Source organism: Silene latifolia, chromosome 10 (genome assembly GCF_048544455.1).
Source record: "Silene latifolia isolate original U9 population chromosome 10, ASM4854445v1, whole genome shotgun sequence".
NCBI classification, from domain to species: Eukaryota; Viridiplantae; Streptophyta; class Magnoliopsida; order Caryophyllales; family Caryophyllaceae; genus Silene; species Silene latifolia.
The window spans coordinates 82,861,753-82,933,841 of record NC_133535.1 but is presented as its reverse complement, the minus strand read 5'-3'; the positions used below and the strand labels follow the sequence as shown (position 1 = coordinate 82,933,841).

The 72,089-nt window shown below is 38.2% G+C and overlaps 1 protein-coding gene across 1 annotated transcript; it reads right to left on the bottom strand.

The window, feature by feature from the left end:
- Positions 1-33,952: 33,952 nt before the first annotated feature.
- On the bottom strand, positions 33,953-46,857 carry LOC141605701 (protein MICRORCHIDIA 7-like). Its single transcript, XM_074424574.1, has 20 exons — positions 46,411-46,857; positions 44,654-44,728; positions 44,456-44,490; positions 44,297-44,375; positions 42,056-42,148; positions 41,870-41,954; positions 41,561-41,636; positions 40,561-40,689; positions 38,802-38,900; positions 38,608-38,709; positions 37,637-37,798; positions 37,445-37,540; positions 36,997-37,048; positions 36,809-36,920; positions 36,616-36,686; positions 35,822-36,213; positions 35,073-35,164; positions 34,899-34,986; positions 34,680-34,802; positions 33,953-34,496 (listed from the first exon to the last, which is right to left on the bottom strand). The coding sequence occupies exons 1-20, from the start codon at positions 46,742-46,744 to the stop codon at positions 34,416-34,418; spliced, it is 2,376 nt and encodes a 791-aa protein (XP_074280675.1). The 5' UTR covers positions 46,745-46,857; the 3' UTR covers positions 33,953-34,415.
- Positions 46,858-72,089: the final 25,232 nt, after the last annotated feature.

Sequence of the window (72,089 nt, the reverse complement as noted above, 5' to 3'; positions counted from 1 at the left end):
TAAAATAGTAAATATAATAAACTATTACAAATTCGGAAACCAACTCCTTTGGTCCCTTGATCTTCGGTCTTGGCACGCATCTCGAGGTAACACCGTCTTCATGGTAACTCCGGGAAAATTACAAATAATAAATAAAAATTACATAATTCCTATTATACATTTGTAATAAAAATAAATCTATTAAATTACAAAACGGTGATACGAGATCACAATAATTACAACCGAATCGATATTCCCATACATTTCGGGTAATATCAATTTAAAACTAAGGCCATTCTAAGTAAAATTACATAATTCAAAAATTACATAAAATTAAAATATGACAATCATAAATAAAATGCAGCATTATAATATATATGAACATGCTTAATTTTATGCTAAATCACCTGTTAAGAGCCAATATCGTATCTTTTATCGGTTTTTGTGGATTTGCGTGATTATAACTTGTTAAAATCACAATAATTACATAAATTCATATTTATGTACAAGTTAATTACCCTAACCATCTTACAACTCAAAACTTAGTCTTCACTAATATTTTGACAATAATTAAACTAGTTTTCTTAATATTGTTCATAAATGGACCCAAAAATACAAAATTATGCTATAAACTTCAAATTAAATTATAAAAATTTCAAATAATTTCAAAATTTGAAATTTAAACTCATTAACATTCTATAAAAATACCATGACACTCATAATATTCAAAACTTAGGTTAAAAATTTCGAAAAAATATCGAGAAAAACAATGTTGCGGTTTATCGGTTTTAACAAATATGACCATTAAAACATGAGAAAATTTATTTTCATCAACTTTTCCCTTTTAGATCTGAAATATATGATAAAATGCAACATGTGACATTTTTCTTTAGTCATGAAGTATGTTTTATCATTATAACTAATTATAGTCACTATTTATGAGATTTTTCATCAAAAATTCATAAATCATGCAAAAAGACTTCACTATAGCCAAACATTTTACACACGTCTTATAAACTTGCATGTGACAACATACTAAATTTTCATAATTAAATTCGAAATATAACTCATATTAACCTATTTACCCATTTAAATACGATTTTAACTTATAAAATTTATATTTCGAGCAAAACAACTTATTTTAACATGAACATTTACAGGCCATCAGAATGTGTTACATGTGAAAACATATCCAAAAACCACTGGAAAATTCAAAGTTTAGCTAGTCTTCGTCCAAAAATGACATTTTTTTCTCATAAAAATCACATTTTAATGCCAATAATATATAAAATGAACAATAAAATCCATAAATGAACCGAAATATCCCAAATACATTTTAGAACCATAAACTTTAACATACAAAGTGATTTCGTGATATATCATAATAAACACAAAATTACAAGTTTTATTTGTTAATAAGATTAACTCGGAAAAACAATAAACCGATTTGCATGCAAACAACCTAAGGCTCTGATACCACTTGTTTGGTTTCTTTAAACTCAATACTATACATATTCATATATGAATTAATTTATTTGGTCATAAAATAAATACAAGATCTTATGCATGCAAAACAAATACAAGAGTGAAGAAAAATTGGTTCCTTACAATTGTATTTTCGGCTATATGGGCACAAGTAAGGTCTCCTAACTTCACTTGTTCTAGAGCTATGATGAGTATTAGGATGATCCTCTAAAGACCTCAAGTATAAAAGTCACTCCTCTTGATTGCACCCAAGATTATCCCTTATCTCCACTAAATAATATTTGCTAGATATTTGTTTAGTAGTTTACCTTAAAATTTATTACTAATACTCATATATTACACTAATAATATTAGTAATCTCATTTGAACAATTTGGATCATGATTTCTCTAATTTTGGAGAAAGATGAAATAGTAGAGAGAAAAATGCATGTAAATGAATGAACATGCATGTGTTAAATGAGTAGAGAACAAAAGTTCTCTAATTTCAAGAGGGGGCACGGTTATGGGGAGGTGGAGGACCAATATATGGTCCTTCCCTTTTTAGTTTTGTTCTTATCTAAACCTTAGGCATGTAAGGCTAGGTAAGTAGTGTCATGATGGTGTTATTTTAGCTTATTATAATAAACTACCACCATCCACTAAACCCTCTTTATTTCGGTCCATATTTCATAAAATGGACTACCATTTTATTTTGTCAATTTGTCATTTGTCACACAATATGTCACATGCAGTATGTTACATGTTATTAATTAATTTTAATGCATATTTATCACATAAATATCATTTTATAAATTAATTAAATTACATTCAACAAATTGACTAGTGATACTTGATCACTTAAATAAAATGGGTCATTTAATTATAATTCACAACATCTTGTAATTATAATTAACCATTCATTCTTATCTCTATCGTTTCTCAAACAATAAGCAATTTTAGTAATAAAGCATTTTTATTACTAAAATAAATCTTATTTAATCCCATTACAATAAGATATCAATATTCTCTCTCACTAATGAATTGTTCAATTTTAAGGAATTGATCAACTTGTATCGTCATACTATTAATCAACTTTACAGATTAGGGCATCATCCTTTAGGTGTGACCTTAAGGTATCAACTGACCACCACCGTCCCACGACAGTAACGTCAAACTCTAGCAAGTAAATCGTTACCGATTAATGTTGATCAGTTGACTATATATAATAGAATCATCCCAAGCGTATTCTTAATTATGAGATTTAATATGTCATTGACAATTGTGATCGCATTATTGTCGAGGACACTTACTCCAACAGCTTTAACACAAACGCAATCATGATTTGTTCTATCCTAGGTTTTGTAGTCATATGTTTGGTACTTGACCAAACATAAATCCGAGAAAACTTAAGGTAGAAGATTTGAAATGTTTTGTTTTTGGTGGTTGACTCGGTTTGACTCGTTGTTGGAGTCGGGATTTAAATTTTGAGTCGGTTTTTGGTCCGATGTCGGTTTTGACTCTAGTTAGTCTCATTGCGACCCCGTCGTCGTGCATTAAACACTCCAGGTATTTTTGAAATGTTTTGAGATGTTTTATTTTCGAAATCGTTTTAAGTTTTCCGACGTAAAGTTCTACACAAACTGTCGATCAAACGCCGCGATTCCAAAACATGTTATAGTTCGACAATCATCGGGTGTTTGTTGGAGTCTCAGCGGATACTGGGTATCTATAGAGCCCCCACTTTGACTGAGGCTTGGACAGGGCGAAAGTCAAAGTAGAGCCCCTAGGTCAATCGAAGATTACAACCTGGAGACCCAAGCGACGTCGAGGCGGCTCGAAAGGATTCGGGCCAAGGACCTGCCGTCAGGAAGAGCGACGTCAAGGCGACTCGAGGGTACGAGCCAAGGACCTGTCATCGGGAACAGTTTAGAGTCTATCGACTATTCGTGCGGGTCGTTTAAAGTCCATTAGACAACGTACAAAGGCTCGCCAGCCATAGGAATGAGTCATACCTGAGGCATCTTCGGATATGTCCTTGCGTGTTTGCGGACAAAGGCTCGCCAGCTGTGACAAGGAGTTGTACCCGAGGCATCTTCGGGATATGTCATTGGGTGTATGCGGACAAAGGCTCACCAGCTGTGGTGCGTGGTAAGGCTCGCCAGCCATGGCACGTAGTAAGTGTTGGAAATCATATTTTAAATATCACATATTTTAGTTTAAAGTTTTAGTCATAAAAACTTAAGGATCTTATGCATGCAAAACATATAAATAAGTGTAGAGGAAAACTGGTTCCTTACATTGAATATTTCGGTTTATGGGCACAAGTAAGGTCTCCTACCTTCACTTGTTCTTGAGCTATGATGAGTAATAGGGTGATCCTCCAAAGACTTCAAGTATAGAAGCCACTCCTCTTGATTGCACCCAAGATTATCCATTATCTCTAATAAATAATATGTGCTAGATATTTGTTTAATAGTTTACCTTAAAATTGATTACTAATACTCATATATTACATTAATAATATTAGTAATGTGATTTGAACAATTTGGATCATCATTTCTCAAGTTTTTTAGAGAAAGATGAACAAAAATATGAGAGAGGAAAGTTATGCATGTGAAAATGAATGAAAGTGCATAAAGAGAATTAGTGGAGTACAAAATTCTCTAGTGAAGAGGGGAGCACGGTTTTGGGGAGGTGGAGGACCAATATATGGTCCTTCCCTTTTTACTGTTGTTCTTATCTAAATCTTAAGCATATAAGGCTAGGTAAGTAGTGTCATGATGGTGTTATTTTAGCTTATTAAACTAAATCACCACCATCCACTAACCCTCTACATTTCGGTCCACTTATAAAATGGACTACCATTTTATTTTGTCAATTGTCACACAATATGTCACATGTAGTATGTTACATGTTATTAATTAATTTGATGCACATTTATCACATAAATATCATTTCATGAATTAACTAAATTACATACAACAAATTGACTAGTGATACTTGATCACATAAATAAAATGGGTCATATAATTATAATTCACAACATTTTGTAATTATAATTAACCATTCATTCTTATCTCTATTGTTTCTCAAACAATAAACAATTTTAGTAACAAAGCATTTTATTACTAAAATAAATCTTATTTAATCCCATTACAATAAGATGATTATTCTCTCTCACAAATGAATTGTTCAATTTTAAGGAATTGATCAACTTGTATCGTCATACAATTAATCAACTATACAGATAAGGGCATCATCCTTTAGGTGTGACCTTAAGGGATCAACTGACCACCACCGTCCCACGACAGTAACGTCAAACTCTAGCAAGCCAATCGTTACCGATTAATGTTGATCAGTTGACTATAAAAAATGAATCATCCCTTACGTATTCTTAAAATGAGATTTAAACATGTGATCATCATGATCGACAATTGTGATCGCATTATTGTCGGGGACACTCCAACAATCTCCCACTTGTCCTCGACAAGTGTGCGTCACCAATTCTCTTGTCCTATTACTATCTCCCACTCAATGCAAGGTGTCTTTCAGGTCGTACTTGCAAGTGATCACATCGAGAGTGGTTTCCTCGATCTGGAGAATAACTGATTGACCGGAATTTATCTACCATAGATACCTTCCGAGCGTGGTCACGCATTTCCAGTTCATTACTCCTCGAGTGGCCCTGAGATATTGTTTTAACCCTGACAAGGGGGTGGACATTTCCTATCGCACTATTCCCTTCGACTAGCCACAACCATCATAACCGAAAATATGCCCATTTGACCCCATTTACGAAGATCGTAGTAACATAAATCAAAGTTAATCTGAAACCATGGCACCTTAGGCGAACAGTCTTTAGTCAAAAGAATCGACTCATTAGAATACTATAGTAGCTCTCGCCATGATGCCAGCACTCTATAAGCGGTCACTGCCCGACAAAATATTCCTAACAGTCTGCCTATGTGATCGACTAGTCATCTCACATGGCTGTTTGGCACTGAAGTTGCCATCAATCGCATCACACTCTAGTCACTTCGAGACGTCACCTCATACAAGTGACTATGGGCGAATACTATGTTAATCCGGGTTCACTTTAACAGGGTTCAATATCGTCATACAACCCGTTTGGATGTAACAAAGTATAATAGAAGAGTTTTAAAGTAAAACTCGAACGACAAATGCGATTATCACATATGAATAGTCAATGCCTGATTATTATTTCATATTCTATAATCTAATTTGATCTTGTATGTAGTTGTTCATCTCAATCCAATTGAAATGACATGACTCATCATGTTAAGCCTATGAATAGGCATTGTAAGTAGGTCTTAGCAACTCTCTGCTCAACCTTGCTACATACTTGTTTTCCTTTCGTAATGTATACATTTGCATTACAAAACTTTCTGATTACGTGTCTAGATCCAATCTAGACATAGGCTTTCTTGCCTTAAAATAGCTCCCACTGTTTTCACAGTGTGCGGGACTCATCCCTCTTGCACATCCCATGATTGCAAGTGTACTCAATTTTCGTTGTAAATATTTCTCAATGTTCTTTATTGCCTAGAACAATTTTAGAAAATCTATTTCTTAAATAACATAGCCACAATGGTATCTTAACCTTCTTAATGTGTTTTGATTATGGTTTTGTCGGAAACCATGCGCAATCTCAATTGTCAATTGTCATTTGTGTAACACCTTTACACAAGATTGCATCAAAAACACTTTGCTTTACATCCTTAATGCTTCTGCAAGCACTTAAGGGTAATCTTTATGGCTTACTTGGTAACTATTACTTAAATTCGATTTGAAACAATTCATCATACTCATAATATATGAAGTGTTATACATCATTTCTTATTTAATTGATTCGGCAGCGGAAACAAATGGAATCAATCAAATATGTTCAACTCGATTGAACTAATCATGAATCTTATCAACATAAGACTTCTTATTTGGCGCTAATATCATGTGGATTTATCTACATAAATCTGGATATTAAAGATGTACTATATTACTCCAAGTCTTAAATCATTCCCAATGATCAATATGTCATCCATATATTGGACTAATTAAAATTTCCGTAACTCCCACTAAACTCCATGTATAAACACAACTTCTCGACTTATCGAGAAAAGTTTTATAACATGATCAAAACATTTATTCCAACTCATTGATGTCCTACTTAAGACCCTCTCTTAAGTTTCACATTATCTTAGGATTGCAAGAATCTACAAAACTCAAGACATGTATTGAATACATTCCTTCTAATTGAAGAAGTGGGTTTTAGATTCACTTGTTATATGTATATCATTATAATGAAACACAATCTCTAAGAAGATCCAAAAAGACTTAAGCATTTCAACTAGTGCAAAACCCTTTGCCACCAATCAAGCTTTGATATCTCTCAATTCACTTGGAATTTATTTCGGATTTTCATGGCTCTAAGCCTTGTATTGAGTTGTGACTTAAACACTCTCATGTAAATCATATGTTCATTACTTTCCAGAAGTAATCAACTTGAATCAAACAATTTCTTTGTAAGTTGCAAGCTCTTTACTTTCTAAAAGTAACACTAATTCATCATCTTCAACAAGTGATAACTTTAACCTCCTAGGTTTTGAAGAAACAACGTCTTACACAAAACGTCTCACTTTGCCAAGAAAGACCAGTTTCTTGCGACATAACATTCTTTGTGGCTCTTGAATAATTTCTCCCACTCTGTCTTCTAGAAATAAACTTGTATTTTTAGAAAGACAGCTTCACGAGCCATAAACCCGGTGTACTCGTGATTATAATAAGGAAAAATGAGCATTTGTTTTTTTTTTTTGATAACTTACAAACATGATACCCTACCGTTTCATATCTCATATGATTCGTTTTAGATTTAGTGGAAAAATAATTTAGACAAAATGATAAAATCCCCAAAAGGATCAAGTAACTCAAAGTAACTTGATTGAAATCCAAACCTTATCGAATAGCGTTTGATTTCTTTATCCAACCACATATTATCCCATAATGTGTGTTAAGAGAGATTAACTAAAAATAAACTTGTATTTTTTTTTTTTTTTCATTATCACATTATATCACATTTCATTTGGCTTATATCAAAGTCTTCACTTTGATAATCCCAATCGTGATTCTTTGAACTCTTTGAACTTCTTCAAAGATTTCTCCATTTACCTTATTAAGTGAACATATTAGCGTTAACTTAAGTCGTTGGTAAAATAAAATGATCAACCTATTTTGGATCAATGATTTACAACCTCGATCTCCTTTTCAACCAAAAGGCACGAGATATCTTGCTTCGAATACAAGATACGCATATACCATAAGATTAACAATCTAATGGTTTCAAGAGTACTCGATAACTCTTTGCGTTCATCATTCCAGAATTAAAGGTTTAATCTTGGGTTACCAATTTGAGTCTTGCATCATCTACATGATATGTCATTTCTAGTTTGGTTTAGAATATAATCACCTTGATAATGGGCTAGCCATACATCAAATCATGGTGTATAGGGTCACAAAAGTGAAACCTCTTTTGTATCTTAACAAAATTATATTCTTATCTAGAGTTTATTCACTTAATAGTCATAATTAAGGTATAAATATAAACCCAAAACTAGATTGAGTACACGATGACTCTATCTCTCGACATCATTGTTGCTAGTTGTCATATTCTAATCATCTTATGTATCGAATACAATGATGAAAACCTCCATTGGTTTCTAATATTGACGAAGTAGTACTAGCAAAATTTATGTTTAATCAAATAAACATTTAAAGAAGAAGGTCACATTAGATGTCCCACAACTAACTTGTTGATTCTTCAATAATTTTGGGTAGTTTCCTTTCTAGCGTCCAACAATTAAGACAATGGAAACTGTATCGGTCGGGATTGATAGGCTTAGTATCGTTATTCTCAATAACTTTACTTTTAACATTACCTTGTATCAATTCCATTCTAATTTTACTTCTTTGAACCTTATCCTTTTCTTAACGGTTTAAGAGAATGCTCCCACTCATTTCAATGAGTCTTTGCTTAGAAAAGCAAAATTGAATTTCATGAAGACTACTCTTCAATTCATTCGTTTAGTCTTAAAACTTTCATTGAAGTGGTTGCGGTATTTTGGTCAATTTTGATTTCCTACAAATCTAGTTACCAAAATGATTTAACGTTTCAAAGTACTTAATTCAATTAAGCATATGAGAAACAATTCATTATAAGTATATATGTTAGTCAAGAATCAAAAACCCTTTTGAACACGAATAACTTTTATCTATACTCTTCACAAGAGATCCTTCCAATGGATAACACGAGGTTTTAGAAGAAAATTCATATTTGTCTTTTGTTACGATGTTTTAATGGAGATTTGAACTAAAATCGAATTGATATCGTATAATTTGAGTTGTGGTAAAGAAATAGAACAATATGATAACGGAATAGAAGAAAACTTAACATTTATCGTTTTGTTAATACTTGTAAATAACAAGTAAAGCATTTACATAGTGACCTCTACCCAACTTGATAAATGATTCCAAGATCCAAATTCATATTAACTTGGGCACGGGGTAGCCGATTCATCCCTCATCAATATAACTCGGTGGATTAACTCTTTAATCGATTCTACTTTTAGAACTCTTGGTCGATAAAATTACATTAATATTTATCTTTAGCCCGGAACACATGCGACTACGGTCACGAATACTTCCGTTGAGCTCAATCCAAATTTCGAATAAATATGTCCATGATCCAAATTCACATTAACTTGGGCATGGGGTAGCCGGTTCATCCCTCATCAATATGAATTCGGTGGATAGACATTTATCACCCACTGACCCTACGTAACAAGGTTTGTACCCCGGTGTGGCCGAGCGCACTCCCTCGCGAAATAGGTTTTCATGGTTTCTAATTTTTGGTAAGGCTAAGTCTCAATTGTTTATTTTAGCGAGAGGTCATGTCAATTTATTATCTATCACGTTTTAAGTTAACTAAAGCGGTGAACTACGATAATTGTAATTGACACGGTTGATAAACTCGATTTAAAATGCATGTTTAGTTATGGTGATTTAGCGATGCATGCAACATATAAATAAAATGCAAAGCATAAATAAAATCCTAGTATGGCCTTCCTAAAATAGTAAATCTAATAAACTATTACAAATTCGGAAACCAACTCCTTTGGTCCCTTGAACTTCGGTCTTGGCATGCATTCCAAGGCAACACTTTCTCTGATGGATCGCCTTCTCGAGTGGCACCGTCTTCAAGGTACTCCGGAATAAATAAATTACATGATAAATTACATAATTTCCTATTATACATTTGTAATTAAAGTAAAATAAATCTATTAAATTACAAAACGGTGATACGAGATCACAAATAAATTACAACCGAATCGATATTCTCATACATTTCGGGTAATACCAATTAAAACTAAGGCCATACTAAGTAAAATTACATAATTCAAAAATTACATAAAACTAAACTATGACAATCATAAATAAAATGCAGCATTATAATATGTATGAACATGCTAGATTTTATGCTAAATCGCCTTTAAAGAGCCAATATCGTATATTAATCGGTTTTTACGGATTTGCATGATTTAACCTTTTAAAATCACAATAATTACATAAATTCATATTTATGTACAAGTTAATTACCCTAACCATCTTAGGACTCAAAATTAATCTCCACTAACATTTTGACAATAATTAACCTTGATTTCTTAATATTGTTCATAAATGGACCTAAAATACAAAATTATGCTATAAACTTCAAATTAAATGATAAAAATTTCAAACAAATTCTAAATTTGAAATTTAAACTCATGAACATTATGAAAAAATACCATGACACTCATAATATTCAAAACTTAGGTTAAAAATTTCGAAAATTTATCGAGAAAAAATATGTTACGGTTTATCGGTTTTAACAATTATGATCATAAAAATATGAGAAAAATTATATTCATCAACTTTTCACTTTTAGATCTAAAATATATGATAAAATACAACATGTGACGTTTTCCTTAGTCATTAAGTATGTTTTAGCATTTTTACTAATTAAAGTCACTATTTATGTGATTTTTCATCAAATATTCATAAATCATGCATAAAGACTTCATTATAGCCAAATATTTTACACACATCTTCTACAATTTCATGTGACAACATACTAAATTTCTATGACCATATTCGAAATATAACTCATATTAACCTATTTTCCCATTTAAATACGATTTTAACTTGAAAAATCCATATTTCGAGCATAACAACTCATTTTTTTTTATGAAATTTAACAGGCCATCAGTAGATAATATATATGAAAACATATCCAAAAACCACTAGAAAATCAAAGTTTAGCTATTTTTAGTCCAAAAATGACATTTTTATCATAAAAATCACATTTTAATGTCATTATTATATAAAATGAACAATAAAAATCCATAAATAAACCAAAATGTCCTAAAAATCACTTAGTACCAGAAACTTTTAACATGCAAAATTATTTCATGATTTATCTTCATAAATCCTAAATAACAAGTTTTATATGTTAATTAAATTAACTCGGAAAAACTAACCCGATCTTGCATGCAACAACCATAAGTCTCTGATACCACTTGTTGGAAATCATATTTTAAATATCACATATTTTAGTTTAAAGTTTTAGTCATAAAAACTTAAGGATCTTATGCATGCAAAACATGTAAATAAGTGTAGAGGAAAACCGGTTCCTTACATTGAATATTTCGGTTTATGGGCACAAGTAAGGTCTCCTACCTTTACTTGTTCTTGAGCTAAGATGAGTAATAGGATGATCCTCCAAAGACTTCAAGTATAGAAGCCACTCCTCTTGATTGCACCCAAGATTATCCCTTATCTCTACTAAATAATATGTGCTAGATATTTGTTTAGTAGTTTACCTTAAAATTGATTACTAGTACTCATATATTACATTAACAATATTAGTAATGTGATTTGAATAATTTGGATCATCATTTCTCAAGTTTTTTAGAGAAAGATGAACAAAAATATGAGAGAGGAAAGTTATGCATGTGAAAATGAATGAATGTGCATAAAGAGAATTAGTGGAGTACAAAATTCTCTAGTGAAGAGGGGAGCACGGTTTTGGGGAGGTGGAGGACCAATATATGGTCCTTCCCTTTTTACTTTTGTTCTTATCTAAACCTTAGGCATGTAAGGTTAGGTAAGTAGTGTCATGATGGTGTTATTTTAGCTTATTAAAATAAATCACCACCATCCACTAACCCTCTACATTTCGGTCCACTTATAAAATGGACTACCATTTTATTTTGTCAATTGTCACACAATATGTCACATGTAGTATGTTACATATTATTAATTAATTTGATGCACATTTATCACATAAATATCATTTCATGAATTAATTAAATTACATACAACAAATTGACTAGTGATACTTGATCACATAAATAAAATGGGTCATATAATTATAATTCACAACATTTTGTAATTATAATTAACCATTCACTCTTATCTCTATTGTTCCTCAAACAATAAACAATTTTAGTAACAAAGCATTTTATTACTAAAATAAATCTTATTTAATCCTATTACAATAAGATGATTATTCTCTCTCACAAATGAATTGTTCAATTTTAAGGAATTAATCAACTTGTATCGTCATACAATTAATCAACTTTACAGATAAGGGCATCATCCTTTAGGTGTGACCTTAAGGGATCAACTAACCACCACCGTCCCACGACAGTAACGTCAAACTCTAGCAAGCCAATCGTTACCGATTAATGTTGATCAGTTGACTATAAAAAATGAATCATCCCTTACGTATTCTTAAAATGAGATTTAAACATGTGATCATCATGATCGACAATTGTGATCGCATTATTGTCGGGGACACTCCAACAATCTCCCACTTGTCCTCGACAAGTGTGCGTCACCAATTCTCTTGTCCTATTACTATCTCTCACTCAATGCAAGGTGTCTTTCAGGTCGTACTTGCAAGTGATCACATCGAGAGTGGTTTCCTCGATCTGGAGAATAATTGATTGACCGGAATTTATCTACCATAGATACCTTCTGAGCGTGGCCACGCATTTCCAGTTCATTACTCCTCGAGTGGCCCTGAGATATTGTTTTAACCCTGACAAGGGGGTGGACATTTCCTATCGCGCTATTGTCGGGGACACTCCAAGAGTAAGGCTCGCCAGCCATGGTGCGTAGTAAGGCTCGCCAGCCATGGAGCGTAGTAAGGCGAGCCATACTATGCCCGCCAGCCATGGGGCATAGTATGGCTCGCCAGCCATGGTGCGTAGTAAGGCTCGCCAGCCATGGCGCGTAGTAAGGCTCGCCAGCCATGGGGGTCGGTTAATGGACCGTGAGAATAGCCGCGTCAAATGGGCTTGTTTTGGAAGTAGCGAACTCATGATGCCGCCGTGGAAATAGTGAATTTCGAATTTCACTATCAATGTTGTTGAAATAAGCGGGTTCCGCGAGGAAGCCCCCTGTTGACATTTGAAGGAATAGTGAATTTGGAATCTTCACTATTTATTGAAGTGACGGTGTATGTGCCGCCGTTGACATTTGATGGAAATAGTGAATTTGGAATCTCCACTATTATTTGAAGTGACGGTTTATGTGCCGCCGTTGACATTTGATGAAAATAGTGAATTTGGAATCTCCACTATTATTTGAAAATTGAAGAAAATAATGAATTTTGAATTTTCACTATTATTTCTGAAATTGGCGGTTTTGATCGCCGTTTGTTTGAAAATTTCGAAAATAGCGAAGTTAAATTTCCACTATTTGTTTTTGTATCTGAGAGAATGACGATTTTTGATATCGTCAATGAAAATTTGAAGTTTGTTATGTGGAAATTGGGCCAAAGCCCAAAATTCGCTGAAAGAGTAAGGGACGCCTGATTGAGGCACGAGCACCTGGCGAACCAAAGGGGCTTTCCTTTTTTTCTGTAAAAAGACGCAAGGTTTGGCTGCTCGTCATTCCTCGTTCATCTTCAACCTTCGACATAAAAACCCACAAAAACTCGCCATTGTTGGATTTTTGACAGGGCAAGGTTATGATTGGCTCCGAAGGGAGGGATATCTTCGTCAGAAAAGACGACTGGGTTGTTCAAATCAGGGGCGTCCCTTGTCATATGTGCCACTATTTCTTCAGGGGAAGAGGTGGAGGGCACGGTTAATTTTCCTAAGGCATGCAGCAAAGCCTGTCGATGCTCAAAGGACGTTGCGATCAGTTGCCAGATTGAGATCTCGGCTTTTGCCTTCTGAAGTTGTTTGAGGATTAAATTCTCCGGAGCCCTCGGTTGAGTGTCTACCTCCGGAACGATTTGATCATTCATCGTTGGAATGACCGTTGGATTGCTCGGATTCTGATAGGGGCGTCCGGACCGGGTAAGGTGACCAATCTCTTTCGCCCGTTTCTCTTTCTCTGGAACAAGGTAGACATCTTCAACGTCGTCTCTCCAGATGCCGCTGATTTCAGGATCTCGAAGGCACCTTGGAGGGGTATTCCTTGGTGAGTAGTTTTTGTGAGGGATATTTTTGTGAGGGTAATTTTGTGGGGGTAGTTTTTGTGGGGTTGATTATTGTGAGGTTGATTATTGTGAGGTACATGCCATAATGGTCGCGGGAGCAATCCGTCCTAGTGTGGGTAGTTTTGGGCGCTCGGGGGACTTTCCCTCGGGCGTGGTGGCGGAGCATTGAAGATAAGTCGACGGTAGGCATCGTCAAGTCGGGTGATCCTCTCGGAGAGACTGGCTATGGCTTCCTCAACCTGTTGGAACATAGTGAGCATAGTGGCAAAGCACTGAACACAAACACCCCGTCTGAGGGATCTTTCTCCAAAGCATTCACCTCGTCATCAACTGGCAGGATGAGGTGTGAGCAGTCCAGAGTTGGCTCATCGTCGGAGATGGCGTGGATCCCCAGAGGGTTTTTTTTGTTGTTTGGCTTAGTCGGCGGGGGTAAAGGCAAATTCCATTTCTCAATCATGTCTTGGATGATGTGTTTGAGTTTGAAGCAGGTTTCAGTATCATGCCCCTTCCCTTGATGGTACTGACAGTAGGCATTGGGGTTCCAGAACCGAGACTTCTTAGCATCGGTCGGATCCGGGGTGGGTCCGATTGGTTGTAACTTTCCCTGGTCCATGAGCCTCTTCAGAGCACTTGCGTAAGTTGACCCTATATTAGTGAACACTCTCTGAGGGCGCTCAGTTCTCTTAGCAGATGGTTCAACGAGGTTAACCTCACCGATTTTGTTTGTTTGGCCGTAGGGACGGGATCCGATTGAGGTGGATCTTTGTAGCCTCTGCCAGTAGTCTTGGCCAAGACACCCTTCCGGAGGACATCTTCAATGCGTGTCCCCAGAATTTGCAGATCCTGGAAGGTCTTGATATTTTGATACCTTAGTAAGTTGGCATATACTGGGCGGAGATTGTTGACGAATTTTTCCACCAAAGTTGATTCACTCGGTTTCATCGACCAATTGAGTACTCACCCTCCTCCAACGGGTTAAGAACTCGGTGAACCCTTCCTTATCGTTCTGGGTTAGAACCTCAAGAGTACGGGTATTGGCTTGGATTTCAACATTGTCAGCGTATTGTTTAGCAAATTCAACTGCGACCTCATCCCAGGTGGTAAGGTTTTTCGGATCAAGGGAGTAATACCACTAGCGAGGGATTGGTTCCAAAGAGGATGGAAAGATCTGGGTGAAAAGTTCCTGTTTGACCCCTTTAATGGCCATGTAGTCTTTGAAGGCACGGATATGATTGAGCGGGTCCTCCACTCCTTTGAACTTAGGTACGTCAGTCAGGGTAAAGTTGTCGGGTAATTGATCCCCAACAGGCTCGAACCTTCGGTTGTTCTCAAGATGGATATTGTTACCCTTGGCTAGGAGCTGTTCTTCCAAGAGCTTTAGCTTCTTCTCAGTTTCAGTCAGAGGTGGAGCGTTATGTTCTCTAGTTTCTTTGTTTTCCAAGGCGTTGATACGGGTCTCGACGCGATACAGGGTGACCTGAAGAGCGGTAAGCAGGCTGGCTAGCTGATCAGTCGTGACATCTCTGTTGTTATCATTGTTGTTGTTGTTGACAGACGAAGTTGAAGATGGGGCCATGGCTTTGAGGCAAAAAAACGGCTCACATTACAACTCAATCCGACACGGTTCAAAGACTGAACGCAGAAAACACAAAGGACGAGACAAAGATCAGACTCAACAAGACGAGGGTGACCGTGTATGGTTCCTCGGTGCTGACTCGATTTATGACGTGACGGTGTCGACCGAACTTTTGACACGAGTCCAACATAGCGGCGTGACGCCATTGGACGGGTCTCGTGGTGAGACGACTCATAAGTAAAGACCCATAAGTACATTTGCTTCGACTCGATAGACACGAGGCGGAATTGGAATGGTGGACTGAAGTTTTCGAAAATAGAAATTTTCAAAAAGATTCATTTGTCACTTTGTGGATGGCTTCCGAAGATTTAGATCTCCGCAAGTCGATCAGTTGAAAGGGTTGTCTTAAGTTTATTTGCAAAAGACGGTTTAAGTTTGAGTCGGCTCGGGAAACGGTGTATTGTTTCCCAAGACGGTTTTGAAATTCAAAATTGTATGTTTTGAAAATCGAGTTTGAAATGTTTAAAGAGGTCTCGGGAACGGTGCGTGGTCCTCGGGATCTCGAGAGTGTCTCGAGAAAAGGGTGCATGATTTTCTCAGGTTTTGAAAGAGCCATTGTCAGCGAAACGGGTTAAAGTCCGTGTCTAGACGCGGCGATTATAACGGCGTAAAAAAGGTGATTTGAAATGGTTGTGAAAAACCGAGTTTGAAGATCGTCATTACGACGGCCTAGAAAGGCGTGTTGAAATAGTTGTAAAAACCGGTTTTGAAAATCGTCATTACGACGGCCTAGAAAAGCGTGTTTAAATGGTTGTAAAAACCGGGTTTGAAAATCGTCATTATGACGGCCTAGAAAAGCGTGCAACGGTCGGCGAAAGACTGAGGTTTGAAACGGCCATTATAACGGCGCAAAAGGGTGTTTTTGAACGTTTGAAAATGACGCGGTAGGACTTATGATCAAGTAGCACATAAGCAGTCACAGTTCATTATATTATGCATTATGCTGACACGGGTTTTGGCTTAAGAAAGGTGGGTTACACACCAAGCGATCAAACCCCTATTTGCGAGAGGGATACCAATCCAAACAAAATGTGTAAGGAGGGTGCCCTAGCCTCGTGCTCGAAAGTGATGAAAGCTCTTTGACGAAACAGAAATGTGTGACGTCAATGGCATGCTTGAATCAATCGGGATTCGAAACGCGGGGATGAGAAAACTCATGCCTACGAGACGAGCCAACTGGTCGAAAAGGGTTAGGTTATGGTGTAATACCCCGTATTTTATATAATATAATTAATTAAACGGATATTATTATATATAATTATTATATATATTATTTTACTAATTATGTCGGGATAATAGTTGAGTCGAGTTAATTGTTTAGTCGTGTTGATATCGTAAAAGCGAGTTGTTGCATAAGTTATTTGAGACGGGCTTTATATGGTATTCGAGACGTGAGCTAAACCATTTACCCTCGACCCATTTGGGTTTACCCAATATCACGTTTAACCCAATTAACCCAACACCCAACATCTTTCTCTAACCTAAGTTTTAACCTAATTTTACCCTAGCAACACCTCAACCCGCCTCCCTCCTTCACCAACACCAAAACACCTGATTTCGCGCATAGAGAGGGAGAGAGAGTGGTCGTGGGTGTTGTCAGCGAAGCAAGGAAGAGATAGGGACTGTTGTCGACGGCCGTGGGTGGCCCTGGTGGCGGTTGTGGTGGCGGAAACAGGTAAGAGTCAACCCCTTCCTCTGTTTTCAGTTTTCTGTCGAGTTGTTGGTGGTTGGTTCGTGTCTTATAGGGGTGTTGATGGTGGTTGTTACCAGGATGAGGGAGTAGGGTGGTTGGTGACGAGTGTTGTGGTGGTGGTTAGGGTGGTTATGGGTGGTGGTTGTGGCTGTGCAAGGCGGCATCGACATGGGGGTAGTAGTCGGGTTTAAGCAGCGGTTTTAAGGTGTTTTAGATGGTTAGGTTGGGGTGGCACCACCGTGGACTCGGGGGAGGTCGAAATGGTGGTGCCACGGTGTCTGTGGTTGTGGGATGACGGCGAGCAGGTAGGTGGTGGTTTGGCAGGGGATGAGTGATGGGTGCGGTGGTGGTGCGTCGGGAAAAAGGGGGTGCTTGGTGAGGCTTGGCGGTGAACCAGGCCAAATGACGGCCCTGGTTCAACTCGCCGGTGGCAGTCGACCACCTTGGGGTCGGTGGTTGGTGGCTGGGTTGAAGTGGGTGTTGGGGCTGGTGGTTGACACGGCCTCACGGTGGCCTGTGGTGGTGCGTGGATGAGTGCGAAGGGGTACGGGCTGTTTTGGTGGTTCGAAACGGTTTTTATTGATTTAATCGTTATTTTTCGTATCGGGTCGTATTTTAAATTAATTAGTTAATTCCCGAGTCTTCTAAATAATTAATTAATGTAATTTCCGAATTAGTTAATATAATTAGAAATGGATTTTGAGTCGGGTTTGTTAAAAGAGAAAAGTTTCTATATCGGGAAAGTTTCTATTTTTAGTAACTTCTATTTTGGGAACGGGAATAGTTAAGTAATTGGTTATCATTTCATTACCTTTCAGAGGACGAATTATTGTGGATTATCACTGAGCATCCGGCTATTTGACTGCAGTTCTGAGGTAGGGAAATACACTTGATTTCCGGTGTTGTTAAATTGTGTTGAGTTGTTGTATTACATGTGACGAGCTGTGATCGATGACTTGTGCGTGGTTGCAATTTATGTTGTGATTTATACACTGGAGTGTGGTTGGCTGAACTGTTCGTGTTGATTATGTTATTTCGTATTTTGATAGCTGGCATGATTTCATTTATTGATATACATATCATGTTGCATTGATTACTGTTGAGCATTGCATATGCATTGGAGTTGGAGGATGGTGTGGTGGTGACGATGATGAGATATGATGTGATGTTGTGATAAGGCCCAGCTGGTTCTGCAGACTTGCCCTGGTGTCCTCCGCTCGCGAGCGGGCGGATCGACTACGGTCGATATATATAGTCTCTGGGGATCGGTATGGTGGGCGTGGGGTTGTGTGTGATGAGTTGAGATGGAGATGGAGGTGACGGAGTATCATGCATATCATATTTCATTGTTTTATTGTTTTCCCTACTCAACCTCGTGGTTGACCCTGTGTATTCGTGAACACCGGTGATGAACCGTTTTATGGGGAGCAGACTTGACGGGTTTAAGAGATAGGATGGGAGCTGGATGGGCGTGAGACATGGATCGATGACCTAGTGGCTAGTTCATCATCTAGAAGACTTCACCTTTATTTACGCGTTCTTGTAATTTAATTTAGAAGGAGAATTTGTAATAGTTAGGTTAAAATGTTAAATAAATTGCCTTGGAGTTTAATTTGTTATTCACTACCTCGGGAAACCGAGATGGTAACAGTTCGGTTTATTAGGGAATGTCTTGCCAAAGGCTCCTTCATAAACCGGGGTGTTACAAAGTGGTATCAGAGAGAACGATCCTCAGGCCTAAACCAATGAACCCAATGAACGTAGGATGTGTCTAAATAAAATGAACCCCTGGGAATAAACTGCTAGGAGCTCACAGTGCGGTTAAGAAGGCGCCCTTAATGCGTGCTCTTTTGCCCTCTCAGTTTTGAACCAGGCAACCCAAGAGAAAACGAGTGAATGGGGTAGTTAGAAGGAAAACCTTGGATATAAGCGAGTTGATGTATACCTTGAGACCTAGTCTTTGAAATTATGACATTTATCCGGATGGATAATCAATGAAGCGTTGGATTGTGGTAATCGTGAGCATGAGAATAATTGCGAATTTATGATATTTATCTGGATGGATGTGAATGACGTGTTGATAGTGCTATTATGTCTGGTAAAATGTGGTTATGTGATCCCAAAGCCATGCTAGTATAGTATCGTGATAGTAATGAGAGACACCATTGAATTGCTTGTTTCTAGTCGTAACAAACGTGATTAGATGTAAGGGGTAGGTCGGGAGGCGAAGGGACTTCTATGGGATAGATGTTTACGTAAATACAAAAGTGTGAGATTTAAGTTAGGATGAGTTAGTATCGATAGTATGGTTGTAAGAGCTTGGAACATGGAAAATGAATGATTTGGTGTTGAAGTCCGTTTTGTTTGATTTTACTCTGTAATTGATCTTGCTGTCATTTCCTTCCTGTTAATTTTCTACGGATGAAAATTTTATGAGAAATAGCCTCGTGAGTTAGTGTTCTTTTGGCGAGGGTTTCATGCTTATAGGGTATACGGATTAGGAGTAATAAATGTTTTAGTGGGTTGTGGTCGGGAAATTCCTGTGCAGTGATGTTCTGACCAACGATTTTGTAAAAATCCTCATTTAATTTGTATAAATGATTTTTGCATAATTCCAACTCCATCGACTAGAAGGTTCGCATACGTTTTCAAATTGATGGGCCACGAAAATTCTTGATGTCTCTATATTAAATGGTAAGCTTTGAAAACTGACCCAAGTTTCGGACCAATTGCTGTCACATACTTGTTTGGACCAACTGAGTTGTAAAATTCTTTTAAAATTGAATTCTTGAACTTTCGACCTCATTCTTTTTATCACGAACTATTAACTCTCTGTATGTTATGAAAAGTAATGTAACTCAAGTATTCGTTGAACGGCTGTTTATTCGTGATTTTTGAAAGTTACAACGTGAACCATGACCTGTAAATGTGCGTTCTCTGCTAAGTTTTCACACAGTTGTTTGATTAATTCATGAGCCGTAGTAAGGTGAAATTATAATATTTTATATGATGATAGTAGCACGCATGTTCAGTAGTTATATATCTTAACAAGTGATAACAACTAAAACTTAGTTGATAACATTGTTGGCATAATAGCATGAGTAAAATTTGATAGCTTAATTTGATTCTTAAATCGAGGGTGAAATGTTTATACGAGTCCAGTTGTTTGCATACTTTGTATACATTTGGCATGATGTAATGTCTCTGGGTGTGCATCTTATTTGCATAGTGGTCGGGTATATATATAAATATAAAACTATATTGTCATATCTTGGTAAGTTGATAGCGTTAAAAGTTAATTGACTGTTCTAACATACACGCATGAATAATTATAATAATTAGGTCTAAATGTCTACACATTAATGGTAGTAATGGTTATGCCTAAATATTACCACATGTAGGATGTCATCTGAGTCCTAAGGTCCTTTTTGTGAGCCTGTGTGCCTATAGTTATACCTATTGCTTCCATTGCATTAAATTATTTCGGTTGAACCTAAACCTATAACATGATAATAAACAGTGTTGTTATTTTTGTTATTGAATATGTTCGTTATTACAATATCGTAAAAATACTAAAGTGATTCTTGCAATTGCATGAGTGTGATATAAAGGAAACTGTTTGATATAACACGACAGTTGGCATATTTATATTCTCGAGTCGTTACTATCAATTATATTAAAATAAAGATTGTTATGATAACTATGTTGACAATTATAATAGGATAATCCTTTGATGATTCACATGATATGCTTTGGTTTAAATGATAGTCGATATAGTTACATCTAATTGAGTCTACAAGTTGCCCAAGTATTTAAGTCGTGCAAATAAGTGAAGTGTCCAAGTTGCTAATCTTTTACTATAGCTAGAATTCTACAAAGTATAAGATGATGAATGTGTGTTTAAACTCGTTATGCGATATCGTTTGTTTTTTGAAAATGAGTTGTACTAAGTTCTTTGGACACAATTGAACGATATGGTTGCTATGATGTCAAACACATGTGGGGTATGGAAGTAATGTTGTGTTGTTATGAATCATATGTTGTTACTTTTATTAGCGAATATGTTTCAGAATTTATAGCAAACAAGTTGGCCAATTCGTGTTGTATGTCTGATGAGTAAAAAGGTTTTGATTACGTGTTATGTTTTCTATGGTTTCGAGGTGTTTAAGTAATGCTCTTGTACCGCATATTTTAATACTCCTGGTGATTTATTAGTAGCAGATTGTTCAATTATTCGGAATTGGTAACAGTTTTGACTTGGGAGTGGAATTTGGTGGGGTCAATGTAGATTGTATCTTTGGTTTACGTGTATTCTTGCAGTTGATATTTCTAAAATGATTGTTCTCTGGTAGATAATGCGAATTGTGATGATCTTGAGTTGACCAAAACCCTGGTATTACAACAGTACCCCGAAAACTTGTTATATATCTTTCGCACACTTAAATCTCGAGGATGAGTCCCTTGTCTTAACACCCTTGTGTCTAAATTTGTTAACCTTCCATTTTGTAGGATGGATCCCTACAATGTACACCCGCAAGACTGTTACATGTCACTTGATGCTGACTTTAATGAGCATTGTGAGAGACTTTGCACTGCCATGGACATGTATGGCCATAATGGGCACCCTGAGTATTTAACTAATACTCAGTTAAGAGCGTATACCCTTATCGATTCTATTCCTGACTCTGGCACACTAAAGGACAGCAAACGATTTTATATGAGAGAGTTGACCACCCATTGCATGAGGCTATTCCGTGACCCCAATTCATGCGGCGGGGCCAAATACCCGCCCGAGCATACCTTTGACTTCATAGCGGGCGACCGAGACACGAATTTTACGCTAATGTACCCGGGGCCGAAAGTACGATGAACCACCCATGCCGGACTTCGGGGGAAGAGGTGAACCAGAAAGGGAATGACATAGAAGTCACCAGAAACAGAGGAAGCGCGACCTAAGGACCGTTAGGTTAGGGCTAGTAACACCATGATCGGTCTGTTGTGAAACCGTGTAAACCTTTGGTTCCTTCTTGTTGTTCTTTTAGTTCGATGTTGTGTTTTAAGTCAAGCATGAACTAAGTAACAAGTGATACTTGTTGACAATCGATTAATTTCATAATAAAACCTTGTTTTCAACTTTAATGTTCTTGCGCAATCTTTTGGTCATGTGTTCTTTTCGATTACATGTTGTTGATGAGTGTTGTTTTGTTACATTGGAATGTGAAAGTTGAGAAGAGGTTACGAGGACGTAACCATGTTTTTAGTTGGGTAGGATTGTAAAATCTTAAGGTTTATGTTCCACTTGTGTATAGATTGTGGTGTTGATCAAGTTATAGATCGTAGTTTGTCCAAGCGATGTTTTGATGTTTCGTTGCGTGGTACCCATACAAATGAGTTCTCTATGTTGTGTAATTAAAGCCATCTCTTGTTATGGCGCTCCGATAGTTGCACGAGTTCATGAGTGGTGATAGATTTGCATGAAGTAAGTTCCGGGACGTAACTTTCTTTTTAGGAGGGTAGAATGTAACATACCGTTTCACCCGCTTAAGTTCATGAGTTCTGGTACTAGGAAATCTGTTTTGGTAACCACGGTGATACTTGGAGGTTTGGTAGATGAGCGAACTTCGGGACGAAGTTCATTTTAAGGGGGGAAGACTGTAATACCCCGTATTTTATATAATATAATTAATTAAACGGATATTATTATATATAATTATTATATATATTATTTTACTAATTATGTCGGGATAATAGTTGAGTCGAGTTAATTGTTTAGTCGTGTTGATATCGTAAAAATCGAGTTGTTGCATAAGTTATTTGAGACGGGCTTTATATGGTATTCGAGACGTGAGCTAAACCATTTACCCTCGACCCATTTGGGTTTACCCAATATCACGTTTAACCCAATTAACCCAACACCCAACATCTTTCTCTAACCTAAGTTTTAACCTAATTTTACCCTAGCAACACCTCAACCCGCCTCCCTCCTTCACCAACACCAAAACACCTGATTTCGCGCATAGAGAGGGAGAGAAAGTGGTCGTGGGTGTTGTCAGCGAAGCAAGGAAGAGATAGGGACTGTTGTCGACGGCCGTGGGTGGCCCTGGTGGCGGTTGTGGTGGCGGAAACAGGTAAGAGTCAACCCCTTCCTCTGTTTTCAGTTTTCTGTCGAGTTGTTGGTGGTTGGTTCGTGTCTTATAGGGGTGTTGATGGTGGTTGTTACCAGGATGAGGGAGTAGGGTGGTTGGTGACGAGTGTTGTGGTGGTGGTTAGAGTGGTTATGGGTGGTGGTTGTGGCTGTGCAAGGCGGCATCGACATGGGGGTAGTAGTCGGGTTTAAGCAGCGGTTTTAAGGTGTTTTAGATGGTTAGGTTGGGGTGGCACCACCGTGGACTCGGGGGAGGTCGAAATGGTGGTGCCACGGTGTCTGTGGTTGTGGGATGACGGCGAGCAGGTAGGTGGTGGTTTGGCAGGGGATGAGTGATGGGTGCGGTGGTGGTGCGTCGGGAAAAAGGGGGTGCTTGGTGAGGCTTGGCGGTGAACCAGGCCAAATGACGGCCCTGGTTCAACTCGCCGGTGGCAGTCGACCACCTTGGGGTCGGTGGTTGGTGGCTGGGTTGAAGTGGGTGTTGGGGCTGGTGGTTGACACGGCCTCACGGTGGCCTGTGGTGGTGCGTGGATGAGTGCGAAGGGGTACGGGCTGTTTTGGTGGTTCGAAACGGTTTTTATTGATTTAATCGTTATTTTTCGTATCGGGTCGTATTTTAAATTAATTAGTTAATTCCCGAGTCTTCTAAATAATTAATTAATGTAATTTCCGAATTAGTTAATATAATTAGAAATGGATTTTGAGTCGGGTTTGTTAAAAGAGAAAAGTTTCTATATCGGGAAAGTTTCTATTTTTAGTAACTTCTATTTTGGGAACGGGAATAGTTAAGTAATTGGTTATCATTTCATTACCTTTCAGAGGACGAATTATTGTGGATTATCACTGAGCATCCGGCTATTTGACTGCAGTTCTGAGGTAGGGAAATACACTTGATTTCCGGTGTTGTTAAATTGTGTTGAGTTGTTTATTATTACATGTGAAGTGTGATCGATGACTTGTGCGTGGTTGCAATTTATGTTGTGATTTATACATCGGAGTGTGGTTGGCGAACTGTTCGTGTTGATTATGTTATTTCGTATTTTGATAGCTGGCATGATTTCATTTATTGATACATATATCATGTTGCATTGATTTCTTGTTGAGTATTGCATATGCATTGGAGTTGGAGGATGGTGTGGTGGTGACGATGATGAGATATGATGTGATGTTGTGATAAGGCCCAGTGGTTCTGCGAGGACTTGCCCTGGTGTCCTCCGCTGCGAGCGGGCAGATCGACTACGGTCGATATATATAGTCTGCCGGGGATCGGTATGGTCTGGGCGTCTTGGGGTTGTGTGTGATGAGTTGAGATGGAGATGGAGGTGACGGAGTATCATGCATATCATATTTCATTGTTTTATTGTTTTCCCTACTCAACCTCGTGGTTGACCCTGTGTATTCGTGAACACCTGTGATGAACCGTTTTATGGGGAGCAGACTTGACAGGTTTATGAGATAGGATGGGAGCTGGATGGGCGTGAGACACTGGATCAGATGACCTAGTGGCTAGTTCATCATCTAGAAGACTTCACCTTTATTTACGTCAGTTCTTGTAATTTAATTTAGAAGGAGAATTTGTAATAGTTAGGTTAAAATGTTAAATAAATTGCCTTGGAGTTTAATTTGTTATTCACTACCTCGGGAAACCGAGATGGTAACAGTTCGGTTTATTAGGGAATGTCTTGCCAAAGGCTCCTTCATAAACCGGGGTGTTACATATGGGCCCGGACAAGGGACCCGACCATGACCGTAATATCAATTAATGCATTCCAACCAAGACCTCGTTCTAGTCTCACCATCTAGGGATCACAAAGACGTAAGTGTCCTAGATCTCCCCAGCGGAGTCGCCAATCTGTGGACATGGCCCACCTGTGTATGCCCAGCCGATCTGTGGACAACGCCAGCGGTCTTTTGAAAGCCACGCTCGGCGGCGTAAAAAAATCTTTCGACCGGATCGTTTTAGATCGGTCGGTTTCGTCTCGGTAAGGGTCTCGAAACGATTAGAGATGTTCGGAGTCGCCACCAAGCATTTGTGGGATGCTTGGAACCCGTTCGAAATCCACTTTATACCTCGGTCAAATCAAAGCACAAAGCAGCATTTGACATAGGTACTAAAGATAAGGAAATCGTCCCTCTTTAACATCATATCTCTAGAATGACTCTCGTACGCCCTGGATAAGGTCGTCCACTATCCAAAGTTCTTGAGTAAGAGGTGAAGGTACATATTGGGAAGCCCTTTAACCAGACACCCAATCCCGCCCGCGGTAGCGGCCTCTACTGATCGATCTTGGTTGGTTGAATGCAAAAGTTGATAAAACGGTTTAAATGCATGAACGCGCATCCAATAATTTAAACCTAACATGTGAGAGCTTTCCAAGTCGATTGATTTAATCCAACTATCAAGTATAAGATCTCGGGTTGGATTAATGATTGATTTGCATGCAAGACGGAAATTAAACATCCATTTACCGTATTAAGTTTAGGGTGCATAACGTGATCCATTTGTCTTAGTAAGGCATTTTTCAAATATGATTTTGAATGAACAAATAGTCGTCCGATCCGTCCTATATTCGGGCTAACCGGAGTCGGGATCGTCCTAGACTAATGCTGGAAAGGGAACAGGCCCTATACCAGACGGCTACATGAGGCGCGAGCCAGCCGGCGATACAAGGGGCCTCCCCCTGGTTTTGAAAATGAGAAAGAAAAGGCCTGCTCTGAGGCACGGGTCACCCTACGGTTATATGCCGTATTCTGACCATTTAGAAAACGTTATAAAACGTGTTGAGAAATGGGTATTTGAACTAGGGCTGAGCATCGGTCCAAGACCGGACCGGACCGGACCGGACCAAACCGGACCGGACCAAAGACCGAAAATAAAATTTTTGTGGACCGAAGACCGGACCTAAAACTTTCGGTCTTGGACCAGACCAAACCCGAAATATTCGGTCCGGTCTGGTCTTAGACCGAAATGGACCTAGAACTAATTATTTCACTATTTCATATATGATAATTACATTTAAGTTTCACTAAATTAAATGTCGATGAATAATTAGACGATTGTTTTTGAGAAAAAAATACTCAATATTAATTTATAATGTCTTGTGAAGATAAAGTGGTAATTTAGTTTATAATATTCTAATGATAGTTTTTAGAAACATAATATTCGGTCCATTTGGTCCGGACCTAAAATATCCGGGTTTGGTCCGGACCGGACCGAAGACCGAAAACTCAAAAAATGAGGACCGAGGACCGGACCTAAAAAATTCGGTCCGGGTTTGGTCCAGACCAAATGGTCCGGTCCGGTCCATTTTTCCGGTCCGGACCTAAACTTGTTCACCCCTAATTTGAACCTAATTTGGTTTGAAAGGGTCGTTTAGACCGCATTTGTTGATTTGAAGAACTAGACTCGAATAATCATCATTATTTTGATAATATTCGGTATCGCGTTCGACTTGATAAGCTTGACATGAATAGTTTTGAAAATAATCATGAACTAATTGTTTTAAGCTCATTTGAATATAATTAGTCGATACTTATCATCGTACCCGGGTTAAAATCCGGCATGGTATGTAGAACCAAGGATGACTTTGTGTTGGTGACTAATATGCTTGTTTTGAAAATGTAAAGAAATGATGAAAGGCTTTAAAATACCTCCCAAAAAAGTAAAGAAATGAAATAAAAGGTTTTAAATACCTTTTAAATGTCGTTAACAAAATATTATCACCGAAACACGGATTTAACCGTCATGGTATGAGGAACCAAGGGTGAAAAATGTTTTATGGTTAAAACAAATAAAATAAAAAGGGTTTGAAAATATTTGAAATGGTAAAAACCGATTACAAATATGAAAATGAATTAAAGGGGAAAGACGAGAACAAACACGGTTGATCTCTGACCCGAACACCCCATTTAGGCGCGGGTAAGCCTGCAACCTAAGGGGCTTCTGTCTCAGGCCAAAAATCAGTTTTGGCTCGTTTATCCCATGTTTTGGATCATGTTATGCATGTTTTAGCATGTTATAGTCATGAAACAAATGAAGACATGATAAAAGAAGGATTTTTACACCCTCATACTTACATGTTTGGTTATGGCGAATGACCGACGTAAGTGTAACAACTCGTTTGGTCGGAAAAAACTCGGTTTAAAACCGTTTTGGTAAGTAGAAAGAGTGTTTTAAGATTAGTGACGGTGTAGTGGTCGAAGTGGTCGGTCAAGTGATTTAATGCACGATGACGGTACCAAACAATGTTTAAGGCTTGTATTTACGATCGGTAGGTCATAAATACGCGTCGGATTGTGACTTAAGAAGTCGAGTCGAGAATTTTACGGGAGAAAAGAGGGGGCGGACACTCGCGTAACTCTCAAATGGGAGGCATTTGAGGGGTATTTATAGGGAAATGAGTGGTTGTGTGAGTTTTGAGCGAAGTGGCCACCTGGGCTGCTCAAAGAGGCGCGAGCCACGTCGCGGGTCTTCGAGGTGAGTTGTCGCTTTCACACAAACGCAATCATGATTTATTCTATCCTAGGTTTTGTAGTCATATGTTTGGTAGTTGGCCAAACATAAATCCGGGAAAACTTAAGGTAGAAGGTTTGAAATGTTTTGTTTTTGGTGGTTGACTCGGTTTGACTCGTTGTTGGAGTCGGGATTTGAATTTTTGAGTCGGTTTTTGGTCCGGTACTCCGGTGTCGGTTTTGACTCTAGTTAGTGTCATTGCGACCCCGTCGTCGTGCATTAAACACTCCAGGTATTTTTGAAATGTTTTGAGATGTTTATTTTCGAAATCGTTTTAAGTTTTCCGACGTAAAGTTGTACACAAACTGTCGATCAAACGCCGCGAATCCAAAACATGTTATAGTCCGATAATCATCGGTTGTTTGTTGGAGTCTCAGCAGATACTGGGTATCTACACGGCCCATGATCGACAAAAGAGCTATGCAGACTTGCACCGTCGGGACATCGAGTTTCAGGTTGAGGATAAGGTTCTTCTGAAAGTATCACCGATGCGTGGGGTTATGAGGTTTGGTAAGAAAGGGAAGTTGAGCCAGAAGTTCATTGGACCGTATGAGATTTTGGATCGTGTGGGAGAGGTTGCTTATCGGTTAGCATTACCACCAGCTTTGGATCAGGTGCATAATGTGTTCCATGTGTCTCAGTTACGAAAGTATGTGAGTGAACCTTTCCATGTGTTAGAGGTAGAGAACATCGAGTTGGATGAATCCTTTTCTTATCTTGAGGTGCCAAAACAGATTCTTGATCGCAAGGTTCGTAAAACTAGGTCCGGGGAAACGGTGTTGCTCAAGATTCTATGGTCTAATCACGAGGTTGAGGAAGCTACTTGGGAGGCGGAAGAGGCTATGAGGGAGCGGTATCCGTCTCTTTTTGTTCAGGTATGTGTGGTTACGGGGACGTAACCATGTTTCTTTTATGGGAGGTAGGAGATGATCGCATAAGTTTTTGGTATGGTTTTATGTCGGTTTTAGTACATTTAGTGGTTGTTTTGAGTCAGTATGAGTTGTGGTTGGGGTTTTGTTTTGAGTTTTGTTGCGTTGTTGCGTCAGGGTTGAGTTGGTATGTTTGTTTTTGAGTATAGGTTTGAACTTCGGGGACGAAGTTTTAAGGAGAGAAGACTGTAATACTACGGTTTTCTGTACTATTGGGTACTCTATCGAGTAAGGCTTACTCTGTCGAGTAAGTGAGTTTTGGTTACGATACAGTACTCTGTCTGATGGGTACTCGATCGAGTAGGGGCCACTTGATCGAGTAGGGGGCACTCGATCCCTACTCGATCGAGTAAGTGACTTACTCGATCGAGTAAGTCGGTTTTACGGGTTATTTTTGACGGATTTTGATAGCAACATGAGAATGATATAAAAATTTAATCCGTCAGTTCTTTTCACTTTTTACCCTACTTTAACTTTCATAAAGATTAAAACAAAGTACGTTGCTTCTCATCTCTCTCTTTGCTATCAAATCTCAAGGCTTGTGTCGTCGGAACCCCGAGTTCTTTACGTCGTTGAGACCGTCGCATTGTGGGTAAGATCCTAGTATAGTTTTTATGTTGTTTCATTGATTTTGGTTGAAACCCTAATTGGGTATTTTGGGGGTTTTGGGAGTATTGTGATTGTTATATGGTAATTGTATGATTGTGTGATTGATAGGAGGTGATTTCGTATAGGAACGTTTCTGATTCATTGATTGTGATGATATTGGTGATTGCTTTTCCAGGTAGGATTTCCCTACTCAGTTATTGGTTACATTGTATTTAATGGTTGGTTGATTGTTGATCTATATCGTATTGAATTGGTAATTGTTGATGTTGTAGTTGGTTGTGTTGTTTGTCTACGGTTCGTGAGGTGTGCCCTCGGCTGAGTGGATTCACTTGCGGGAGTGGTTTCACACCCTTGATTCGCCCCTTGTGGAACCCGCCACAAGAGGGGATGTGCGCATTAAGGAACTTGGGTTTGCGCTCGGTATTGATGAGCGAGGCTTAGGTGGGAACGGTTGCGGTCCCCCACTGGCGGTGTGGATTACTAGTTGCGGCCGTAATCTGGCAGGACTAGATCTTCAGACTAATCAGGTGATTGGTGATGTGACGAAGTTGGGAGATTGTATGTATTGTTTATATTGCTTTATCTTATATTGTGTAATCAGTAATTGACCCCGTTTAATTGTTTTAAAAACTGTGGTGGTCCATTCAGGGATGGTGAGCAAGTATGAGATGGACGCGCGAGGGATGGCTGGGATTGAGTCACCACGTGTCACTTAGAGTCTTCCGCTGTGTTGTTGAACTTTATATTTCTTTTAGTTGATTTTGGTATTTGGAACAGTTGTATTTCATTTGACAGTTTTGGTTTGGTTATGTATCACACTAAACGTATTTAATAAAGTACGTTCTTTTATGGTCCATTTAATATACATTGCCTCGGGTAACCGAGATGGTAGCACTTCCATGCATTAAGTGGTCTTGGTAAGGCACCTTGGTGTATGGGGATGTTACAGTCATCACTAGTCTTGAGTTTAGTCTTCCGCTGTAGTTTTATGATAGTTTCTTTTCTAGTTGGTTTGGTTTGAGACAGTCTGTATCGTACGTTTGGTTTGGTTTTTAGGTTGTATGCACTTTAAATAGTTGAACTTTAAAGTATGTTTCTTTATGGTCACTTTTGATATATTGTACCTCGGGCAACCGAGATGGTAGCATCTCCATATGTTATGGTGGTCTTGGTAAGACTAGGGCAGAGTATGGATCAGGTATTTGATCCAAAGTGCTAGTTCGGATCGGATATCCATATTAAAAATCTTGAAGTTAGATATCCAATATCCAAACCAAATGTGTCGGATATCCAATGTTCGGGTATCCAAAATAATCGGATCGGATGTGGATATCCATCGGATATCCATACTTTTAAATTTACTTTAAAATTTCATAGTCTTATTCCAATGTTTCTCTACGTAAAATTTAATTACCAACTAGATATTTCTCTAATATTTTGAATATTAATTAAGTTGCTCTATCAAATAAGATTTTATTTCCTCTAAATTATACTAGAAAACTAAAGTTTCGGATCAGATCGGATATCCAAATGTTTTCATTCTAATATCCATATCCAAACCAAAACCAAATATTTCGGATCAGATATCCAAACCAAATGTAACTTTCGGATCGGATATCCAAAAATTTGGATCAGATTCAGATCGGATATCGGATCAGTTTGGATAATTGGAAATTTTGCTCAGCCCTAGGTAAGACACCTTGGTGTATGAGGGTGTTACAGTGTAGCACATGTGTCCTTTAAGTGTAGTAGTTGAGGTCGAAAACGGAGTAGTCGTAGGAGTAATATCCTTCACATTCAATACTAATTTTTTTTTTTTTTGTAGAACTACTTCTATAGTTTCAAAAGAAATATTATAAGTACAATTTTTTACCAATTTTCTTCTACTTATATATTGTGTTTTTGCGGCGTGTATTATGTACCAAATTGTACATATGTTGGATGAGTGGTTCCATTTTTGTGTTTGGCTTTTAAGTTTTTTCAGGGCTTTATATGCTGCTGCATTTTGTATTTATTTACGACTAAATATAAAATTGTAAACTAAGAAGTAGTTATTCAATCAGTCGTAATTATTTCTCATAATAATTACAAGTTGTACCTTACCCTTTCATTGTGTTATTCAATCAGTCGTAATTATTCTGGTCAAAATGGACAAGATTTTAGATATAATTCAAGTTTTTAACTTCAAATCTCTAACGTGATATCAATCCAACCATTACAGATAATATTTTGAGTTCATCTTTCTTTTGTCGAATCTAATATTGGTTTCTTTTGTCGGAGCTAATATTCGAAACAGTGTTGGCTTCCATCATCCTCGGGGTATTGATAATTGAAGCAGATCGGACCTTCACCTCCGTCACACAAATGAAAACCCCTATTTTATCAAACTTTACTCTCCTCCCCACTTAATTTCTTAACTATTTTCTCTAAGGGTCCGTTTGGATACAATTTTAGGAGGGAAGGGGAGGGGAGGGGGAGTGAGGGGAGGTGAAGGGAGGGGAGAGAAGGGGAGGGCAAATGGGATGTGGGTGTTTGGATAACAAAAATTATAAAGGGAAATGGAAGGGGAGGAAGGAGGGAGATGAAGAATGGATGGAAGATTGAAGGATGTTGGTGGTATAATTAGAGTCCAAATAATGTTTTCTTTCCAAATCTTGCCACCCTTGGAAAGATTATAGTTTGTTTTATAGGAGAGAAAATAAGTCATCTCATTTCTCTCCCCCTCCATTTCCTTTCTCCCATATTTTTTATCCAAACAAAGAAAATTAAATCCCTCCCTTTCCCTCCCCTCCCCTTCTCTCCAATTCCTTCAATCCAAACGGACCCTAAATCTTTTCAAAATTCTTCGGAGTTTTTTTTTTTACAAAGGATATATCAAACTTTGCACGGGTTTTTTTTAAGGTGAATATATCCGTTTTAAATGAGAGTTTGTGATGTATTCTCAAATTCTTATAGTTTGTTCTTTCTCTCCTCTAATGACTATAAAAATAGGTTAAGAACAGCAAGAATTTTTTTTTATCTTTTGATGTACTTCTTTTGTCTTGGTCATTTTTTTTACCTTTTAGATTTTTTTGTGATTAGCATTTTATTCAAAAGTAAACAAATGATGGGACGGAGGGAGTATGTGTTTATTAAAGTGGTTTGCATGTACATTTAAGCTAGATAGCACCAAAACGGACACGGACACGTGATACGGCATCCCATGAAATTTAGGACACGGGACACGCTATTTAAATTTAATAAAAAAAAACATATTTTATGGTTATAAATAACGTATGATTTTATTGTTGTAATGTATTTGATTCTAAATTTAATGTATTTGATACTAAATTTAATGTATTTGATACTAAATTTAGGTAAATGAAGGTAAAATTCGACCTTAACTATAACTAATTCTCATTTCTCACCCAAACCAATCTTCTAATTAATCTCTTTTGAGAATTTATTCCTCGTCTAAACTATAACATTTTTAGGCGTGTGTCCGACGAGTGTCGGGTGTCTGGATGTTTGACACGACACGAGACGGCTAGTTAGGAGGAGTGTCCGTGCTACCTAGCATTTAAGGTTACCATCATTCATGTGTTAGCAAACATAATACTCAATATTAGACTTATCATTAAATTAGGTTCAGATAAATAGTTTGCTGCTTTTGAAACTTATAAACAAGTCATTCAGCCAACCTTTGTTTTCCTAATAACCTTTAATGTTGAAAAGTCATTTGTAGACTTGACAAATTTAAGCTACTGTAACATGGACGTTACATACACTATCCTAAATGTCCATTATAATTTTGTAAGGCAAATTAACGAAAATGATTTGTATGAGGTGTTACAAATGAAAAAAAAATTAATAATTGTTCTTTCAATGCTTTTATACATATATAAATCTGTATTATGTTATTATAAAACCAATTGATATTTTATTTAAATAACTTAATAACCGCACAAAAATAACTTCCACCTCCCATCAAGGTCTATGTTATACAATGTTTTATTGTAAAATCGTTTTACCTGAGATTTATGTTTAAATTTCCGGTTTATAAAAGCAGTCTGGGCTAACGTGTAAACAACATTATGTGAGTAAAGTGATTGGTTAAATGGGCTTATGCCCCATCCATATCATAAGATTGTTCAAGATGTAATTGAAACAATTAATCGTAAGACACAAATTTGGGTGTGACCTTGGTAGATTGTGAGGAGACAAAGTTCAATTCATAAGTAAAAAATGTTTCATCCTAAAGCCAATTAGTTATACAAGCACCTCCTTGATTTATAAGGTGCTCAATTCCACCATCTTTAGTCGATGTGGAAAACTCACGTACGACACAATTTTATTGTGTTGGATCATCTTCCCAGTTAATTTCACACAAAGTGGACTAGATTCGGATTAATCGGGGATGTTGTGTAACATAATACACACCATTTCAGAAATCAAACAAATAATCACAACAGTGCACCACCATTAACTATCTCAGATACAATGAACATACGCTAGTATCAACAAGACCAAACTATATTACAATATGATCGATAATCTAATAATACCACTATTACTGAATCAGGAAAAAATGACGCTAAGAGGGAAAAGATTACAGAGTCGGAAGTCAATAATCCTTTTCCCTGCCAATGTTGGCTAACCACAATAGTATTTTACAGGGTACCATGTTAAAGCACGAGGCTAACCGAAATGGCCCAAGGAAGAGAATATGCACAGATTGGACACTTGATCTTATTCCGTCAAGTCTATTAACCTTTTCTCTTGCCGATGTTCGCTAACCACTATTTTACAGGGTACTATGTTAATTCAGGTGGCTAGCCGAAAGGACACACGCGAAAGAGAAAATGCACAGTTTGGACACTTGATCTTTTATTCCAATTTCGCCACCTACCGTTTGCCTCCAGCAGATTTCTTACTTTCAAGTAGCCGCACTCTATCACGCAGTTCCTCAATTAGGTTGGAGGCATCCTGCAATCACAAATAAACAATGATAAAAAATTAGGTCACTCGATTAAATATTGTTACATTACAAATCTAGTCAGTGACAACTGAATTATGGAACAATTGCCAAGATCAGGTAGCAAAGACCTATTCTAAGATCAAGTCTCAGACTTCAAACTAAAACAATGGGATTAAAGTTCAATAACACACCCGTAGTCTTTTCCGTAGAGTTTCCTCTTCCATGTCCCGTCTGTCTCTTTCCTCCGAGAAAATGTCAATTAGACTTTCCTGTTCCTTATTGAGTTCCTCAATTCTGTCTCGGGCTTCTTGGAGCTGTTTGCATCACAATCGAATCAATTAGTGTACTCCGCTGGCTAAACAAAGAGTAAGTCAAAGCCAAACAAAGAGAGTCTCATTCAAATAGTCTACCTTTGTCTCAAGTGATATGCGTTTGTCTCTTTCCAGCTGTAATTCAGATTGCAAATTACTTGATAATTCCATTTCCTGCTTCTCAAGCCTGAGAACCAAAGTTAAATTACCAACTGAGCATATTAACTAGACTTAACAACTTGGAGTGACAGATCTGGGTTTTGATATGCTCACCTTTCTTTCAATTGACGATTTTCATCTTTCAACTGGTCCAAAACTTGTGTATCGGGAATATAGGAAACGACGCCAGAATCAACATTTGATTCCTGCCACCAAGAATTTACAAGGACCGTGAAAATGTTGGGCTTTATAATGATAAATTCCATTTAGATAAAGTAGGGAAGTGGTTATGGCGCAAGGAGTTTATGAGAAACAAGAAATCGGAAAAACAGATTGAAGAACTAAGCCTGTGTCATCGTACAGACGTACATAACACCTTGCAACATTACATTGTGTAAATGCACACGAAAGCTATACCAAGCTCCAATAAGCTTTTAGGGAGACTTATAACAGCAAAAGAACGTATGCACTAGTAAAACAACTAGACCCGCTAGGTTGAGTGAAGAAAAAAAGAACTTTTTTAGAGTACTCTGTAGTTCCAAGTACTAAAGTTGACCCAATTCTCCAAATGGAGTGATTATTCCTTAGTAGAAACACATTATTAGAAAAGAGACCAAACAAAGGCTTGCATGCCATAGCCATAGGTACAGCCGTGCAGGAGAGATATTGTGAGATACAGGAATGAAACACTGACTTACCAATGTCCGTAAATTTGACTCATGACTCATGAGCAAATTTGACCCAAGAGCTCTTATAGTCTTATGTAACATCAATTTTCATCTCACATAAAAAGGATCATGATATTGTGAACATGCTCCATAATTCAAAGACCCACATATATGAAGAGAAATTGTTCAAAATACCTGAAGGGTCCCTCCGTTTGCTTTATGAACAAGATGAGCTGTTACTGCCTGGTTTTTCACAGGGGTGGTTTGACTCTTTTCTTTCACAACCTGGTCTTTCACAGGGGTTATATGATTCTTTTCCTTCACTTGTCTTCTACGCATCCTAACTTGCTCGTTCTCATAACTAGGGTCTTCTGAAGAAGATGCTGGCTCTTCAGAAGCTTCTCTACTTCTAGCATTGTATGCATGCCCATGCCCATTTCCATATTTGGCATTCACAGAGGACCTTTTTCCTACAGTGCTTCCTCCTTGCATGTAGGATGCTGGAGAATAGGACTTGTCATTACCCATGGTGTTCACTTTCTGTTTTGTACGAGTAGTAGATGAGGGAGTATATTCTGGTGAAGATTCTGCAGCCATTTGAAAAGAAAATGAATGAATGGCAATACAGTTAAAGCCATGAAAGTGCCATGAAAGAATACACTCAAAAGATTCGCCTTTCACCAGGGTTTGAGAGAAATGCGGTAACTCAGGCTAAAGCCAGCTATTTCATCAAGGGACTTTGGTTAATAATTTGAATGTTGAATTCTAGATGTTAAAAGGTACATAACTCTACAAAACTCAAAAAGAAAAAACATAATGAAAAATATATTTGTCATAATGAGAATTAAAGCAAGAGTGCATTCCCAATTTCCCATTTCCTCAACTGCTTAAAAGAACATCTTTAAACCAAACTACTAGATCCCACTTATTAAAACTTAAAAATAACAGATACAAATACAATCCACTAAAGTATTCCACTTAAAAGATACCTCGATCTCCAGATTCTATTTGCTTTTTGTTGCGCCTAGGTGCATAACCAATCTTATGACAACGTGTAGACCTGAATAAGCAGGAAAATCTATTCAGACTATAATAACTATATACAATAGGATATTACAAAGGACGCTGAAGAGAGTACTAAAGATTTTTTAATGTACGAGAGAGCCAAGGAAGATGACAAACCAATATGTTTTCTGCATTGACACTAACTTGTTTTCCAGTCTGGCAAGAACTGTAGTGCGCTCAAAACCCTGCTTATCATGGGCTGGCTCGACAAAATTTGCCTCAAGTACACCTGTTCCACATATTAAGGCTCGTCATTCAGCACTAGTAACAGTAATGAAAGAACAAAACAGTCAATAAAAGAGAACCTATAACTCCACGGCCATCACTTCCAGCAGCATTCCACACCCTCCAGAAAGGCTGATGCAAGATAAACCACAAGAGTCATTAAGCAATAAAACACCTATTAAGGCTATTAAGTAATAAAGAGATCATCATTGACAAATCCGTAAAAATCATCAACACTTCTGCCAACCAGGCATACATCAAAACATTATAAGAATGTAACACTACAAAGTAGAACCCTGCAAACTTCAATTCACACCCTGAAAATAGCGCATTTTAGTCCCTAAATGGACTATATCCATGAAACACATGGAGACATCTACTCAGAGGAGGGGAATACTACTTCAACATTGTTAAGACAACACATGCTGAATAATGCAATGGGGAAGTTAGTTACGCACTGGCATGACTCAACAATAAGAATGAGTAATGCATGAATGAAAAGAACTTATACTGAATAATACAACTAACCTTTATAAGCCGGTTCTTATGATAGACATTGAATCCCTGAACATCAATGTGAGCTGTTGCATCTTTAACAAAACCAATAGTGACCACAGCAACCATCTACATCAGACAAGCAATAAAAGCACAGAGCCACCAGAAATTAAATGATTATTTAAAAAAATATATCAAGAGGGAAAAAAAATCACTTATCATTACATTAAGGTCCTTAGGAACACCATCAGCAGACGGCTGCGGACGATATGTAACCTCTTCAGCCATCATCATATCATTCACAACATTGTGGTGCTCAACATCCTTTCCTCGTAATATGATGCGAAAGTTGGGCGGAAGCCTCAGATACAAAATGGATACATAACTCTGTGCATTGTAAGTATGAGTATTGTTAGAAAGTACGTAAAAAGATCTACAGTCCTAAGAGGCTAAGACGAACCACAATTAAGGGAAACAATACAAATTCAGGTGGAAAACAAATATCAAGCTACAAAACTCAGACAAAACATAAATTTAAACACTACAGAGAAATAAATGTAGACAAGAGACAATTCTGTTTCCTCCAAAAGCCATGTGACATTACCATCAGCACATCATCCAATGCCTTCAATGACGATCCCACTCATAGAGCAATGACATATGCAGCAATTTAGCAATCAAAGACATACACAGAGACTGAGAGTGGAGTTTGCAAGAAAGGTCATTATCTCATAAAAGAAATTGAATACATGAATCACATTCATGTTGCAACAAGTCTACTAAGGAAAATATTTTATATCAAATCACTAACTCCATGTCTCCAACCTAGCTTAAAAAATAAGAAGCTTGCCTAAACAAAAGATTATAACTCTTGGCTACAATAAAGACTAAAGCACAACATTAGAGATTGCGATGGTGCTTTGAAGCAACAAACAATGACTCTGCATTTCTTATGTCCTCAATCAATTGTGTGACTATTCATGCCTTGATATACACATTAGAATGAAATAATTAAACAACTAATCATGTCAAGCTTATATTCTAATAAATGATCTATAAAATGAGAAATGAAGTTTCTTTATCTGATAGAATCCTCCCAGAATCAACTAAAATGAAAAATCAATTCTTAGAGAAGTGTAATTTAATTTAAATGTTAAGAAGTTATGAAAGTAAATATCAATAGAAACATAAATTACCCTCAATGAGTGCTTATAAGTCAAGAAATGTCTTGAATTAGGATATTCCTTTGCCATTTGGATGTTTCTCTCATCTCTGTTGACACCCCTAAGTTGAATATCCTGTCTTTCCACACCATCAGAATTTTTACAGAGAATATAGTAGACTCACACTACACGCTTGATGAAAAAGTTAATCAAAGTAAAGCACATACATGTCGATCAGAGTCAAACTCGAGTTCCAACTGCCCTTGGTCGTCTTCCCAAAGATTGTATATAATAATACGTGTACCATGACCTTTCATGAGATTAAACTGCAACAGTAGAAGGTCAATTTGTAAGCTTTTAAAAAGCTAAGTTGTACTACCGAATAAAGAAAGCTCAACTAAGGGTATAAAAGTAGTAAGTATAGAATTCATATCACAAATTTTGCCACGTTCATCACTTTCTAACCATCCTAACTTTAGATCACATGTGTATCATGACCTTCAAACCAAAGCTGCCAAACTATGAGAAAGCCAAAATTGCAGCACAAATTCTGAAATAAGGAGTACTACATAAGTCAAGTTAAGTTGATTAACCAATTGCTACTGTTCTTTATTGGGACACACAAAAAGTCTAAAGCTATATATCTCAGTGTTATTAGAGTGCTAGAAACCATTGGGGGAAATTTGACAAATGAAAGGAACAATAGTAAAACTGGCCTTTCAAAATTCGGTAACCCATTGATTCCTTCAGAGGTGAAAACAAACAGTTTTGTTTAAAGGAAAATCACAACGAAGGAATGTCCTTAGACATTAAATAACGTCTTATTACTTATTTTAGCACAGATGTGTTCAACCAAGGTAGTCTCTCATGATTCTCTACCACAAAAAGCCTAAACCATACTGCCATACACCATAAAATCTGGAAATAGTTGAAAAATTGGCTGTTGGGTCCAATTAAATGCATTAACGCAAGTGACTCTGCATCCATCCGCTCATGATCGAAGACAAAGGAACACTTACCTAGCTTCTATCATAGAATCCTCAAAACAAATCCTTATCTATGGCTTGAAATAAAAGGCATTCCTCAGGAGATATTCTTGTAAAAAGTCATACTCCCTCCTATTCTAACATATCTACCCTATTTCCTTATTGAAATCAGTCACCTATCACTCATTCTCTTTTAGATTCCTACCCAAACACCATATCCTCAACCTACCCCAACCACCACCGACAACCCTCCCCCGTCACTGACATTCTCTGCTCTTTCCTGGAAACAACTGCCAACTCTCGGAAAACACTGCTCCACCTCCAGGAATGTCGTCACCTTCACAAAAAACGGCCCACCTCTAAACCCTAAATCCAGGGTTTTTTGGGTTTGCCAAAGTGAAGGTTTACCAGTGTTAGAATAGGTGCTTCGAAGGGTGGTGGCGGTTTCCGAGGAGGTTGCAGTAAGTTTCCACGGCATGAGGTGATTTCGTGGTGGGTGGGAGTTTCTAGATGTTTCAAGGTGGTGTCGACGGCGGGGAGGGGATGCGGTGATTTGGGGCTCTGTAGGTGGTACTTGGTAGCTATGGATGGTTTGATTGGTGATTGTTGGGGCGATGTTTATGGTGTTCGGTGTGAACTGTTGAGTTAAAAGCATGTGGGAGTGGATGTAATATGAGGGTAGATGGGTAACTTTGCCTTCTTTCTTATTTTTGGGGCCCAAAACAAAGGGGAAGATATATTAGGACTAGGAGGGAGAATACAATAACCAATAACGGGAAGAATGATCTCATATCCAGACATGTAAAAAAGCAGCAGACTTTAATTTCCCTTTTGAATTAAAGCATAAGGATCTTAAGCACATAACCTCCCGGGCTAAAGTTTCATGACAAGTATTAGAAGCATAGATTCTAAATCAACAAATGTCCAACAAAGCTGGAAATAAGAAAACTAATACTCATAAAACCTTCATCCGTGAGATGATTAGAGAATGATTAGTCACCTGTTGAAGAAGTTCAGCTTCAGTTGAGTATGGTGACCAGTTAATCATCGTATCTACATTTCTGTTCCAGTCACTATCTGAGGACCGGACAATCTTGTGCCATTCCTTTTCTCGGAGTTCATAATCAAGCTTTGACAACAAAAAAAGGAACAGAAGGATTAGACTAGTGAATGCTACATAAACCTCGATAAACTTGCAATCATAAAAAACTGAGAAAAATTTACCAGTGAAATGCATTAGTTTAAATCGATCAGCAATATCTAGTCAACATCTAGAAGCAGCAAAAATTACTTGGGTTTTTAATGCTGGCCTACGCTTACGAAGAAACCTTTAGTTGCAACTTTCGCAACCATACACACTTATTTTTTTTTATTTTTTGGTGTAAACCGGGGTGTCCAGCGTCGACAACGGTGTATAATCTCTTCGCCGCGGCTGCTCTTACGAAGAGGTAAACGGCTGGCCAAAGAGTTTGCTCCACACCATACACGCTTATGACGATCAAAACGCATGAATCATAATCTCCTTTTGTACATGGGTGACACCTCGGTGTCTTTTTTTAACACCGCGTCACACCAATGGAGTCCTTTAATCATATACCTATCACTTAAAGATATGTAAAGAATATATGTTACATGTGTACCTCGAGATCTTGGACCATACGTGAGGTTTTAATGAAGGAGGAAACTCAAACGATCATTACTTAGCAACGGATGCGAAAACAAAAAAAATGTGTCATTTCATCAATTTTCACTAACATGCATTTTTATTTTTGATAAAAGCCCAGGGTTTAATGCATTTCATTCAAATCAGAATCGGACGCAACAGGAATGTTATGTGGGAGATTCACATGCATTTTTTGGTTAGAAAGTAATATGCATTCACATACACTTTTTTTTTGTTAGGATGAAAATCACATCACAATGGTATAATAAAGTGAGCATAGTGTTAAAGAAAATATATATCCATGAAATACAAAATTAGTAGATTAGTGGGGCATTACAATGGGAACCACGATGTCTTCCTTCTTCGTACTCTTCAAAAATGTGTAGGATAGTAATCCAATACTTTGAGTGACGCTGAAAAGCAGAATACAACATTATTCAAGGACTTGAATAAATCAATTATGATAACTAATATTCTAGTCAAAACACGAGAATACAAAAAACAAGCATTGCTTTTAATGATCTATCCTGTTTATGTCCCTCAAATACTACCCTTCTACCAAGAACGGCAAGAACTATGTCAGAACAAAGTATTGATAAATGGAGAATACACACTACTTTAAGGGAGAGTCAATAAAAAAACAAACCTTTTCCCGTTTCTTCCGTGGCAGCGAGAGAAGACAACAACATCAGCACCGAGCCTCATAGTACTTGTCTTAAAACCATTGCCATCTTAAGATACACAGACAAGATTGGTGAGTCATAGTACAGTATTTGCAGAAGCACGATCAAAAATTAAGTTCAAATGAATCTTCAAAGATAAAGTCACTCACATTGCCCAATTGTATTTGCTAATTTGCTCTTTGCCGAGTACCCCAGTGACATGCACTGGCGCATCTTGTCAGGGTCCATGCCACCACCATTATCTGCAAATAAAAGGTGTCAGTGAATTAATACGGTTTAATATCCACTCGACAATCACGCAACCTATGACCAATTATTACTTCCAATAGTCGAGCAGCGACGATAAGAACTCACAGGAATGATAAGAAACAACGTCATCATATAGACGACCGCAACAAGTTCCTAACTAGATTATGAAGTTATTCTGAGACACGTGCCAGTAAAGGCTGATAATAAGCAGCAGTCAGTGAGCTATATTCCACTCTTACCCAGGATGGAAAATAATGAAAGATAAAGTAATGACAGACCAACCCTCCCCAACTACTTAACTACAATTTCATCTGTAGGAACCTTATAGTTGGATTTTTGGTAGTTTGGTTCATAAACCAACATAAAGATTGTCTGATAGCTGTAGTGAAGATATAAAGAGTACTGGTTATATAGATGATGATACAGTATATCCACATCTCTCAATATATATATTTACTTTGTATATAGACTACTGCATTGAATATTGGCTTGTGGCCTATCTCAGGATCAGCCCTTGCGTCCAGATTTAATGTCCTAGCACCATAAATTCGTCCAATACCACCTCAAAATACAGTTGGGGTGTAAACTCACGGCCCATTTTTATTACCATGATAAAACTAAGTTTAACTTTGTTTTTATGTAATCACGGCATACAATTACTCCCTCCTATCCCCTAATCTGTCCTGCCCATCCCCAACCCAGCCACTTCATGTCACGCCATGTAACCCACTTTTCCTGTACTCTTCCAGTTCCTTTTCACTCTTTTTCCCTAAACCATCCCCCTTCCCACCCAGATTTCTTGTTGATGAAATCACATTAGATTACTTCTGAGCAGTGGTTTTGTATACACCAGCAAATAAGAATCCATTCAATCTACAAACAGACTCATCAAAGTAGATATCATACTAAAAAGAGAGCATACAAGACACTAGATGTAACTGGTAATGGCTACCAACTATACATGAAATCCATGCACATGTACTTAGCTTGAATTTCTAGTTTTGATCGAGGACTGACCAAGAATATAAGAATATAGAAAAAAAATAGAGTAAAAACATAAAAATTAAAAAAAATGAATAAAATTAAACTATTATGGACACGATATTAGTCGTGACCTTAGCTTTAAAACGTGTTTGGAGCACTAAGGCAATGAAGACCAACGATAAGGCGCAAAACGTGAGGCATGGCACACACATCAATGAATACATCATATAGACGAGGCACATTGTTACAAAACAACCTTCGAAAAGCAATACCACTTTTCGTAAATTAGAGAGGGCTAACACGTAAGAATAAAAGATTAAAGGGAAGAGGAAAAAAACATAAGAACAAAATATATTAAAATTGCACCGTGGTTCACCAAGCTACGTAGACCTAATCCACAAGGTGCACCTCCGGCCTTTGATGTTTTTTCAAAAGTGATTCATTGAGTTTTACGCCTACACATTTGAAAATTAAAGTCTAGACTCTAGAAAAATTTGTCATTACTTTGTTTTGCACATTGCATAGTGATATCAGGACCCCCACCACCAACATTAATACCAACCTATGTTACTCCGACACGACACTTCACTTAACTGCCGTGTCGCGTACCAGACACGTGTCGGTGTCCGACACGACACGACACTTCGACACTTCAATTCAGACCACAAAACAGGAAAATTCACTCCCAAATAGCCGTGTTCGACACGCCGACACGTGTCAGACACCGACACGTGTCGGTGTGTCCGAGTAACACACACAGATACCAACACCAAGGACATTACCCAAGTACCCAGCGCCTTAACATAACAGCTACTAAAAGCGGAAAACTAAACGGGTCATACGTACGAACTCTTGATCCTACACGACCTTACCCCTATGGTCCAAAATGAAAATTGCATTCAATGACTACTAATCACTAAATAAAATTAAAAAAAACCATAATAAGCTTAGTGAGCCATTTTCTTTTTATCTCATCATAGTCTAGCACCAAAGAATAACCAGACTATGGTTGCATTGAAAATGGAAATAGCACCCACTGATGTCCCATAAACTTCCTTGTTGTATTCCAGCCATAACACTTTCGAGGATACATAGAAGTCAAGAACAGATGTAAGAAAACGTAGCTACGGCACATAGACAGCTTGGTAAAAACATACCTTCAACCAGTAACATTCTGTTCCCATCCTTCTTGTTTATTAGCATGTCTATGTTGACATATGTCGCTCCATAGCAGACCTAATTAGTAAAAAAAAAGTTAAGATGCATAGGAGAAGTAGACTGGTAGGTAAAAGATAATGACACACAGGATAAGTCACCTCATCTAATGAATTGTCCAGTAGCTCTGCAAAGGCTGTACAAAGAACATCAATTGAGTACAATATTTTAGCAATAGAGACTTCCAAAGAACAGGAGGAAATTAGAGTAGCTAAAAAAGAATTGATAAATCTATTCCAAGAGCAATTGAATAAGGCGACGTTTGTTTGGATAAAGCATTCACATAAGAAGACTTGTACCTCCAAGGGCCCACTTATGACTTGTAGCATTAGAATGCAGAAACTTGGGGTGAACCCTAACATGGTCCATGCCACCTACAAATAGATCACACAAAAAAAAATAAACTACAGCATAGCACAAGTGTTTCAGAGTCTCTCATCCATGACGAAGTAAGCGTCGTACGATATATGCAACATTTCCATGCGATACGACTCATAATAAGATACACGTAAGTAATTGCATCAACTAATTGCTTTTTCACACTTTACAAAGCCTGCACAAATTAGTGACTAATTCGCTTTATTTCATCTTACTCCAAAAACATCACCCTAGTGCCTCAGGAAGCAGGGTTAGAGAGGGTTGGATATACACAGCCTTAGTGCCTTACCCTTGTTCTAGCAACACAAAGAGGCTATTTCCGAATGACCCAAGATGATATTTGCATCGATAAATGCATCGAAGGACTGCTACTTCACAAGAGAAAGAAACGCAGTCACTTTAGTGAGCCATTTTGATTTATTCCATCATAATCTAGAACCAAAGAGTAATGAGTCTTTGGCTTCACTGAAACTCCATTGAAAATATGGCAAGTATTCATCATACTCCAAAGACAAAATAATAGATCTTTCTACTCCATTGGCCATGGAAATTTTAAAATAAATAGCTAAACCAAGAGCTAAAAATATTGGCATGTTATTCCCAAAAATAAATCCTCAATCAATTCAAATCAGTCTATAGAACTATTCATCTCATTGTCATCAACACTTGGACAATGCATAAGTATAACTTAATCTCATGAGCTAATTATCATCTTCTTAAATATGTTTCTCTCACAATTAAGTATTTTAAACCAATAATATTCCCATTTTTTTTGAAATTGTAAGAACCATCAAGACTCGAGATGTAAGTGTACATTAAGTATAAGCTTGTATGAGAGGTCGCGCTCATGAGACTAGCCCAAAATCTTATTATATCGATTACTTGATAAGGTTAATGTAGTAACTCAAATGAGGCTTTTGCACTTCAAAAATTCCCATTGTGTGCATATGCAATAGACAACCCATAATTTTTCCTTTGGCCATTTCTAAAACTATATTAAAAATTCTTGTCAATTGTTAACAACCACGTAGAGTAGTGCATTTTATATTGTGGATTTCGGTTCGGATTGGGACACAATTGTCATCCCCACTTAGGATTGAGTACTTATTACGAGGGTAATGGAGCTCAAAACAAGAAGAAAAAAGGAGGACATTTCTCTTTAATGGAAGCAGTGGAGGGTAGAAAAATGGTTGTGATGGGGAATTATTACCCTATATAGGTTGCCACTTACCACCATTTTCCTTCATTTAGACCATTTTCTTCTTGATTCTTGATTTGATCTTTACTACTCCAGGAACAATTCAGCATTCCAAGCAATAAAAAAAACCGCAGACATAGTCACATAGCTATTTTAGAGATGATGAGGTTAGCCAACCACTTAATTAAAAGTTTAAAACACTCCATCAACCATGATGCTTCATACATTATTGGCTATTTCTCCAATTAGAGTCCAAAAAATAACAAATTAGTTCAGCACATTCAATTAACCATGATCAATTCTACCATATACTTGAATAAGGCCGTCTTTATTGTATAATGCTACCTACATTATCAAAGCTAATTCTCCAATTAATGCACAAAAAATCACAAAATAAGAAACAAAACCTAAAACCACAACTAATCAAACTAAACTGGCAAATATAATAACCAATTCAAAAGCATAGAAATCAAACCAAACCTGTATTATTGTCCCAACCACCATCGCATGGCGAACCCTCGTAATCACCGGCTTTCCAAAACGACTTGCAACCACTCGACAAAGACGGTCGTGGAGGCGGAGGCGGAAGCAGAAGCGAAGAATCCGGTAGCGGAGGAAGCGGATCAAGAAATCCAGGCGGAAGTGCGCCTCCGTCAACTTTCCGTTTCTTCGCCGGAGTTCCGTCGTCTTCGTCGTCGGAATCGCTTAATTCTATCACTACCTCCGGCGGCGGCGGTGCGTGTGATTTTTTGGACGGTGATCGTGGACGCGCCGATTCTTCTAGAATTTCTTGTTTTACTGTTTGAAACTCCATTTTTTAACTGCAATTTTTTTGTTGTTTATGTTTGCATGAAAGAATAGCAAAGGGCAGATGGGAGAGGGGAGGGTGAGAGGTTATTTTAAGGAGTATAGACTTGAGTACTGGACTATTGATGCTTATTTTAAGACGGTTTTATACAATAATTTATTTATTTTTATTTTTAAATTTAGAGGTATTGAAAATTGAAAAATTAAAATCAAAAATATTAGGAATAACAGATCTTGTGGAAAACTTTAATTTGTATCATTTTTATAGTACGGAGTATCTCTATAAAGGGTTTTGTAATCTTATCAGAATATTACCCCCTTTAAAAAAAATCTTATTAGAATATTAAGTTATTTAGGATTAGGAAAGTAATTTTTAAAAATATTAATATTACTTCGTATACCCTAACTCGGACTAGGAAATTTAACAAGTAGTTACTTTTGGAGAATATTCTAAGAATATTATGTCATCTAAGATTATGAAAGAAATATTTTAGAAATATTATTTTTGTTAGGATTATTTAGGAAATAATGAAGATTTAAGAAGACTATAATTCCTTAACTAGTTTACATCCCACGCAATAAATGCGCGGTATTTATAGAGTATATTTTTAGAAAAAAAAAAAATAACTGTAAAACTATTCAAAAAATTGAGTAATATCGTGAAATGTATATATATTTATAAACAAAATCAATGAAATTGTTTATAATATTTTTATTAGCGTATCATTTAGTTACGATGTAGCATACAAATAACGGAGTTTTTTATCACAAAAATCTTAGAGACAAATTTTAGATAAGAGATTATATCAAAATAGGAAAGTAAATAAGAGATTTTATCAAAACAGAAAATATAGTTTAGGCGGGAAAACTTGAAGTTTTTCCTATTCTTTTAGTAAATAGGGGATTAATGTATGATCATAATAATATTTTAAAAATTAAATAGGGATTCAAATTTCAAAGAGCTTCCGCAATTTCGGTTTGTAACAGTCACAAAGATATTTACTTTCCTTTCTAGTATATGCTTTGTGGTTCATATTATTTGTGACCCCGCGTCTCTCTCTCTCCCATCGTTTTTCTCCACATATTCTCATTATATACATATTATCATTATTATACACATTTCTTCTAAAAATAATACTCACTCATATTTTCTAAAATATTTCACATTTCTTAATACGACAAATTCACAAGGATATTCCACTTTCCTTATTTGTTTACCATCCGAGGTTATAATAATTTGAGATCTCACATTCTCTTTCTCGCTTTCATCAACACATGCACATATCATCATACCACTACCAAAACAAATGTGAACGATTACAAAGAATATGAAAGAGTATGAAACATCATAATAAATGAGAGGAATTTTATACTAATATAGAATACACCAAATGGATTTCCAAGAAAACCATGGGTGCACATGGTTTTCTAAAACCATGGGTCCACATGAATTTCCAAAAATCATGGTACACAAATTTTAAATAAGTTAGGCCATGTTTTTTTAAACTTACTTGCAGTTTTTATAAGGTTAGTGCAGTTAATTGTTACTCCCTTCTATTCTAGATAAATGTCTCATTGTGTGGATGACACAAGAATTAAGGAGAAGAGTTAAATAAGGTAAAGTATTATGGTGGGGTGAGGTAATTCGAAAGAGGGAAGGTATTGTGGGGGTACTGGGGTATTATTTTGAGTGGAGTGATTAATATAAGTATTGTTGTGGGGTAAGGTGGGGTATTATTGTGGGGTAAAGTGATTAAAATAAGTATAAAAGTTTACCAAAAATAGACAATAGGACATTATTGTGAATAGACGGAAATGGACAATGAGACAGTTATGTAGAATAGGAGGGAGTATTATATTTATATGAAGTTTCACCATACTCAAACCATGTCTCAGACCTAAACCTTGCATCGGGACTCGGGAGAGGTAACACACGGTAATTCGTCACATTATGTACTTGGCCCACATATCAACGGATCCTTTCCAACCCATTTTGGCTCACTCATGCGCATCCCGGGAACCTTCCCAATGTTAGGTTCATATACCTATTATTAGACTCCTCTAATAGTGAACAAATTAACTTGTTAATTATATGTTCTTTAGATCTAGTGCATGCATAACAAAATGAAAGATTTATAAGAAAAACAATATTCCTTACATTGCTATATGGTTCGAAAATATGGGCACAAGTTAGGTCACCTTCTTTCACTTGTTCTTGAGCTAAATATGATGGATAATCCTCATAAGACTCCAAGTATAGAAGACACTCCAATAAGTTGCACCTAAGATTAATCCCAAAAATTCCTACTAATATTAACTAGATATGTAGTAGAAATGTACCCTTAATAATACTAATATTTCTAATATTACTACCTCTAGTAATAGATGATGAGTATTGGTATTTGAGAGAGTTTTTAGCAATTTGCATGTGAGGGAAAGTTAGAGGAAAAACAAGCAAACAACAAGTGAGAAAAATGAGCAACAAATGCTCTATTTGAAGAGCCAAAAACCGGTAGCCATAGAGCATTAGGAGGAATCTTTTTCATTTGTTTTTACTCATTTATTTAGTCTAGGTAGAGTGTAGGGAACATATGTGTAAGATGTAGCATGAAAAGGCTTGTGTGATATGTCACAATCACACTATAATCAACACAAACAAAAGACAAAAGAGCATCTTTTGTGCTCTTTATTTGGCCGAAAATTTGGACCCATTTTGGTCCATTTTTACCTTTTGTCATTTGTCCTACAAATGCTTATAAGTCATATGTTTAACTATATTACATAATTAATTATTAATGTAATCATTTAACACTTAAATATTACAATTAATAATATAATATGCACTCCACTTTTTGAGTAGTATAATACCATTATATCAACATATAATGGGTTCCATAATTACTAGTTAGTTAAAATTACAACTTCTTGTAACCTTAAATAACTAATTACCTCTACCTCAAAACTTATATTAAAACCTCAACTAATTTAGTAATTTAACACTTAATTACTAAATTAAATCTTATTTAATCACATTACAATAAGATGTAAAATTGCACTCCCATAATTAAGGAATTAATTAATCTATATCGCATACAATTAATTAAATATCTATTTGGGCTCCATCCTATAGGTGTGACCTAAAAGGATCAACTGACCACCACCGTCACACGACAGTAATGTCAAACTCTAGTTAGCCAATCATTACCGATTAATGACGGTCAGTCGACTATATAAAGAATCATCCCTCACGTATTCTTAGTATGAGATTTATTTATGATATTAAATCATGTAATCGCACTATTGTCGAGGACACATTTCCCAACAATCTCCCACTTGTCCTAGACAAGTGTGCGTCACCAATTCTCTTGTCCTATTACAATCTCCCACTCAATGCAATGTGTCTTACAGGTCGTACTTACATTTGATCATATCTTGAGTGGTTTTCTCGATCTGGAGATTAACTGTCTGACCGGAATTATCTATCATAGATGCCTTCCGAGCGTGGCCACGCATTTCCAGTTAACTACTCCTCGAGTGGCCTTGAGATTTCAAACAACCCTGACAAGGGGTGGACAATTCCTATCGCCCTATTCCCTTCGTTCACTCACAGTCCATCATAACCCAAAATATACCCAGTTTGACCTCATTTACGATCGTAGAGTATAAATCAAAGCTAATCAGAAGTTGTGCCAACTTGGGCGAATAGTCTCTAGTCAAAAGAATTGACTCATAAGAATACTATAGTAGCTCTTGCCACGACCAGGCTTTTCGAATTACCAGAACTCTATAAGCGGTCCGCCCGACAGACAGTGTCCCACATGATCCGCCTATGTGATCGACTAGTCATCCCATATGACTCTATGGCACTTGAACTTGCCATCAATCGCATCACACTCTAGTCACTTCGAGACGTCACCTCATATAAGTAACTAGGGGCAAATACCATGTCAATCCAGTTCACTTTAATGGGGTTCAATTTGTCTCTACAACCCATTCGGATACGACAAGGTAGCGAGTGAGTTTAATAAAACTCAAACGATAAATGTGATTATCACTTATGAATAGTCAATACACTGTTACTACTTCATATTCTATAATCTTTAGTGTATTATTAACACTAGTTAAAATGCAATTAAAAGCTTGGCAAGTGGATATACCCGATATCCATGTATTCCAACTTTTTCAATCGCTATTTCCTTCCATTCTGTGGACATGGCCCACCTGCAGGTCCGGTTCGATCTGCGGACATACAACGGTCTTTTTGAAAGCCACGCTCGGCGGCGTAAAGGTGCTTTCGACCGGATCGTTTTTAGATCGGTCGGTTTCGTCTCGGTAAGGGTCTCGAAACGATTAGAGATGTTCGGAGTCGCCACCAAGCATTTGTGGGATGCCTGGAACCGTTCGAATTCCACTTTATACCTCGGTCAAATCAAAGCACAAAGCAGCGTTTTGACATAGGTACTAAAGATAAGGAAATCGTCCCTCTTTAGCATCCTATCTCTAGAATGACTCTCGTACGCCCTGGATAAGGTCGTCCACTATCCAAAATTTCTGAGTAAGAGGTGAAGGTACGTATTGGGAAGCCCTTTAATCAGACACCCAATCCCGTCCGCGTTCAGCGGCCTCTACTGATCGATCTTGGTTGGTTGAATGCAAAAGTTGATAAAACGGTTTAAATGCATGAATGCGCATCCAATGATTTAAACCTAACATGTGAGAGCTTTCTAAGTCGGTTGATTTAATCCAAGTATCAAGTATAAGATGTCGAGTTGGATTAATGATTGATTTGCATGCAAGACGAAAAGGGACCTCTAACTCTACCGGCTGAACCGCCTCCATACCGTATGCTAGGTAGAAGGGTGTGGCGCTTGTCGGTGTTCGAATGGAGGTTCGGTATCCCCAGAGTGCGAATGGGAGTTTGCTCGGCCAATCGCGGTAGTTGTCTTGCATTTTCTTGATAATGGTAACAAGAGTTTTGTTCGCTGCCTCCACCGCTCCGTTGGTTTGGGGACGGTAGGGGGATGATCGATGTCGTTTGATCTTGTATTTGTCCAGCAAGGCTTGAGTTTCTACCCGAAAGTGAGAGCCTTGATCGCTGATGATCTCATGGGGTACCCCATATCGGCAGATGATGTTGTTTTGAATGAACTTGGCCACTTGTTTGGCGATTAAGACTGCATATGACTGTGCTTCCACCCATTTGGTGAAGTAGTCGATGGCGACGAGGACGAAACAATGCCCCTTGGTGCCTATCGGGTTGACTTTCTCGATGATGTCGATGCCCCAGGTTGAGAATGGTCAGGGTGATGTCATGGTGTATAAAAGGGATGGCGGTACATGTTGTATATTGGCGAAGATTTGGCAATTGTGGCAATGTTTGACGTAGTTACGGCAATCAGCTTCAATGGTTGTCCAATAGTAACCTAGCCGCATGGTTTTCCGTGTAAGCATCATTTCACTCATGTGAGGGCCACATTCTCCGTCGTGGACCTCTCCTATGACTTTCTTGGCTTTGTGTTGGTCAATGCAAAGGAGGAGAATTCCTTGGGGTGTTCTTTTGTAGAGTTGATTTTGGTTTATCACGAATTGTGATGCAAGTAAACGGATGGCTCTTTGTCCTCTTTGATCAGAGTTGGGAGGGAATTCGTTTTTGGTTTTGTAATTGAGGATGGCTTGGTACCATGGTTCATCATGGCTTTCCTCGTCGTCGATAATGGCACAAACGTGAGCTAGCTCACTCCTTCTCTCGACACAAAGGGGCATCGATGTCATGTCGTCAGGTATGTTGACGAGCGCGGCAAGTTTTGCCAGGGCATCAGCAAATTGATTTTCTTCTCGCGGCAAGTGGAAGTAGTCGACTTGGTCGAAGAACTTGGCCTCTTGATTGATCTTTGCTCGGTAGGGAGTTAAGCTGTCAGATTGGATTTTCCATGATCCGGATACCTGATTGATGATGAGTGAGGAATCGCCATGGACCCTCAATCTCTTGATGCCAAGTGTGATGGCTGCTTGTAAGCCGATAAGACATGCTTCATATTCAGCGGCGTTGTTGGTGACGGCGAAGTCTAGCTTGATCGAGATCGGAACATGTTCTCCCTCAGGTGAAATTAGAAGGATTCCTACCCCGAAGCCTCTCAGATTAGATGCACCATCAAAATATAGGTCCCATGCGTCGGAGTCAGCACAAAGGATGTCTTCGTCAGGAAGTGACCATGTGTCGGTCGTTGGATCCTCGCTGACGGGATTTTCTGCTAGGAAGTCGGCGACTGCTCTTCCCTTGATAACCTTGAGGGGTACAAACTTGAGATCAAACTCGGACAGCATGAGTGTCCACCTAGACAGCCTTCCGTTTAGCACGGGTTTTTCGAAGATGTATTTGACTGGGTCCATCTTGGAGTAGATGTGGACCGAGTAGCTGAGCATGTAATGTCGCAGCTTCTTTGTTGACCATACTATGGCAAGGCATGTCATTTCCAATTGGGTATACCTCGTCTCGTACTCAATGAACTTTTTGCTGATGTAGTAGATGGCTCGCTCTTCGTTGCCAACTGTTTGTGCTAGCATTGCTCCCATGGATGTGTTGGTTACAGTTAGGTATAGGGAAAGAGGAATCCCCAGTTGAGGTGGCATGAGGACAGGAGGTTTGGATAAGATATCCTTTATCATAGTGAGCTTGGCAATGAACCGGCTGATGATTGAACCTGACCGAGAAATCCCCGAATCTCCTTCTCGTTCTTAGGCCGAGGCATTTGTTGAAGGGCTTTGATTTTGGTTGGATCAATCTCAATGCCTCTTTTGCTGACGACATGTCCCAAGAGTTTTCCGGAGGTGACCCCGAATGCACACTTCTGAGGATTTAGTCTCATGTTATATTTCCGCAGACGAGCGAAGAATTTCCGGAGGGCATTGATGTGGCCGTCCCGTTCTTTTGATTTGACGATCATGTCATCGACATATACCTCTACCTCCTTGTGCATCATATCATGTAGGAGAGTGGTAGCCGTTCTTTGATAGGTTGCTCCGACGTTGATGAGGCCGAAAGGCATGACCGTGTAGCAATATGTACCCCACTGTGTAGTGAACGCAGTTTTGTGCATGTCTTCCTCAGCCATTTTAATCTGGTTGTACCCGGCATACCCGTCCATGAATGATAGGAGAGCATGTTCGGCAGTGTTGTCCACCAGAATGTCAACATGTGGCAAAGGGAAGTCGGCTTTTGGACTCGCCTTGTTCAGATCCCTGAAGTCGACGCAAACCCGAATTCGTCCGTCTTTCTTTGGTACCGGAACAATGTTGGCCACCCAGTCAGAGTATTCAGACACTTTGATGAACCCAGCCTTGAACTGTTTGTCCACCTTTTCTTTGATTTTTAGGGCCCACTCAGGACGCATCCGGCGTAACTTCTGTTTCACAGGTTTAGCCCCGGGTTTGATGGGTATCCGTTGTTCTGCAATTTCTCTGTCAATCCCAGGCATGTCTCTGTAAGACCAGGCGAACACGTCCTTGTATTCGTGGAGGAGGTCAATGAACTGCTGTCTTTCCGAGGGGTTCAGGGTTGTCCCTATCCTAAGTTCTTGAGGTGTATTGTCGGTTCCTACGTTAATAGGCTCGGTTTCCTCAATGATGGGGGTTCTGGTTTCTCGTTTGTTAAGTTCTTTGGCTAAGTGAGGTGAGTAGTCACTCAAGTCAAATTCCTCATAATCATTCAGAATCGCATTGTAGTTAAATTGAGACGAGTTATAAGCAAACTTAGCGTTCATTAAGTTGACACGAGCGAAAAGCTCGGAGAGGACAGACATCTCGTGGTCAGTCAGAGGCGACACGACAGAGGAAGTGGCCCCTGGAACAGGCTCCAGGTTGTCACCTTTCATTGGAGTGGGGGTGACCCTAGTAGACTCAGCCTCTGAATCAGCCATGACTTTGTGATAAAACAGTGGGAAAGGGGACCTTGACTGGGACATCTGGAGTGTTAGGAGCTATAACAGACTCTGACTCCGACTCGGACTCAGACTCAGATCCTTCATCACTTCCCTCCTTGAACATAGGGCCTTCTCCAGTTGTTATCTTGAGAATGCGGCCTTGGCGATCGGTCCACTTGATGGTTTTCCTCCAGCCCTGGGTGGCTTTCTCCAGGTCAGTATCGAAGATCAAGGCGGTTGGATCAAATTGGTTGTCTTTCAGGGCAATGTTGATAATGTCCTCATAGTCGAGGTGTTTGACGTTATCTTCCGCAAATAGGAGTGTGACAGCTTGTCCGTCAAGGCATGGTGACAGTTTGGACTCAGTTGACGCGGCTTCGATGTTGTCGGGGATAAAGCAGCAGTCCTGGAAGACTTCCACTCCCGGTTGTCTAACCCTGGCCACTGAGTCATAGATAGGCTCCGAAAAGCCGTGGTAGAGTTCAGACTCTCCCTCGGGGACAAAGTATCCGTTGAGAGTCAGATGGTAGGGACGGAGGATAACCCCGTGCTTCTTGCGTTTACGGATTAGGAGGTTCATCTTCTGGATGTCTTCATTGGTAGGTTCGTATCCCAGCCCAAAGGGAATGTTGGGGACCTTAGCCTGTTTCAAGGGAGGCAATGGGTCCTTTAGTGGATTGAGCGGCGAACCCGGGAAATAACCCTGACGCATCATGATACGGTTGATCGTGAGGTTGGCGAACGGGTCACATTCAGAGGTTGTTAGTTCATCAGTTATGGCGTTCACGACTTGGAAACCCCACATTTCATTGTCGTCCTCCTCAATGGCTTGGGAGGCTACCCCTCTTCTCATGACTGCTTTGATTGGGGAAGCGGGGATTGTGATCGTTTTCCCGTTGAAGGGGACCCTGATCTTTTGGTGGAGCGTTGAGGTGACCGCCTTGACGGCGTGAATCCAGGGACGTCCCAGGAGCATGTTGAAGGATGCGTCGATGTCGACCACTTGAAAACTGGTTTGTCTTTCTAGTGGCCCAGTTGCGACGGCTAGAGTGATATGCCCAGCGACCTTGCGACGAGTGCCGTCGTAGGCGCGTACTCCTTGATTCGTTGGGATTAAATTAGATTCCTTAATACCCAGCCTGTGGGCAGTTTTGAGAGGGATGACATTCACGGCGGAACCGTCATCCACGAGGACCATTGGTACATTCTTTTGGAGGCATTGCACGGTGATGTACAAGGCCAGGTTATGGTTGGCTCCGAACAAGGGGATATCCTCGTCGGAGAAGACGACCGGGTTGCTCAGATCAGGGGCGTCTCTTGTCACGTGTGCCACTATTTCTTCTGGGGAAGAGGTGGAGGGCACGGTTAATTTTCCCAAGGCCTGCAGCAGGGCCTGCCGATGCTCAAAAGACGTTGCGATCAGTTGCCAAATTGAGATCTCGGCCTTTGCTTTCTGAAGTTGTTTCAGTATTGAGTTCTCAGGAGCCTTTGGTTGAGTGTCCGCTTCCGGGATGATTTGGTCATTCGTTGTTGGAACGACCGCTGGGTTGCTCGGATTCTGATAGGGACGTCCGGACCGGGTGAGATGTCCGATTTCCTTCATCCGATTCTCCTTTCCTGGGACGACATAGACATCTTCAACATCATCCCGCCATATGCCGTTAATTTCAGGGTCTCGAGGATACCTTGGAGGGGTATTCCTCGGTGGGTAGTTCTTGTGGGGAATATTTTTGTGAGGGCGATTCTTGTGGGGGTAGTTATTTTGAGGGTAATTATCGTGAAGGTGGTTATTTTGAAGGTGATTTTCGTGGGGTCTATGCCAGAATGGTCGCGGGAGCAATCCATCCTGGAGTGGGTAGTTTTGAATGCTTGGGGAATTCTCCCTCGGACGTGGTGCTGGGGGATTGAAGATGAGTCGACGGTAGGCGTCGTCGAGTCGGGTGATTCTCTCAGAAAGGCTGGCAATGGCCTCCTCATCTTCTTTGAAACATAGTGAGCATAGTGGCAAAGATCGAATACGAACACTCCGTCTGAAGGATCCTTTTCTAGAACATTCACCTCGTCGTCAATTGGCAAGATGAGATGAGAGCAGTCTAAGGTCGGCTCATCGTCAGAGATGGCGTGAATTCCCAGAGGATTCGTCTTGTTGTTTGGCTTAGTTGGTATGGGGTATAGGCAAATCTCCCTTCTCAATCATGTCTTGAATAAGGTGCTTGAGTTTGAAGCAATTTTCGGTATCATGCCCTTTCCCAGGATGAATCGGCGAGGCGTTGGGGTTCCAAAATCGGGATTTCTTGGCATCGGCCGGGTCCGGGGTGGGCCCGATCGGTTGTAGCTTCCCTTGGTCCATGAGCCTCTTTAGGGCACTTGCATAAGTTGACCCTATGTTGGTGAACACTCTCTGGGGGCGTTCAATTTTCTTGGCAGATGGTTCGACGAGGTTAACCTCATCAATATTGTTTGTCTGACCGTAAGGGCGAGATCCGGTTGAGGTGGATCCTTGATAACCCCTGCCTGTGGTCTTTGCTAAGACGCCCTTTCAGAGGTCGTCCTCAATACGTGTCCCCAGAATCTGCAGATCTTGAAAAGTTTTTATATTTTGATACCTCAGCAGGTTGGCATAAACCGGGCGGAGGTTGTTGACAAATTTCTCCATCAGAGTTGATTCACTCGGCTTACTAACTAACTGAGTACTCACCCTCCTCCAACGAGTTAGGAACTCAGTGAACCCCTCCTTGTCGTTTTGGGTTAACACCTCGAGAGTACGGGTGTTGGCCTGGATCTCGACATTGTCGGCATACTGTTTGGCAAACTCAACTGCGATATCATCCCAGGTGGTAAGGTTTTTCGGGTCCAAGGAGTAGTACCATTGGCGAGGAATTGGCTCCAAAGAGGATGGGAAGATCCTGGTAAAAAGTTCCTGTTTGACCCCCTTAATGGCCATGTAGTCTTTGAAAGCACGGATGTGGTTGAGTGAGTCCTCTACTCCCTTGAACTTAGGCACATCAGTCAGGGTGAAGTTGTCAGGTAACTGGTCCCCAACAGATTCGAACCTTCGGTTATTTTCAAGGTGGATGTTGTTACCCCGGGCTAGGAGCTGTTCCTCCAGAAGTTTCAGCCTCTTCTCAGTCTCAGTCAGAGGTGGGGTATTATGTTCCCCAATTTCCTTGTTCTCGAGGGCGTCGATACGGGTCTCGACGCGATCCAGGGTGACCTTAAGAGCGGTAAGCAGGCTGGCTAGCTGATCAGTTGTGACATCTCTGTTGTTATCATTGTTGTTGTTGGACGAAGCTGAAGATGGGGCCATGGCTCTGAGGCAGAAAAACGGCTCACATTACAACTCAATCCGACACGGTTCCAAGACTGGACGCAGACAACACAGAGGACGAGACCAAGATCGACTCAACAAGACGGGGTGACCGTGTGTGGTACCTCGGTGCTGACTCGATTTATGACGTGACGGTGTTTGACCGAACCTTTGACACGAGTCCAATCATGACGGCGTGACGCCATTGGACGGGTCTCGTGGTGAGACGACTCATAAGTAAAGACCCATAAGTACGTTTGCTTTGACTCGATAGACACGAGGCGGAATTGGAATGGTGGACTGAAGTTTTCAAAAATAGAAATTTTCAAAAAAATGCATTTGTCGTTTTAATGGGCGGCTTCCGAAGATAGAGATCTCCGCAAGTCGATCAGTTGAAAATGGTTGTCTTAAGTTTATTTGCAAAAGACGGTTTGAGTTTGAGTCGGCTCGGAGAACAGTGCATTGCTTCCCAAGACGGTTTTGAAATTCAAAATTGTATGTTTTGAAAATCGAGTTTGAAATGTTTGAAGAGGTCTCGGGGACGGTGTACGGTCCTCGGGATCCCGAAAGTGTTTTGAGAAAAGGGTGTGTGCTTTTCTCGGCTTTTGAAAGAGCCATTGTCGGCGCGAAACGGGTTAAAATCCGTGTCTAGACGCGGCAATTATAACGGCGTAAAAAGGTGATTTTGAAATGGTTATACAAAACCGGGTTTGAAAATCGTCATTACGACGGCCTAGAAAGGCGTGTTGAAATGGTTATACAAAACCGGGTTTGAAAATCGTCATTACGACGGCCTAGAAAGGCGTGTTGAAATGGTTATACAAAACCGGGTTTGAAAATCGTCATTACGACGGCCTAGAAAGACGTGCATCGGTCGGCGAAAGACCGAGGTTTGAAATGGCCATTATAACGGCGCAAAAAGGTGATTTGAAAGTTCGAAAATGACACGGAAGGACTTATGATCAAGTAGCACATAAGCACTCACAGTTTCATTATATTATGCTTCATGCTGACACGGGTTTTGGCTTAAAAGGGTGGGTTACACACCAAGCAATCAAACCCCGATTTGCGTGTGGGATACCAATCCAAACAAAATGTGTAAGGAGGGTGCCCTAGCCTCGTGCTCGAAAGTGATGAAAGCTCTTTGACGAAATAGAAATGTGTAACGTCAATGGTATGCTTGACTTAATCGGGATTCGAAACGCGGGGATGAGAAAACTCACGCCGACGGGACGAGCCAATTGGTCGAAAAGGGTTAGGTTGTGGGCCCGGACAAGGAACCTGACCGTGACCGTAATATCAATTAATGCATTCCAACCAAGACCTCGTTCGAGTCTCACCATATAAAGATCACAAAGACGTAAGTGTCCTAGTTTTCCCCAGCGAAGTCGCCAATCTGTGGACATGACCCACCTGCAGGTCCGGTTCGATCTGCGGACATACAACGGTCTTTTTGAAAGCCACGCTCGGCGGCGTAAAGGTGCTTTCGACCGGATCGTTTTTAGATCGGTCGGTTTCATCTCGGTAAGGGTCTCGAAATGATTAGAGATGTTCGGAGTCGCCACCAAGCATTTGTGGGATGCCTGGAACCCGTTCGAATTTCACTTTATACCTCGGTCAAATCGAAGCACAAAGCAGCGTTTTGACATAGGTACTAAAGATAAGGAAATCGTCCCTCTTTAGCATCCTATCTCTAGAATGACTCTCGTACGCCCTAGATAAGGTCGTCCACTATCCAAAGTTTCTGAGTAAGAGGTGAAGGTACGTATTGGGAAGCCCTTTAATCAGACACCCAATCCCGCCCGCGTTTAGCGGCCTCTACTGATCGATCTTGGTTGGTTGAATGCAAAAGTTGATAAAACGATTTAAATGCATGAATGCGCATCCAATGATTTAAACCTAACATGTGAGAGCTTTCTAAGTCGGTTGATTTAATCCAAGTATCAAGTATAAGATGTCGAGTTGGATTAATGATTGATTTGCATGCAAGACGAAAATTAAACATCCATTTACCGTATTAGGTTTAGGGTGAATAACATGATCCATTTGTCTTAGTAAGGCATTTTGCAAATGTGGTTTGAATAGTCATCTGATCCGTCCTATATCCGGGTTAACCGGAGTCGGGATCGTCCTAGACTAATCTTTGGAAGGGAACAGCCCTGCACTGCAGACGGCTATAAGAGGCGCGAGCCAGCCGGCGGTGTAAGGGGCCTCCCTCTGGTTTTGAAAATGAGAAAGAAAAGCCCTGCTTGAGGCGCGGGTTAGCCAACGGCTGTATGCCGTGTTCTGACTGTTTAGAAAACGTTATAAAACGTGTTGAAGATGGGTATTTGAACCCGGTTTGATTTTGAAAGGGTCGTTTAGACCGCATTTGTCGATTTGAAGAACTAGACTCGAATAATCATCATTATTTGATAATATTCGGTGTCGGGTTCGGTTTTGACAAGCTTGACATGAATAGTTTTGAAAAATGGTTATGGACTAATTGTCTTAAGTCCATTTGAATGTCATTAGTCGATACTCGTCATCGTACCCGGGTTAAAATCCGGCATGGTATATAGAACCAAGGATGATTTTGTGTTGGTGACTAATATGTTTGTTTGAAAAATGTAAAGAAATGAAATAAAAGGCTTTAAAATACCTCTTAAATGTCATTAACCAAATATTATCACCGAAACACGGATTTAACCGTCATGGTATGAAGAACCAAGGGTGAAAAATGCTTTATGGTTAAAACATGTGAAATGAAACAAAAAGGTTTCGAAAATACTTGAAATGGTAAAACCGATTACAAATATGAAAATGGATTAAGGGAAATGACGAGAACAAACACGGTTGATCTCTGGTCTGAGCACCCCATTTAGGCGCGAGCTGTTGGCGGACAAAGGGTTTTCGCCTCGGACCAAAAATCAGTTTTGGCTCGTTTATTCCATGTTTTGGTTCATGTTATGTATGTTTTAGCATGTTAAAGTCATGAAGCAAATGAAAACATAATAAAAGAGGATTTTTACACCCTCATACTTACATGTTTGGTTATGGCGAGTGATCGATGTAAGTGTAAAAACTTGTTTGATCGAAAAAAACTCGGTTTAAAACCGTTTTGGTAAGTAAAAGAGTGTTTTAGAAGTTTAGTGATGGTGTAATGGTCAAAGTGGTCGGACAAGTGATTTAATGCACGATGACGGTACCAAACAATGTGTAAGGCTCGTATTTACGATCGGTAGGTCGTAAATACGCGTCGGGTTGTGACTTTAGAAGTCGAGTCGAGAATTTTAAGGGAGAAAAGAGGGGGCGGACACTCGCGTAAGTCTCAAATGGGTGGCATTTGAGGGGTATTTATAGGAGAATGAGTGGTTGTGTGAGTTTTGAGCGACGTGGCCACCTGGGCTGCTCAAAGAGGCGCGAGCCACGTCGCGGCACTTCGAGTCGTGTTGTCACTATCACAACAAACGCAATCATGATTTGTTCTATCCTAGGTTTTGTAGTCACATGTTTGGTACTTGACCAACATGAATCCGGGAAAACTTAGTATAGAAGGCTTGAGATATTTTGGTTTTTGTGTTTGACTCGTTGTTGGAGTCGGGATTTGAATTTTTGAGTCGGTTTTTGGTCCGGTGTCGGTTTTGACTCTAGTTAGCGTCATCGCGACCCCATCGTCGTGCATTAAACACTCCAGGTATTTTTGAAATGTTTTGAAATGTTTTGTTTTCGAAATCGTTTTAAGTTTTCCGACGTAAAGTTGTACACAAACTGTCGATCAAACGCTGCGATCCCAAAACATGTTGTAGTCCGATAATCATCGGGTGTTTGTTGGAGTCTCAGGAGATACTGGGTATCTACACATTCAATGTCATCTCTAATGACATGAATTTATCCAGGTATATGTCTAGACTTCTTACTAGACTTGGGCTCTTTAACTTGAAAGATGCTCCCACTGTTATCGCATAACTTGTGATAAAGTCATTTGTAGAGGGATTCATCCTTAATCCCTACGTTGATCTTCTTATCACAATTTACTTAGAATCCTTTTGTAGAATTTGCAATGCGCGATACTAAAATACTTTTCTAATCTCTTACTCCTTAGTCAATAGGTCACCCTAGGATTTCAACAAATCCCTTTTGAGTTTGGAAACTAAAGTTTGTGCAACACTTCAACACCCAACTTAGTTTGTCATCCAAACATGTGAACGAATCCTTAATTCTTCTTAAGAATCTCAAGGATGTTCTTTAAGGCTTTCACAAGCCATATTATGGGAATTATCCCTTTTATTGACTTATTATGCTCTCAGCATATATCACATCATGGCATGTGCGTCTGTTGGCATACATGATTATTCTAATGGCGGAAACATTAGCAATCGATTTCATGCGATCAACAACTGAATAAGTTTAGTGAATGACTATGACTCCATCATAGTATTTCCACTTCTATCAACTTTAATAACCTATTTTCTTGTTGATGTACAACAGATGTGAAATATCTTATCCTCATAAGACTTTCAACTCTATGCCAATATACTTTCGCATAGATTCGGTAATCTAAAGTATATTGCACCCTTTCCAAGTTTCCCAATCACTCTTGCCAGAAGAGAGCATTGGTACATTATTCTCAATAAGTAATATGTTATCAACATATAAGACATGGAGAAACAATTCTAGCTCCCACTTAACTTCATATATAATCATGATTCTTCAATCATGTGAATGAAACAATTCACTATTATTATATGAACGAAAAGTATAATCCTTTAATGCTAGCTTAAGATCATTCTAAGATTACTTAAGAAGGCTACGCATAATATGTTAGGATTCTTAGACCTTCATCTAAGATTTTGTATTTCAAACACTTCCTTCTCTAAATTCCCATTTTAGAAAAGCGAATTTGCCATTTTTCATTAAGATGAAATGTGGCAATTCCTAACACAATTTATCTTTATCAACATCTTTATGTAAATCTTATGCATTTGTGTACTCTTAAAGCTCTATTTACCTTTAAAGAGACCCTCACTTTAAAGTAAATCTACTCATGAGTAACCATTTTTGGATTGTAATGCGATGGCTCGTATGTAACAAGGTCATGATACTATCACTTTCACAAAGTAATATCTTTAAACAATAAGACATGTGCGATAAACTCCCACTAAACTATACTTTCATTCTATCTTCATAGACTATAGTTCATCTACACTCTTACTCTATAATTCTATTACTTTCACAAAGTAATAGTTCAACTATAAGAGATGTTTGTGACGATTCAATCTACTCCCACTATATCTCTCAGAAATACATCTATATTCTTGAGAGATAGCTTTGTGAGTCCCAAACATATATATTTAACGGAGTATTATGAGTTTATCTAGACTATGTATTAGCTTTCAAAAGGTCATCCCTTTCATGGCAGCTTGATAATATGCGAGTCTTATCCATGTCATCTGTTTAATAGACTCTCTATTCTAGGTATCTCATGGTTTTCCATCCATTTAGAATAATGTGTCCATATGGTATCGTAAATTCCCTACTTGATGAGTTCAAAAACTCATTACAACTTTAATTGATTTTACATAAGTAAGTTGTTACTTTTAGTAATGATGACATAAGGAGAATCAAATTCATAGCTTATGGACATATAATGATCCCATCATCATAATCGTCCATTTGATCAATTTGAGTTGTTTATCTAATGTTTCTCTACGCAAGTAATTTATGATGATGATTTTAGAACAAATAACATAATAAAACAAGTGACTTGGGTTGCAAACCAAGTTTCAAATATCCAAAATACAACCCATGTTTAAAGGATACAAGCCAATTTCCAAGTCACACAAGGAAATCAAAATAGTTCTAAAAACTTCAAATACATCATAAAATTAAAGACAAAGCAAATAAAAGCCAAGCTTCCATTGATCCATCACCACGGTCGGCTACTCTAGCTTCCCACATGATCCTCTAGGCTTGCTTATCCTTACCTTTATCCTTGGTAGGAGGCCCTATTTACAATAAAAAAGGGTAATCATCACAACTTGTATCAACATACCAAAGTTGATATTGAAACATAAAAGATAGGGATAGTTATATACCTACTGGAATAACCTTTGCAGCTTTGATGTCGCCAAGATATTTGGAACAGTTTCTCTTCCAATGCCCAACACCACAACAATAGTGGCACTTGTCCCCGGTGGGGGCACTGTACTTGGGCTTGGAGGTACTAGCTTCACAAGCTTTAGCTATATTCCTATTGGGAGTTCGCTTCTTCGCCTTCTTCCCGCCTTTCTTGAAGGTTCCCTTGCTCTTATGATTGAAATTGAGCACATCTTTGGTGGTGCTAACACTTAGCCCCATGTCTCTTTCGGCTTGCACAAGCATTTTGTGTAACTCATCAAGGGAAACTTTCTTATCTTGCATATTAAAATTCACCCGGAATTGAACATATGCTTTGATTTATTGAGGGAATGAAGAATTTGATCAATTACGAGTTCATTGGGAATTTCCACCTTATGCATTTTCAAGGTCTCAACATGCTCTATCAACTTGAGCACATGAGGGCTCACCTTTTGACCCTCTTTAATGTTAAGATCAAAGAATGCGGAAGCCGCCTCATATTGAATGACCCTAGGAGCTCGTGAAAACATGTTCACAAGCTTCATGTAGATCTCATGAGCGGTGCTAATCTTTATAGCACTTCGTTGGAGTTCGGCCTCCATGGCAAAGATCAACACATTTTTTATCGCGGCCGACTCCTTTTGGTAAACCTCATAGGTTTGCCTAGCGGCGGGGGTGGACCTAGTATTAGGTTCGGAGGGAGATGCCTCGGTAAGGTAACGAAGCTTTTCGTCACCTTGCGCGGCCAAGCGAAGTTGCGCGTCCCAATCAGTGAAATTAGACCCATTCTTTTCTAACTTACATCAATCCATGAAGGATCGGAGCCATGACACATTGGTAAGCGTGGTGGAACTAGTGGATGCGGACATGATTGGAGTTGCCATTGTGGTTGATGAAACAAATTTGACTACTACAAAATAGGAAATGAAGGAATTAATTATCATCTATCGTTTTAATAATACTCGTAAATTTAACTACAAGTATTGCATTTATATAGTGACCTCCACCCAACTACATAAATGATTCTGAGATCCAAATTCATATCAACTCGGGCACGGTGAGCCGATTCATCCCTTATTAATATAACTCGGTGGATTAACTCTTTAATCGATTCTACTTTTAGAACTCTCGGTCGATAAAAATTACTCTAATTTTCATCTTTAGCCCGGAACACATGCGACTACGGTCAACAATACTTCCGTTGAGCTCAATCCAAATTTCGATGTAATAACATTTTACTACCCCACTTCGCCAACGTAACAAGGTTTGTATTACGGTGAAGCCGAATTAACTCCCTTATGAAATTGGTACTTCATGGGTTTCTACTATTGGTAAGGCTTTATCTCAATTATTATATGTGAGAGGTCTTGTCAATTTATTATCTATCACGTTTTAAGCGAACTAAAGTGGTGAACTACGATAATTATAATTGACATGGTCGATGACTCGATATGATATGCATGTGTTGTTATGGAGATTTGGCAATGCATGTAACATATTAAAAGAAATGCAAAGCAATAAATAAAATTCCTAGTATGGCCTACCTAAAATAGAAAATCAAATAATCTATTACATATTCGGAAACCAACTCCTTTGGCCCCTTGAATCTTCAAGTGGCACGCCTCTTAAGACACCGTCTTCGTCGGATTACCTTTCCGAATGGCACCGTCTTTGAAGATACTCCATAATTACAAATAATAATAAAAATACAAAGCTATTCCTATTATACATTTGTAAAATGGAAAAACTAATAAAATAAAAATAAAAGTGATACGAGATCACATTAAATTACAACCGAATCAATATTCCCTTTCATTACGGGTAATATCGATTAAAACTAAGGCCATACTAAGATAAAATTACATAATTCAAAATTATATAAATAAAAGACATTCAACAATTGAAATATGCAACATTATAATATGTGCCTATCATGCCAAATGATGTGCCAAATCGCCCTATTTAACTTATGTCGTACATATAACCCGGTTTTATGGAAATGCGTGATAATAACCTTTTAAAATCACTAATTAACACTTAAATCACATCTAAGCTCAAGTTAATTATCCTAACACTTTTTAGGACTCAAAAATTAGTCATCACTCAATTTTTGAAAATAATTCAACTTGATTTAATTTTATGCTCATTTTTTACCTTAAAATCATAATATTTATGAAATAAATCCAAATTAATTTATAAAAAAAAATCAAAATTTGAATTTTAAATTTTTTAACATTCTGGAATAATTCCATGACACTCATAATGTCAAAAATCATGGTTAAAATTTTCGAATTAATTTTGAGAAAATATAGTTGCATTTTATCGGTTTTATCTCATAAAATACTTAAAGTATCCGAAAATTAATCCAATAATTTTTACAACTTTAGATTTGATTAGTGGGATATTAATTCAACTTAAAATAATTTTCTCAAGCCATGCAATACGTTTTAGCTAATTTTTCTAAAATAGTCACTATTTATGCCATTTTTACTCTAAAAATCCATAAATCATGATAAAAGAGATCTTTTAATCTAGAAATTTACATACTCTCTTTAAATTATGCATGTGACATCGTATTAAAATATCATGGCTTAATTCGAGATTTAACTATTTTTAACCATTTTACCTCTTTTAATCCATTTTTATCTCATAAAAATCATAAATCATGCAATATTAATCAAATTAACTCGACTTTTTACACACAACTTGTAAAATATGCATGTGAGGTCATATAACATTTCCAAGGTCAGAAACTTAGTTTAACTATTTTTAGCATTTTAATTCCCATTTTAGTCATAAAAATGTAATAAAATGACCAAAAATCATTAAAATGAGCAATAAATTTCCATAAATCATAAAAATGACCTAAAAATATTTTAGGACCAGAATATATAACATGCATGGTGATTTCGTGGCTTATATTAATAAACCACAAATTTTTAGTTTTATATGTTAACCTTTTAACTCGGAAAAACAATAACCGATTATGCATGCAACATCCTTATGCTCTGATACCACTTGTTAGGTTCATATACCTATTATTAGACTCCTCTAATAGTGAACAAATTAACTTGTTAATTATATGTTCTTTAGATCTAGTGCATGCATAACAAAATGAAAGATTTATAAGAAAAACAATGTCCCTTACATTGCTATATGGTTCGAAAATATGGACACAAGTTAGGTCACCTTCCTTCACTTGTTCTTGAGCTAAATATGATGGATAATCCTCCTAAGACTCCAAGTATAGAAGACACTCCAATAAGTTGCACCCAAGATTAATCCCAAAAATTCCTACTAATATTAACTAGATATGTAGTAGAAATGTACCCTTAATAATACTAATATTTCTAGTATTACTACCTCTAGTAATAGATGATGAGTATTAGTATTTGAGAGACTTTTTAGCAATTTGCATGTGAGGGAAAGTTAGAGGAAAAACAAGCAAACAACAAGTGAGAAAAATGAGCAACAAATGCTCTATTTGAAGAGCCAAAAACCGGTAGCCATAGAGCATTAGGAGGAATTTTTTTCATTTGTTTTTACTCATTTATTTAGTCTAGGTAGAGTGTAGGGAACATATGTGTAAGATGTAGCATGAAAAGGCTTGTGTGATATGTCACAATCACACTATAATCAACACAAATAAAAGACAAAAGAGCATCTTTTGTGCTCTTTATTTGACCGAAAATTTGGACCCATTTTGGTCCATTTTTGCCTTTTGTCAGTTGTCCCACAAATGCTTATAAGTCATATGTTTAACTATATTACATAATTAATTATTAATGTAATCATTTAACACTTAAATATTACAATTAATAATATAATATGCACTCCACTTTTTGAGTAGTATAATACCATTATATCAACATATAATGGGTTCCATAATTACTAGTTAGTCAAAATTACAACTTCTTGTAACCTTAAATAACTAATTACCTCTACCTCAAAACTTATATTAAAACCTCAACTAATTTAGTAATTTAACACTTAATTACTAAATTAAATCTTATTTAATCACATTACAATAAGATGTAAAATTGCACTCCCATAATTAAGGAATTAATTAATCTGTATCGCATACAATTAATTAAATATCTATTTGGGCCTCATCCTATAGGTGTGACCTAAAGGGATCAACTGACCACCACCCTCACACGACAGTAATGTCAAACTCTAGTTAGCCAATCATTACCGATTAATGACGGTTAGTCGACTATATAAAGAATCATCCCTCACGTATTCTTAGTATGAGATTTATTTATGATATTAAATCATGTAATCGCATTATTGTCGAGGACACATTTCCCAACACCCAAAAGGTCACACGTTCTGGTATTACTCTACAACAAACACTCTTAATTGTGGGGTTCTTATCATGGGCTTCCAGAAAAGAAAATGTACTTTGTTAATATGAATAATACTTTCAATTCCTTTAAACACTAGTCATTTAAGTTTATCAATGAACCTATTCAATGGGAGCGCCCTACCCGAAGAACCTTTTCCGTTAACATGGATATTACAAACTTGTTTCATTAACATCCCTACTTGTTAACTATTGTTACAAGTCCAAAAGAAATGAATTTCACATCCAAGCTCAATCACTTAAATTGGAGTTCAATATATAGTCGTTTGAAATGGACTATTATACAAGAATGATCATCTTCCTTTTCATTTCACATTTATTCAATATTTCTCACTCGTTAGCTATGTTTAGCTCACAACGATTTCTCTATGATTTTTGCTATCACTTTTTTCTTATCTGAAGACGACTTGGCCTAAATTCACTCAATCTTACTACAACACACAATGGAGCACAAAACCGCAACTAGGAGCATAATGTAACATGGATAGGCACTAAATAACGCATTAATAAACATTAATTTCAAGCCCAAGATGGGTATAAAAAAAAATATAAAACACACACATCAAACCATCGTCGAAGAATTACATATACTCAAAACCTAATTAGTTGGTCTAGCAAGACATTTAATCCCCAAAATGATCCAACGAAGTGTCTTGTACATCTAATCCCTGACTTATATAAAGTAAACACATTATTTATGATGTACACTACAATGTTCCGACAATGTATTACGAGATTCAAAGTAAAGTGAAACAAACAAGCTAAGAAATTGAGAATGTTTTTGTGATTTTTTGTGTGTTTTTATTCATAGACTTGGGTGCTGAAATACAAAGTTTGGTTTCCTAATTATAAGGAAAGAAAATAAAAACAAATCGTCTAATTTAGGTAAAACTCCAAGTTATATGCCTAGAATTTATAGTTTATCATATACGATCACTATAATAATAATAATAATAATAATATTTATGAAATATATGCAGCCAATACGCCCCCTCTCAAGTTGGAGCATGTAGCCTAAAAAAGCCCGACTTCTCAAGCAGCAACTGAAACTCCTGACGTCCCAAAGCTTTTGTGAAATAAAAGCAAGGTGAGAAGCGGTATAAACACAAGAGGGAGCAATGGTGCCACGCAAAGTTTATCGCGAATAAAATGATAATCGATCTCAATATGTTTCATTTGCTAATGGTACACTGGATTATTAAAAATATGAAGTGTCGCGTGACACTGTCGCAATGAAGGGGACCATGGATGTCACACACGACACCAAGACTAGTAAGAATACCTTTCAACCAAATAATCTCAGAAGTAGCAGAAGACATAGAACGATATTTCGCCTCAGCAAACGATCGAGAAATTGTGCATGTTTCTTAGTTTTCCAGAAAATTGGAGAACCACAAAGAAGAACATAATACGCAATAAGAGACCATCTACTAATTAGACAACTCGCCCAATCGGCATCTCAATAAACACCTAAATCCAAAGAGGAGTCATCATGGAGTAAGATGCCTTGTCCTGGACAACCTTTTATATAACGGACGACATGTGAAGCCGCGTCCCATTGAGATTGAGTTGTAGTCTGCATTGGGTTAAAATATGAACAGGGTAGCAGAGCTCGAGTTGAGTAATAGTGAGGTAAATTAATTTGACATCAAGCTTGCAATAATGAGTAGCATCGTCCATGGGCCCGTAAGAAGAAAATTTCAAGTGATAATTTTCTTCCATTGAAAATTGGAATACTAGTTGGTTTATTAGAACCAAGAATGAAGGCCTATTGTTGTCAAGATGTCAAAAGCATACTTACGCTGACAAAGAAATATTATGTTGGAATCACGAGCCACTTCAATACAAAGGAAAATATTTCAATTTACCTATGAAAACAGGTACTTAAGAAAGTTTTAAAATCATGAATGGTCGACTGTGATTACTTGTAATAACAAAGTTATCCACATACACAAGAATGTACAAAACAACATTATTCTTGTGATACAGAAACAAAGAGTGGTCTGAGCCTCTGAGGGACCGGAGGAAAAACCGTAAAAACACAAAGTTGTAACCAACTTTGTGTACCAATGATGTGGTCAATAATTACAATTTTTTATTCCCTAACTAGCCTCGTTTCGCATGTTTTTTGTGATAATTAGAGTCATTTCGTATATCTTTAGCTTCTTATTTGCTATTCTATAAGGTTTGGTGCCATTCGTAGTAAAAGAGCGCTAACCTCGCGCTTATGGAGCATTTCGGAGCTAAATGAAGGCATCTAACGACCAAACATCAAGCGGAGACTAAGGCCAAAGACCCGTAGTTAAATAAATCAAGTTTATGGGTAATGAAAGACAATCCCCACGAGCCCATGTTTAATCCCCATGGATTATGAGGCAACAAGCATCAAGAGAAGAAGAAACAGCTACTCAGGCGAGCTCGACCTGAACTCGAGCAAGTTCACCAACAACTCGCACGAGTTCCTCGGTAGAGATCAATCATTCCAAGGCCAATCCCACGAGCTGCACTGGATCCTTGCAAGGATATGAATTCGTCTTATGGGCTTATACTTCATTTAATTCCTTAGTTAACGCTAAACTTGTACTTAATATAAATAGTCCCTTGTAATTAGTAGAAGTAACAACACTTTAGATTAGTATTAGTACTAAATACTCTAGTTCATCTTTCCTTAATTATTCCTAGATCTACATTTATAATTGAAATTTTTTTGGGTTATATGGAAGAAAGTGACAATTCTCCATCTAATAAAGGATTTCTTCTTTGTTCTTCCTTATTTTGTTCATCTGCTTAAGTTGGTACAATTCCTTAATCTCTATTTAATATCTACTTAATCTTTTTTTAATCCTTTGCTATGATGTTTGACACCATAATTAACATGCCAATCATGATGAGTAATGAGTAGTCCTTTAGTTAGGGTTAATGGGGAATTAGGGGATGATTAGAGGGTATAATCCATGCTTAATGAATTTATATTATTGACTGAATGTTGTGGTTTCAACTAGTGCACATGTTATGTTTGATGAAATGCTTGATTGAGAACCTAGCATGATTCTCTATTCTTTCAACTTCTCCTATAAGATCGAGAGCCTTAGGAGTAGTTAGACCAAGCATGATGTTCATAGGAAGACCGGGTGTACACGAGAGCTAACCCGACTCGACCTAGGTGGAACCGTAAGATCGAGATCCCCGGTTCTAACCCGATTACAACTTTGATTAATCTTAAACTTATTTATATGTGAATCTCCCTTTGTTCTCCCCTATGATACCATGACACCCTAGTGTTTTCCCTATAATTGTTTACATTCATCTTATTTACTTGCTTTGGTTTTCATTTGATTGTTATTTCTTATAGTAGTTTAGAATACAAATCCAATCTCAATTTTGTGACATCAGACATAGCTAGTTGGAATTGATAACTCTCTTTGACAATTGTCATTTGGGTTCGACCTTTACCTACACCTATACTAGTTGTTTGTTGAGTATAAATATTGTTTGATGGACTACATGATAATGACAATGCACCAAAATGGCGCCTTTGCCGGGGACGGTGTATGTTTGAAATTATTATCTAAGTTGCTTTTAGTTTTGTATTTCTTTACTTTGGGGAAGTCACTTCCTCAAGGTTTTTCTAACCATTTGTTGAAGTTTAATTGCATACTTT

Excerpts from the sequence above, each read along its gene's own strand:
- LOC141605701 (XM_074424574.1), bottom strand. The coding sequence starts at position 46,744 with ATGGAGTTTCAAACAGTAAAACAAGAAATTCTAGAAGAATCGGCGCGT. Across the intron at positions 37,799-38,607 it reads CTTATAAGCACTCATTGAGG|AGTTATGTATCCATTTTGTA; the intron begins GTAATTTATGTT and ends TACAATGCACAG. Across the intron at positions 36,214-36,615 it reads AATAGAATCTGGAGATCGAG|AATCTTCACCAGAATATACT; the intron begins GTATCTTTTAAG and ends AAATGGCTGCAG.